At 36.4% G+C, this 72,089-nt stretch overlaps 1 protein-coding gene and 1 pseudogene across 2 annotated transcripts; one reads left to right on the top strand and one right to left on the bottom strand.

Annotated features, from left to right (window-relative positions):
* The first annotated feature begins 14,926 nt into the window (after positions 1–14,926).
* On the top strand, positions 14,927–16,308 carry LOC125666474 (uncharacterized; annotated as a pseudogene).
* A 17,962-nt stretch (positions 16,309–34,270) lies between these two features.
* Positions 34,271–68,920, bottom strand: LOC125665606 (calcitonin gene-related peptide type 1 receptor-like). 2 transcript variants are annotated; one of them, XM_048898324.2, is made up of 12 exons: positions 68,750–68,920; positions 66,821–67,613; positions 48,982–49,094; positions 48,554–48,660; positions 45,963–46,128; positions 44,973–45,123; positions 44,631–44,697; positions 43,370–43,436; positions 41,327–41,409; positions 37,678–37,804; positions 37,485–37,526; positions 34,271–36,694 (listed from the first exon to the last, which is right to left on the bottom strand). In XM_048898324.2, the coding sequence occupies exons 2-12, from the start codon at positions 67,269–67,271 to the stop codon at positions 36,476–36,478; spliced, it is 1,593 nt and encodes a 530-aa protein (XP_048754281.2). In that variant the 5' UTR covers positions 67,272–67,613; positions 68,750–68,920; the 3' UTR covers positions 34,271–36,475. The 2 variants fall into 2 exon arrangements, with proteins under 2 accessions (XP_048754281.2, XP_048754280.2); XM_048898323.2 differs by lacking the exon at positions 68,750–68,920 and adding an exon at positions 67,960–68,123.
* Positions 68,921–72,089: the final 3,169 nt, after the last annotated feature.

The raw sequence follows: 72,089 nt of genomic DNA, 5'->3' as shown, positions 1-72,089 counted from the left end.
AGTACCTGGAGGAAACTCACGTGTACGAGCGGGAAGGCAATATACCCGATATATGTCAAAAGGAGATGCTCGTGATTAGACTGTGTCTCACCTTTGACCTTTGAGACACATATATAATCAGGTATTTCAATACGGCACAAATATATATATATATATATATATATATATATATATATATATATATATATATATATCGTTGTGGCGGAGTGGACCTACGCACTAGTTTTGACAATCTTGCTAGGCGGTGGGTGTCGTACGTCGCTGGTTCGACCCCGGGCTGGGGCGAAAATTTTCAGTACCTAGTTGTGATTATTTAGTGCTTCATATATATATATATATATTATTTTTCAACATTCTGTAAATCGTTCATGGTACATCTTCATAATATACATGTAATATAGAATTACAGAAGTGTACAGAAGAAGAACCCTGTATCTTGATCGAGTAAACGAAGTTATCCGTAGTCAGAATCAGTGTGCCACGAACGGTCTAACAATCGGTATGAAACACGTCAGACAGCATTTGACCTAATGATAGGTTGTATTGGCAAACTAGATCGTTATAACGACCATAGAATTTGCAAAATGCTGACTTTAAACGAGATTGTTGAAACCCCTGCACCATCATCTTGTTTGTCAGTAGCTTGCCTCGATTTAAAAATTGACCATACGCAGAACAAGCTCGTGCGTATCGAATCAGTTGAGAGATATAAACTCCATATGCAGGTGACAATGGAATATTGCTACATAACTATGGGAAATCATTTATAAGATAAAATAAGTTTATTTCAATTTTGGGCCCAGAGGGCATGGCAGCAAGACAGCTTATAAAGAAGAAGGACATTTCCAAAAAGTTTACAACATTAACTACAGACTACATGAACTGCAAACTACATGTGGATACAGCATGTGGGAGAGAGAGAGAGAGAGAGAGAGAGAGAGAGAGAGAGAGAGAGAGAGAGTTTAATATATTTGAAAAGCACAAACTCTGACATTCTGCATGGACTATTCAATATTATATCACCATGAATGAATCATTGATTTCGTTTTCTCTTACTTCAGATGACGGACATTTACGAATATATAATGGCAGTCTCGACCTCATTAGTGTATGCAACATGGGTTTTTCATCCATTAGTGTATGCTTGGGGTTTTACTCATTAGTGTATGCATGGGTTTTTAATTCATTAATGTATGCATGGGTTTTCCTCATTAGTGTATGCATAGCTTTTCATTCATTAATGTATGCACGGGGTTTTCATTCATTAATGTATGCATGGGGTTTTCATTCATTAATGTATGCATGGGGGTTTCATTCATTAGTGTATGCATGGATTTTCCCTCGTTAGTGTTTGCTTGGGTTCTACGACTAGATTATCGGGTAAGGCCTCACACATTCACGAACACATTGAGTAGATTATGAAATTCATCACAATCTTATTTCCGGTGTTGTAGAGTAGCCTTTTCCCCTAGCCATCTCCCCCTCCCCCTGCAAAAATAGTAGTCCCCCCTGAAAAATGGCGATATGGTAGATGTTCCCCCAAGGAAATGAGGCTATATAGTAGGATTTTCCCCCTTTTATAGCCAGATGACCCCCCCCCCCCCAGGAAAACCAACTTTATAGCACATGTAGATTTCCCCCCTCTTTTCATTCCGGTTACATTTACGGTAGACCATTCCCATACATATCCTTTCCATTCTGAAATTAATCCTCTTCTGGCTATTCATTTCTTTTATATCCTAAATGGAGAGTTAATCTCCGAATTTCCTTGATTGGGATTTTTGGAAATATTTCTTATTCAACAAACATTTTATTCAGTCGAATGTTATGTAAAACAATCATATATTTAGAATGTAAAATCAGAATATTTCGTGCTTGTAAAACAGCACCTATTTAGGCAACTCTGGATTTGTTAGTTAAACAGATAAGTATTTATCGTACGAGGAATCAAAATTATCTCTTTCCATTTGATTAGTACGAAACTTTTTATACAGATTAGTGGAGTAAAACTGAAATTCTGCAACTCTGTTGATTGTCTACCCCTGATTCCAAGTTACCGCTACTAGGGAATCAACTCAACCTCGACATGATTTTTAACATCTCATTAGGAGAAAATGGGATTTTGCAATTAAAGAGGTTTTTGGGAGGAAACTCCCTCCCCAACCGTTCTCGGGTCATTGATGGATTAATAGATGTGAACATGTTATCGATATAATCGTAACTATTCCAGAACTCAAGACCATAGACTGGGAATAGACTTACGTCAAAATTTTGATCACTTATATATTAAGATTTATCTACCACAAATGTTTAAAAAAAAGTGCAGGGGTTTAAGATATTCAAATGCAAACATATACTGAAAATTGTATTTGTTTATGAAAATCATTTCAAAAGTTAGTTGAATATAAAATTAAGTCTATTCTCAGTTTATGGTATTGAGGCCAGGCCGTGCAACTCCCAGCTGTACTGTCAGTACTTTGATTTGTACATATTCGTCTACAAAATTTCTCGAAAGATGAATTTATTTTGAATCTGACAGATGGACAACGTCATCATACTTTAATACCACACGGAGAATATTCTGTAAAAGTTTTGATTTTTAACATTCACTCCTAAAACTTTTTAGCTGAGCTGAAAGCTCAAGTGAGCTTTTCTGATCACCTATTGTCCGTCCTCTGTCCGTCTGTAACCTTTCCACATTTTCGACTTCTTCTCTAGAACCATTGGGCCAATTTCAACCAAACTTGGCACAAAGCAACCTTGGGTAAAGGGAATTCAAGTTTGTTCAAATGATTTAATTTACTGGTTTGCCCAATGTAAAAGTTTTTGCAAGTCGGGCAAATGGCACAGTAAATTAAATTTTCCGATTTGCAGTTCATTGAGAAATCGGCGCGGTTTTCATTCCCGATTTAAGATGGATTTTGTTTCCCTCCTTGATAAAGGTACAGGTCCCCCATCTAGGATCGCCGCATTTCTGAACAGATGTAATATCCTCCCGGGTTGTAAAACGGGCTTTGGTTAACAATTTTTTTTTTTGATCGGAGATCCTGTCAGCGGCTGTTGATAATATCTACGGGGAAAGGCTACTATATAGCCATTTTTCCGAGGGGAAAATCTACTATGGGGGAAAGGCTACTATACAACACTGGTACACAATTTCTCTGGGTAGATGATGTCATCCATTTGTTTTTAAGGGTAATTTTGTATAACCGATTCTTAACTTACAAAATTTTTAGATTTTTTCCCCCGCTTAAAATAAGTATATCATTCTAAAGACCGTGAGTGTTTTAAATTTTCTTCAATTCATACATCTAATAAATCATTGATTGATTTGAATTTAAATGAAAAGGCTACGAATTTATTCACAAGCTATGCACAATGATGGAAGTTTTTTCCGTCTTTTTTTCGTGATGTACTCCCATCCAACGAAAAAGTAATAAAATTAATTCCTTAACAAATAAACATATGTAAGAAAATCTGCATCAAGTCATCCAAGCTGCTTTTAACTACAACAAGGTCAAACCATCCCACGTGATAAAGCTATTATATTTATTAATAACCTGTGAATATCCTGACCATGCTTGTAAAATGCGCATTTCTCGACTTAAGCTCTGAATGCAGTCAATTAAGTAATCGTTCAAACCTATTAATGTATAGTGTAATTACATTTATAGTCTAATTACGAACAACAAAGGGTCGGTCTTACCGGAGCATGCCTTCCACGTTTCCACGTTATATTGACCAAATACATGATATTAATGATTCCAGTAATCTGGCTCGCCATTGGTGTTCCAACGTTCAACGACTTTTAACGGGTCTTTCTCCGCGATCTCTAATCACATCAAACTCGAAAATAAGAATATAATCGTAATTATAAAGATCAATATGATGAAAAAAAGTGACGTTCGTTTGTCTTTGAGACTATCAGTTTCAAAAAGCTTTGAATATTTCATGCCTAGTGTTGGCGATCGCTCGCTGTATATTCAGAGCGTTTGCGTACATTTGTCGAGAAATGCAATGAAGATATTGTATTAGAGTGGATGAATGTCCAAGGAGGATTGCAATAAATGATCACGTTCGTCATAAACGCTGGGAAATGTCTGATATGTATCTGAAGGATCAATACAATTACTACTGTGAATAGGCTATTTCTAAGAAAATATCACTAAACAGTTCGAGTATTATGGGTATTACGAGGTAGACTGTTTGCTTCATGCGACGAACTTCACAACTTATAGATATATACTAGATAAATGATATTACACACAGGAAGGACTTTTTAAATGCGTGTTTGAATCGTTGTGCGCATGAATTGAATGTACGATATTTTTAGTGAAAATGAATTTAAGAATTTAATTTTCGAAAATAATTGTGTGCATCAGTTTTGCTTTATCTATTGACATCATATACTAGTATATAGAGAATAAAACTTGGTTATTAGGAAGTCACTAGGAGCTCCAAATTTAATGTACCTTAAGAAACATGAATACTTCTCCGTATTGAAAATTGGATAATTATTTTTACGAATGCAATTGTAATCTGTCATGCCGACGAATAGTTGACCAAAGACAAAATGAACGGTTGTACATAATTTCAAAATTTGAAACTCGGTATTGCGAATGTGTAAATGTTTATAATGTTTTTTGTCCAGTGTGACAATTTAAGGTCAAAGTTATGAATACATGTTTCTTCTCGTCAAACGCAATACTCGAAAACATAATGCACTATATGAATGACAAACAGAAAAACAGCTATATTGTAAACAATGGTCTGATTTCTTGGAGATTGTCAGGTAGTGTTCAACTTAATTTCAGTAAGATGTTTTAAAAAGTTATCAGGCACAAACTTTCCAGAACAGTCTCAGACTATTCGATATCTGACATATTGGACAGTTTTCAACTTATTACTTACTTTCAAGATCTGTCAGTGTCAAATTCTTTATCTTCACCAAAGGGCCGCCCCATTTAGTTGCCTCTTACGACAAGCAAGGGGTACTACTTTAACATGAAATATACTGGAATACAAGATTGAACTTAAAGCAGTGGTGGATTTAAGGGGGGCGCAGCCGGCCCGACCCCTAAAATTTTCAAATTTAAGGTAAATCCTGGTATCTTGCTTTAAAAAAAATGTACTAAACGATAAAAGAAGAAATAAATTCTTCCACTCCCGGAGAAATAAATGACACAATCTTTTGATATCTTGAATTGTTTTATTAAGAGAACTTAATTGTTTTTTAAAACCCCTTAAAATTTGCGTCATTTTATTAATTTCACCTCAAGGCGGCCCCCAAGACTCCCTGTCTCATAAAGTGCCCCCACACCCGTAACCGAGATTCCTGGATCCTGTAAAGAATGTTGCTTAATAGGTTGAAGGCATATATTAGTAAATTTGAGTCTAAGGAACTGGCGGTATGATTCGGAATGAATATCATCCATAACCCGCGGTGGTTCAAAGAGCCTATGATGGGCATTATCAATAATTATAAAATTTAGTCTCTATTCTGGTGTTGAAAAATTCAAATATGGACTTGCTTGGCTTCTTTAAATAATATATTCAAAATTGTCAATGGAAAAAAGTTAATTTTGTGTGAATATGATGTGGACCTAATTGTTTGTTGATGTAAGATATTAGTGAATCAAGTGTGACATCTTTTATATGAACGATCTTCCTGACTGCTTTTACGTCTCGTTTAAAGTCAGCATTTTACAAATTTTATAGTCGTTATAACGATTTAGTTTGCCAATACAACATACCATTGGGTCAAATGCTGTCTAACATGTTTCATGCCGATTGTTAGGTCGTTCTTGGCACACTGATTTTGGCTACGGATTACTCTGTTTACTTGATTAAGATATAGGGCTCACGGCGGGTGTGACCGGTCGACAGTGGATGCTTACTCTTCCTAGGCACCTGATTCCAACACTGGTATATCCAGGGGTCCGTGTTTGCCCAACTCTCTATTTTGTATTGCTTATAGGAGTTAGAAGATTAATCACTGTTCGTTATCTTCGCCTTTCATTCACATTATTTCCTAGTGGACCGGTCAGATTTTGTACATTGTATGTGCTGTCTTTGCTCACACATGGGAATGCAGTACCCAGAGTCTTGAGCCAGTGATCGTCTCGTTGTCTACGAAAAGGGGTACTTACAATTGGGTTGTTAGTGAAAGGTGATGGAAATAACGAACAGTAATCAATCTCATGACTCCTATAAATGTGAAGATAACGAACAGTGATCAATCTCATAACTCCTATAAAGGTGAAGATAACGAACAGTGATCAATCTCATAACTCCTATAAATGTGAAGATAACGAACAGTGATCAATCTCATAACTCCTATAAAGGTGAAGATAACGAACAGTGATCTATCTCATAACTCCTATAAAGGTGAAGATAACGAACAGTGATCAATCTCATAACTTTTATAAAGGTGAAGATAACAAACCGTAATCAATCTCATAACTCCTATAAGCAATACCACAACCGCCGTGAGTCCTATATATGGTATGATATGATGGTAATTTGTTTTCTAGAATTCTAATCTGCATGGGCAAGATGGAACGATCTGGAAACGGCCTGGGCAATTGAATTACATGTATTGAGACATGTTGAGAAGTTGTCTATTGACGATATTCTTTTACTTAGTGACCCTTTAATTTTCCACGACATAAAACAGTTCACAAAGGTTACACTCAATTGCATGGACAATGTTTGAGGATTTACAGGTAAAATTCTCGAAAGTTTTGGTACACAATGATAAACAATACATTATTCATCACTTCGTTATTATTCAGTCATGAAATAGATAAAACAACTCGTACTTCATTCGCATTTAGATTTACAATAATTATTTATGGTACGCATTTTACCCCCATCTCTCTTACATCGAGTTTGTATTTCTGCTGGTGGACAGTCTGTCCCCGAGGATACTTGTCGCTCGATATATTTTCCTTCATGAATATACACAATAACGAAACAATACTGGCTGACACGTCGCCCAGTATAAAAAAAGTGTCACTCTGTAGAGTCTATAAGAGACAGAGGCTCCTACAGATCGGTTGGTGTCCCTCGGATTTTCCTTCGAGATATCAAAGATTTGTCGTATGTACAATCGTCAAATTGTCAGCTTTGGTACAGAAACCAAAATTCTTATACCCAAATTAGAGACTGCTATGTTCCTTTAAGAGATATATTTGATAATTCCTTTTCAGACCACATGTGTTCAACCTCAAAATGTTCTGCAAAAAATTGCAAAACTTGTGATATACTGATCACTAAAAATTAATTTAGTAGTAATCTAACTGGACGTAGTTTCTGTACCAAAAACGTTTGATAATCTGACTTGTAAATATTCTAACGTTGTCTACGCCATTGAGTGTAACCTGTGTGGCTTAATTTATGTGGGAGAAACCAAGGGTTCACTTAATAAAAGAATATCGGCGCACAGATTTCAAATTAATAATGGTGGTATTCGTACAAAACTTTACTCTATTCCATTGAGGGTTTTACACACGTTATTTGAAGAAGCTATGGCTAGTCTATATTTGGATTTTTCAACACCTGAATATAGACTGAACTCTATGATTATGGATGTTGCCTACCACAGGCTCTATAAAACAGCACGGACCATGGATGATATTCCTTCCAAATCATGCCGCCAGTTCCTTAAGCTCAAATTTACAAACAAAGGAATAGATGCCGTCAACATAAGCACCATTCTTCGTCATAAAAGGGTTCAGTCGTGTATTCCAACTTATTTCAAGTTCAAGTCTACACCCAGTATTTCCTACGGCTATACTTCTACTATTGCATCCAAACTTTTTAATTATAAACAAACTTTGCAGTGCTTAGATATAGACCATCTTATACGTAATCCACCAACATGTTCTTCATCTTCTTTCAACTATAGTCCAGCTGGACATGTCATTACTGGTGATGTTGATATAGCTGAAAATGAGGATCTCAAATAACTTATTCTTAAAGGTCCTAAATACAGAGAACCTCGGTCTTTTAATTGGCGACAGAACTTCATCTCTATTATGAGTTCTGTCGAAGATTATGCCAGACGATGCCAGACGATGGGCTAAATATGAAAAAGAAGAACTTGATACATTGTCCGAATGGGTTAAAAGCATAAGAAGGATATTAAAATCCCGCATTAGACACATGAAAACAAAAGTACGTACCATCTATCCTTCTGTGTTTAGTAAACCAGAAGTGATAAAAGAATTAGATAGGTTACATGAGGAATATGTTTTGGTTACAGCTGACAAAGCTAGTTACAACATTGTCTTTGTTTGTAAGGCTCATTATTACAACTGTATTTTAAACGAACTTGGCATTAATTCCACTTTTGGTAATCATACTTATACTCCAACTGCCCTTTCAAAAGTTGAAATTCTTCAAAACCATGCTTCAGTTTTAGACACATTTAATATTCCAGTCAATGGGTCGAATGAATATGAGTTACCGTACCTATACTGGATTCCTAAACTACATAAAAACCCTTACAAACAAAGATATATTGCTGGATCCAGTAAGTGCTCTACCAAGCCCCTATCTTTGCTCCTCACGAAAATGTTAACAGCTGTGAAGGAGAAACTTCAAACTTACTGTGCGACTACATATACCAGAAGTGGTGTTAATCAAATGTGGATTCTAAACAATTCTAAAGAACTTTTAGTAAACTTGAAATCACAGAATTTTTCCCAAATCAATAGCATTAAAACCTATGACTTTTCAACACTATACACGACCATTCCTCACGATGAAATAAAGACTAGACTTTTTGACATCATAGACAGTTGCTTCTTCAACAAAAACGGAAATATTCATATCTAATGATCAGTCATTCAAAAACTTACTTTGTTAAACACCACTCTGATTCCACGCACAAGTACTCTGAAGTTGAAATAAAAAATATGCTAGAGTTCCTCATTGACAGTATCTTCGTGATCTTTGGTGATCAGGTCTTCCAACAGTCTATTGAAATTCCCATGGGCACGAATTGTGCTCCTTTGTTAGCTGACCTGTTTTTATATTCATATGAAGCAGAATTTATTCAAAAACTTCTACGTGAGAAGAAAAAATCTCTCGCTGTGACCTTCAATTCGACTTTTAGATATATCGATGACGTTTTGTCTATTAACAATGATAGCTTTCATTCATATGTCGATTTGATATATCCCTGTGAGCTCGAAATAAAGGACACCACAGAGTCGTCCACTTGTGCTTCATACTTACTTAGATATCTTATTGAAAGTAGACATTAACGGCAAACTGACAACTCAACTGTATGACAAACGGGATGATTTCAACTTCTCCATCGTCAACTTCCCATATTTGTGTAGCAATATTCCATTATCACCTGCTTATGGTGTTTATATATCTCAAATGATTCGATATGCAAGGGCTTGTTCTGGATATAGTCAGTTTTTAAATCGAGGTAAGCTACTGACAAGTTGACGGTACAGGGATTTCAACAGTCTCGATTGAAGTCAGCATTTCGCAAATTCTATGGTCGTTATAACGATCTAGTTCGTCAATACAACATCGCATTGGGTCAAATGCTGTCTGACGTGTTTCATACCGATTGTTAAGCCGTTCTTGGCACACTGATTTTGACTGCGGATAACTCCGTTTACCTGATCAGGATATAGGGCTCACGACGGGTGTGACCGGTCAACAGGGGATGCTTACTCCTCATAGGCACCTGATCCCACCTCTGGTGTGTCCAGGGGTCCGTGTTTGCCCAACTATCTATTTTGTATTGCCTGTAGGAGTTATGAGATTGATCACTGTTCGTTATCTTCACCTTGCATTATATGCATTGTCAATTTTACTCGATGTCTATTTGTAATTTTAAAATGCGTATATTTCACTTGCATCTTTCTTTTTAATCTTTGATATGTAGAATTTATCACGATATTCCGTCAAAGCTTCTTAACAGATATTAATCTGCCTTTGCAATGTACTTTTTTTGCGTGTTTGGTGTCATTGTCGCCTACACTTGTTAAAATTCATCACGTGTCACTGCATGTTTCCAACAGATTTACAATGATGTACGGAAATGTTTGTTGAAAGAAAAAAATCAAATCAACAGGTATCTACGTTCAAAACTACCATGTCTTATATTTATAATGTTTTAAGTGCAGTTTGGAATTGGATACTGGATAAACACACTGCATATTGAACAATTACCATTGACTGTGAGCGAAAAAATGCTCTTGTATGATGGGTATCATAATGGCCGCCTCCATGGTTGTCACATTGTAATGACATTAGCTGTAGACTGGCGAGTTTAAAGACATATTTTATGACATTTACAAAAAACCTCATTATATTTTATGAGTCATGGCATCTTCAAATATTGTGACACGCACTCACAAACTTCCATCAAAGTTCGACGAATGTCTTACAGGTGACGACATCGATACAGTCGTGAATTCCGACGACAATATTGATGCAAAGATCCATTTGCAATGTGATGGGAAAACTAATAACATTACCTTCAAAATTGAAGTTGAAAATATCGATATTTGGAAACGAGGTATCGTTATGTTCTTTGATGAAACAAGGACCAACTTGTTGAATAACAACCGAGTGGTTAAAGGCAAGTATGATGACAAAAACTGTGTGAAATTTAACTTCTATAATACAAGAAGTGTCAATATACAAGGAGCGACATGCTCAAGTTTCCATGATACTTATTTTTCAAAATTGGATATGTTTATGAAGGAAATGATTAGAAAACGGGCAGAAGCACCGCGCCACGACACGGTCAATTTACGAGACAATTCTAAGACAGCAAGTGACATTGACAGTGAACATGAACTGACCGTCACATTGAACAGTTCAGAATCCGAACTGAAAACGGCATTTGAACCAAGCATCAGTACAGTCATCCCACACTCCAACTCAATTAAAAAACTGAAACGACAAATAACACCTAAAGAAAAAGTTCATCAACATAGTAAAACTATAGAGATGAAATCCCATAACATTTTGTCAGTAATTGATAACACCCTCAAATCATTTGCTGAAAAGCTTTCTCAACTGAACTCCTTCAAAGGGCAAATTTCATAAATACTAGAATTGTCCCAGTCACTTTTACTGGTCCATCTGAACACGCACAAGAAAAAGCTTCATGAACAACTAGACTCTATTGACTCCAAAGTCAAACACTGCAACTCTGCAATTGATTCTTTTCACGTGAAGACCAATGTCCTGGATAATCAACTGAAAGAAAGTATAGGGTCTCAAAAAGGCAAATATGTCACTTGAGACTCTACAGTCCCAGATCACAAATCTGCAGGACCGTATTTAACAGCTTGAGACAACAAAAACGTCTTGGCTTGCCTCTCACCATAACGCAAACCATCTCAGTGAACCGTTTGTTCCCAGGGTAAACACAAGCCCAATACAACCTAAACTACAACAACAACCATTGCATCCTTCCAACTACAGAAAAACTACGGGTTATTCAACTGTTAATCCTTCACTTGGGGATGATGCCATGCCCGGCCCACTAGGTAAAAAATTTGTCGACAACAGACGAGGCCTCGAACAGCACCACAGACTGTAATATCCTCATCCTAAGTGACTCCATACTTAGAAAAATTCAACTCAAGCGATTTACACCAGAAAAGAAAACTGTAATACGTTTCATAGGAGGAGGGGCGAAATTGTGTGCAGATTTCGTCGAGAAAGAGAGTCACAAATTCAACTCCAAATCAGTGTTGATTCACATTGGAACTAGGGATCTCACTAACAACAATGTGAGAAAAGAAGATTTTATGCATCTTCTAGAATTATGCACATCGTTATGGAAACATTCTAAAGTATTTTTACTCCCAATCTTATACAGAAAAGATATGGAAAACCTCATGGTGGATCGTGCGAATGCCGACATTCATGCAGCTAGTTGTCTCTACTTGAATGTCGTAATGGTAGACCCATTTTAACCCACATATGATATGTACCATGACAATGTCCTCTTAAACTTCAAAAAAGGCCTACCAGCCATTTTGAAGCACTTGAAATTTGCTCTCAACATTACAAAGGAGAGGGGGAATAACCAACACGAGTCCACCCAGAATCCAATGAAAACCACCGCAAAGTACAGTAAACCCAATAGACCAATGGGCATCCCTTCACATGGGAATGGCCGCTCATTTCCTAACCAACCGAACATTATGCCACGGTTTTTCCCACCAATGAATCCATGGCATGCACCTTGGTCCATTCCTCAGTTCCATCGTTGATGTGTCGTATGTCCATTTAATGTTTAATTAGTCTTTGAATACTATTCTGTTACAAACCCATAACAAGGTATCATCCTGAGGTAGAAGTGGTGGGTCATTACTGTCAATTTTGTGTTTTAGTAAGCTTTCTACTATGGTGTATTCAGTACATGAATGCTGTAATATCCTTGTGCACCAGTTTTATAGACACACTTGTATTTACAGTTCGTAATGTAGTTAGCATATTTCATTTACTGAAAGTAGTAATTGGTATAACTCATAGACCAAATACTTTTATACTTACTTATGTATTACATAATGTAGCTATGTAACGTGATTGCGCTATGTAGTTATTTGTACAATTCTTAATCTTAGATGACATACATGTTTGTCATTGACGAAAAACTTATCTGCTCAATTGGATGTACCTATGTGTAATCTTAATGTTGTCTTACATTAATTGTTATTTTACTTAGATAAGGTACAAACTTGTGTAGTTCAACTTAGATTTTTTTATATTCATGTATATACTATAATTTCAAAATGTGTATTCCAGTATCCTCTATCATTTCATGATGAAAAAATATTCCAAGCATGTTACATGTAGTAACTCAAATTTGTTTTTACAGTTGGGTATGTGGAACATAGGGAGCCTTTCTAATGAAAAAATTCAAGACCCTCTATTCCAAGAGCAGTTGTCACAATTTCACATAGCTAGCCTAGTAGAAACCCGGACAGGTGAGACAAATCAAGGCAATGCATTTCCTAATCACTGTTTAGTCCATTCAAGTTCTAGGAAAAAACATAAAAAGGCAAGACGATATTCTGGTGGAATACATATTTATGCCAAAACAGCAATTATCAATGGTATTATACAAATAAACAATAGTCATCCAGATATTTTATGGATCAAACTTGATCAAAGTTTCTTTAGATTACAAAGGGATATTTACCTTGCAGTGGTTTATATATCTCCTGAATATTCCAATGGTAATGTGAATGACATTGAACAAATGTATTCAGTTTTACTAAGTGACATCGTGAAACATAGTAGAAACGGTGACATAATAGTCCAAGGTGACTTCAATGCTTATACCAATACCCATCCAGATTTTGTTGTTTGATTCTGAATGTACAAGTTCAGATGATGTTCTTTATCAATCCGATAAAATAATGTCAAGAAATAATCTTGACCACAAGCACGTTAACAATAGTGGCAAAAATCTCTCGAACCTTTGTAAAGAATCGGGTTTACGAATCTTGAATGGCAGAATAACTGATGATCTAACTGGCCAACCAACATGTATAACATATAATGGCTGTAGTCTTGTTGATTATTGTCTTGTATTAAAAGGCATTCTAAATTCAATTGGTTACTTTGAAGTACTAGATTTTACTTCCCTATCAAATCAGTGTCCAATTATTTGTGCAATATTTGACAATTTTTATTCAGAACCCAGCTCCAAGAAAACAAATAATTTAAAACCAGTACCCGGAAAGTGAAATAATGATACAATAAAATCTTACACTAAGAATATCCACAGTAATTTATCCAGAATTAAATTTGCAGAATTCATGAATGATTAATTTTATGATAGTGACTCAATTTCAAAAGCCTTCAGCTAAATACTAGTTGAATGTGCAAAAATGTCAACTAAATTCATTAAGAGAGGACCAAGGTACAAAACTCTATAAAAAAAAAAAAAAAAAAAAAATAAGAAAACACCATGATTCTCACAATCATGTTCTGATCTTCGAATTACAGTAAATAATTATGAAAAGCTTGTAAACAAGCACCTTTTTAATGGAGAATACAGGAAATTGTTCTATACATACAAAGCAAAGTACAGAAGATTATGCAAATTTGAAGAACAAAATTACAGAAATGCAATTTGCAATGACATTAATAACAATGTTAATAAAAATCCAAAGTTATTCTGGGAATTGTTGAACAAATTAAGATAAAACAAATACTGGGCAAATCTCATCTCATGATGTTCACCCTGAGGAATTTTATCAGTTTTTTGAAAAACTTAATAAAGCAGATAACAATTACAATAATTTTCATAAGAGTATAATAATTAAATTTCATGTATTGAAAGATAAACTGCACCATAATCATTTCCTTGAACCAGACATTACCATCAATGAAATAAAGGCTGCCTTAAAGTTCCTGAAAAATGGGAAGAGTTCTTCCATGGATATGATATCAAATGAAATGTTGAAAAAGTGGAAGGTCAGTAATATTGAAACCTCTGGAAAAACCGTCTAACTTTATACTTAATTCTGGTGTATTCCCAAGAAGCTGGAATGAGAGCTATTTAGTATTGTTGTGCAAATCTGGTAATAGGCTTGATACTAGCAACTACAGAGGTATATCAATTACCTCAAATCTAGGAAAACTTTTCAATGGAATACTCCATACTAGGCTACTTGAATTTGTAAACTCTATGTCACTGATAAGTGAAAATCAAATTGGTTTCAAAGAAAATTGTAGAACATCAGACCACTTGTTCTCTATAAAAACAATAATTGATTATAACAAAAACAAAAAACTATATGCGGCTTTTATTGATCTCAGAAAAGCATTTGATACTGTATGGAGATTAGGTTTATTTTATAAACTTGAATCTAATATCTCCCAAAAATTGTTTAATATTCTATTTTCCACGTATAGTAACACAATGAGTAGAATCAAATTTTCTGATGGTTTAAGTGATGTATTCAATTCTAAATGTGGTGTCAAACAAGGGGATGTCTTAAGCCCCATACTCTTCAGTGTATTTATTGATGGTATTGCCAATGACTTGAAAAATGGAAAATGTGATCCTGTACAAGTAAACAATGTTCATGTAAATTGTCTGTTATATGTTGATGATAGTGTAATCTTTTCTGAAAGCAAAAGTGGTTTACAGAACAGCCTTGATATTCTCATTAACTATTGTTCAAACTGGAAACTGCAAGTCAATGTAGATAAATCTAAAGTTTTGATATTTAACTCAAATGACAAACCTCAAGGGAATGAATTTACTATTAATGGCAATACAATACAGATTGTACCAAAATACTGCTATATAGGTGTTATGATGAAATGTAATGGGAGGTTTAACTTAGCAACAGCTGTGCTTATTGAAAAAGACAGAAAAGCATGTTTTAAAATGAAAAAAATCATTGGTATTGATAACCCATGTAAACTTTTAGAAAAACGTTTTGATGCTATTGTACTTCCAGTTCTTCTTTATTGTAGTGAAATATAGGGAGTGGATCTCTCATCCAAAGATATTTCAAATCTAGAAAAATTTAACTTAAATCTATTAAAAGTATCCTTGGAGTGCACTGTAAAACATCCAATGCTGGTTGTCTAGCAGAACTTGATAGACTACCACTTTGGTCCAAAATTTCATTCTCAAGTATTAAATATTGATTCAGAAATCATCTGATAACGTCTGATTATTTGGCTTTTAAACTTTACCAATCCACAAGTGATTACAACACTTGGACCAGGGTAATATTTTCTATTCTAGATAATCAAGGATTTTCAAACATTACAAAATATAAAGATTCAATTCAACACATTTTACCAAACATAAAACAAAGAATCATTGACCAGTGCACCCAGGAGCAATCATCAACAATCTTTGGTTTTAAAAAAAAAATTGAATTTTATTTAAAAAAAATTATACACAAGAAAAAGAATTCCATATGTTGATTTACTCAGAAAAAGATCTGAGAGATCCTCTCTTAGACTAAGTGCACATAAACTTGCAATAGAAAATGGTAGATATAATTCCACATCAATTAATGAAAGATGTTGTAATGCTTGCAATACTGGTGTGATCTAAGATGAAATTCATTTTCTTTTTCAATGTAAATCTTATTCTAAGCTAAGAAACACTTACCTTAGAAACATTTATAATATAACACAGAAAAATATTACTCTGGACATTCACAATGAAAGATACATGTTACAAATATATTTTAACAGTGATATACATAAAGTCTTATTACTGCGAAATTTATTAGAGACTGTTTTGAATACAGAAGTAAATTACTTTCAACTGCATAAAAATTATGTAAACATTATGTATTGATGTTCAATGGGTCTTTGCCAATTATTGTAATTGTGTTTGTGCCAATAAATATTTGTATTTGTATTTTGTAATAATTTCCTCTGACTTTGAGGAAATTCCTCTCTCATCATACCACATGTCCGGCATAAGAAAGTATTTTCTCTCATATCTACGTATGTAAGATACAGATATTCTATGAAAGAAAGGTATGAAAGATATTTCTATCTTTCATATCACGTGACGTTTATCTTTCATACCCCATGACGTAATTTTCAATACACAACTAGCCTGCAACTTTGCAAAGCTCTTGTACAAAAATGACAGATTGTAATGTCCCTGATAATCTCCAGGTGTACAAAATGTATGTGACCGGACACAAACAGGCATATCCCTTGAACAACTACAGCACACTCAACAACAGTCACAAATTCCTCATATCGAAAATGCTGTCGAGTAGATCTATGTCATCCGGTGTATTATGCCAGAAACCAAGCCACACGGTCTACTAGTTCTAGGCCTATCTCCACATTCACTCTGCCAACGTCTACTGTCCCAATATGTTTCTCAGGTGAAACAAGTGCCTCCAATGTCCATGAGACTCGAGTCCTTTCACGTGTGGAAAACGAAAGTCTATCCATGCCCATATCCACCAACAAAAACCACTTGGAATCTCTCTTCACACACTCGTCATTAAATAACTGCTCATTTAATATCAATATCAATGCTCCTTTAAGAAGAAAGCGTGCAGTTGTGGATTCAGATTCTGATTAGGTCTGTCAAAATGTTTCACGCTGATGGACTGCCGAGTGACGTCACGCATCAACCTCTCATTATTGATTTATTGTGTACTTATTCAAAGAGGAATAACTTTAATACAATTCACTTATACACTCGTCGGCCGATTTTTGTCAGCAACGTAGTTGCCAAAATGAAGGTCGTAGAATTGGATTCTGGTGTAATTTTTAATGTACAGCGAAAAATTAATTAATTGGAAAATTCTCAAAATGGCGTTGCTAGGCACAAGGAAAACGGAAAACTTCTAGATATATGAGAGAAAAATACTCTCTTATGAGTTGTCATGAAATATTAAGGTGATTCCACCCTCGGCAAAGCCTCCGGTTTCACAGATGTTTTGCAACCCTCGGATGGAATCACCTTATATTTCATGGTTACTCATAAGAGAGTCTTATAGTCTCGTACATGTTAATATTTTACAAGAAAGACGATGCAATTGGGGTATTCTGAAATTGATTGATTGTATATTGTTTAACGTCCCTCTCGATATTTTTTTTAACTCATATGGAGACATCACCATTCCCGGTGAAGGGCTGTAAAATTTAGGGCTATGCTCGGCGCTTACGGCCTTTCAGCAGGGTGTTGCTAAACCGCTGAACGGAAAACGGAACGGAACGAAAAGCGGAACGGGGATTTCAGATTTAGAATGATTAATGTAGCTCAGATAACACAAAAATTCGGGGAGGGGGGATGCTTGATTTAAATAAAAATTTTGCGAATTTGTTTACACGCGGTAAAACAATTTATCTTAAAATTTTGCATCATAAATTGATTAAGCGAAGTAAACGTTTGTATAAGAATTTAAAAAGCGTTTTACAAGAATTTTGAAAGTTCAGCATTGACAAATGTGTTAGCGAGCAGGCGACACCTATGGGTAGATAATGGAAAGAACACATGTGGTTTATATATGCCCCCCCCCCCCCGAACGTCATTAACGCACATGTACATGTATTTATACATAATACCGTGTATGTGTGTACCTACAACAGGGAGTGTGGTATGTATAAAACAACAATAATTCATAATCTTATTAAGTGAACAAGTTAAACATCTTGTGTATGATTTAATATTTTGACTTAGTGACCGCAGCACTCCAATCCTCAATAGGGAGGACCTCTGGTAGTTTATTTCTAAACTAAATACTTGTATCTTTTAAACAGTTAAATTAATAATAAGATGACGTTTTAATTCCATTCAAGCATAAATTCTCTGTTAGTCTTTTAGCTATTTCATATATTATGAAATAAATCTGTTAATTCCTCTTACTATGGGTCGTAAAACTTCACCAACGTTAACATTGGTTCTGTTTCAATCTTTCTTTCCCGCTGGATATCTTCGGGTTCAACACTAATCCGCAGGATATCGGTACGAACTTTCACATAGATTCATCCCAAATGAGGCAAACCTTTTAAACACACCGGACTCGTTCGCTTTTAAAGTTGATGTGATACATAAATGTAACTCATATCAGGTGTAGAACAAAATTCAAATTCAATCATTTTAATCTAAAAATATCTACTTCGAATAAAAGCAGAGTACGCGATTTAAAAAGGATATGTTGGGGGGAAATTGTTTTAAAAAATTATTTTATCTTTTACAATGTTGTTTGCAGGGGGAGCTTTTATTCATTGGATATAAAATAGGAGTTAAATTATAATTCAAGTCTTTTTCAGTATGTTTATATTATTTTCTTCTTTATTTGTTTAACAACATACTGTCAGAATCAGGAGGGGGGGTGTCAGAAAATGACAAAGCCGGGGAAAAGGGGAAAGGCAGAAAATGACAAAGCCGGGAAAAACGATGGTACCCATAGGTGCTTGCTTAATATTTTTCATGGTACATGTAAGTTAATGATTTTAAAATACATATGCATTAGTATGGAGTATATGAAACAGTGGATTCTGTGGATTACTTCCCGTTCTCTCTGAAATTTCTGCTTCCCTTGTTCATAATACGTCTTTTGATTTCACAAAATGCTGACCTCATACATATATAACATTATTGCATACAATATTTTCTGTCTTCCGTTCCGTTCCGCGTTTTAGCAACACCCCTTTGAGCAGGGGGGTCTTTATCGTGCCACACCTGCTATGATACGGAACCTCAGTCTTTGCAGTCTCATCCAAAGGACCGCCTCATATAGTCGCCTCTTACAACAAGCAAGGGGTACTGAAGACCTCTTCTGACCCGGATCCCCACGGGATCCCTGAAATTGAAGAATAACATCTTATTTTCCACAAATCTTTCTTTTCTTCAAATATTTGTCTCGCAGAGTTTATAGTTATACGGATATCAATCAATCAAAGTACTAGGCATTCATCAGATTTCAAATCAATTCAACATCATAAAAGCTGCTTCTTCAACAAAATTGAAACTCAGAAATAATCACATTTTGTGATCAATCATCCGAAGTATTACTTTATAGAAACGTCTTTCTATTTCTACGCACAAGTATTCTGAATTTAAGGAAGTCAGCTCCTCAGTCTCTGAGCATAGCTGCGCAGGATGCTATAATTTTGTAGACAATTTATGGTTCAATACTTAGTCTAGTATTTATTCTATTGGTCCAAATGCAGTCAGACCTCGTTATCTCGTACTTGATGGGATCGAGAAAAAAAAACTTCGACATATCCGAGGATTCGAGATATCGAGGGTAAAATACTTTATGAATAAGTGGTTGGGACTTACGAATCACTTCGACATATCCATGGTATTCGAAATATCGGTGTTTCAGATATTGAAGTTCAACTGTACATTTAATATTTACTACTTAAATCTATCTACTTGAAAATGTTTCTGTCGATTCCAATTTTGAAACGGTTTGGAAAGGACTACATTTTGTGGCGATAGGATTCTTCAATTCAAGGTAAAGGTAACGAACAGTGATCAATCTCATAACTCCTTTAAGGAATACAAAATAAAGAACTGAGCAAATACGGATCCCTGGACACATCAGATATGGGATCAGGTGTCTACAAGGAGTAAGCATCCCCTACCAACCGGTCATACACGCTGTGAGCCCTATATCTTGATCAGGTAGATGGAGTAATCCGTTGTCAAAATCAGTGTGTCAAGAACGCCCTAACAATCGGTATGAAACAAGTCAGATAGCATTTGACCCAATGACAGGTATTGGCAAACAAGATCGTTATAACGACCATAGAATTTGCGAAATGCTGACTTTAAACGAGAATGTTGAACCCCTGTAACAGCAACTGGTTTGTCAGAAGCCTTCCTCGAATTAAAAACGGATCATACGCAGAACAAGCTCTTGCTTATCGAAACAGTTGAGATTGATTGCCTAATTGATGTTTTCCGCCACACTCAACACTTTTTCAGTTATTTGGTGGCACCCAATTTTTATTGATGGAAGAGAGAACCCAGATACAATGTACCTGGAAAGAGACCATCGACCTTCCGGAAGTAAACTGGGAAACTTTCTCACTTACCGGCGCGAGCGGGATTCGAACCCGCGCCGACAGAGGTGAGAGGCCGTGTGATTTTGAGCGTGATGCTCTAACCACTCGGCCACGGAGACCCCGAATCAGTTGAAATATATAAACACCATATACAGGTGATAATGGAATACTGCTACAGAAATATAGGAAGTTGACGATGGGGTTGAAGGCCGCAGCAAGAGGTTTAGCTTCTCATTTAGAAGCAGTTCCGATAAAAATGGAAAACAAAACGTATCAATGGGAAATTCCAACAGATTGTTGGAAGATCTCATCACCAAAGTTGTCAATGAGAAACGCCAACGTCTTAAAATAACAAACAGAAACACACCTTTATCAATACTACTCAAATGAGGCAAAACGTATCATCAGTAAATTTCTTTCTGGTCAAACTTGCAGCATATTTTGTCCCTGTTTCTCAAACTTGTAAATAGTGAAAACAATTTTTAAGATTTGGAAAAGTATTAAATTGTATTTTAAGACAAGTATCACCAACAGACGAAAATTTAAATATCTTAGCCACATTATTATATATGGTATATCATCTTTAACCCTTGACATAGATCTTCATAAAAGTGGTTGTCAGGTGAAAATAAGCATGTTGTCGCTGCGGCGCAGGAATCGATGTGATAGCGCATGAAAGGGAAAGTGCTTACTGATTTCACATAAAATATGATAGATATTGATTACATATCAATTTATTGTTGTTGTTTTGTTTTGTTTTTTTCGTATTCTTGAATTGACTCTTATAACTTATCGGCATTTCATTGTAGATTTTCAGCATAAAAAATGACGTCACAATCACATTCGTTTACAAACTGCGCAGGGTTTCCCGAAAGTGACGGAGTTAGGGACTTTATGTATTTTGACATTCACCTTTTAGAATCAATTATTATAGATATGATTTGATTTTCCCTCTTTGTATAGTACGCACTGATTTATAACCTAAATTTTGAAAAATTTTGGGTACGAAACCGACCGATGAAACTCAAAAAGTAGGGAAATGACAGACCTCAAAAAGCATTTACCATTATAACCAAGATAATTTCCTCATCTAACATGTCATTTTTATGTACAACATGATAAGACAGTGTGTCACGTTCCATTTTTGATGACTTTTGAACTTTTATTCAAAGTTCAAATAATAGAATTTTTGGACTAGGCCTTTGATATTTGTTTTGTTGGTATACCATGACAAGACCGAGTGTCGAGTGCCATTTTTCATTACCTTGACCTGATCCCACTTCTGGTACACCCAAGGGCCGTGTTTGCCCAACTCTCTATTTTGTATTGCTAATAGGAGTTATTAGATTGATCACTGTTCGTTATCTTCACATTTTATGTAAAGGTAAAAGAATAGAATTTTGACATTTTTGTTGTCTGGACCATAACTTTTTGTCTTTTGGCTTAGGTTTTTGATATTTAGTATGTCGGCAAGTTTAGTTTACTATATATCATATGTTAACAACACTGTTCCTTGTCTGAAGCTCATATACATATAGGCGAATGTTATGTACCGTAAGTCTTAATTTTCCACTTTAAAGGTGATCCATAAAAATGTTTTTTTTAAACTATGGTAATTGGGATTAGACAACAGTTTTAGTGTGCTAAAACAATTCTTCCTAGGTTTTTTTCTTTCTTTTTTTCTTCCCTGTTTGTCCGTCGGCCTGCATAATGTAGGGGAAACCATATCTGTGTAGTAGTTAGGGCTATACGGAACATGGATATCGGCCTGGGTAGCTCAGTGGTTAGAACACCTGACTAGTAATGCAGGAATCCCGGGTTCGATTCCCGATCCAGTCATAATTTTTCTCCCCTCTTATACTACAGTTGGTGGCGTGACCACTGCAGGTTGTCCTGGCAGGGGAAGGGCGAAAAGAATTTGGGTTGTATCTTCAAGGTTGAAAACAAATTAAAGGTGGGAGGAATGCAGTAGTTAGGATTGTGAATTTCGGTCTGGAGAGTTCAGTGGTTAGAACACCTGACTAGTAATGTAGGGTCTCAAGTTCGATTCCCGGTCCAGCCAAAGATTCTTTCCTCTCCTATTCGTGTATAAGTTGATTTTTTTTTTAAATGTTTAGTTTTGAATCTTTGTGTTGTTATTAACGGAAGTTCCACGTCGCTTTTTGGGCGGCATAGTGTCGATGCTGATGGATTTTTATTACAAATGTCTTTTGCCATGAAAAGGTGTATAAAAAAAAAAAAAAAAAAAATATGGTAATACAATGAGTGTCAGTACTGGCCTGATAAAAGGTTAAGATAACGAACATTGATCAATCTCATAACTCCTATACAGCTGAAGATAACGAACAGTGATCAATCTCATAACTCCTATACAGGTGAAGATAATGAACAGTGATCAATCTCATAACTCCTATAAAGGTGAAGATAACAAACAGTGATCAATCTCATAACTCCTATACAGCTGAAGATAACGAACAGTGATCAATGTCATAACTCCTATACAGGTGAAGATAACGTACAGTGATCAATGTCATGACTCCTATAAAGGTGAAGATAACGAACAGTGATCAATGTCATGACTCCTATAAAGGTGAAGATAACGAACAGTGATCAATGTCATAACTCCTATAAAGGTGAAGATAACGGAAAGTGATCAATATCATAAGTCCTATAAAGGTGAAGATAACGAACAGTGATCAATATCATAAGTCCTATAAAGATGAAGATAATAAACAGTGATCAATCTCATAACTCCTATAAAGGTGAAGATAACGAACAGTGATCAATGTCATAACTCCTATAAAGGTGAAGATAACGGAAAGTGATCAATATCATAAGTCCTATAAAGGTGAAGATAACGAACAGTGATCAATCTCATAACTCCTATAAAGGTGAAGATAACGAACAGTGATCAATCTCATAACTCCTATAAAGGTGAAGATAACGAACAGTGATCAATCTCATAACTCCTATAAAGGTGAAGATAACGAACAGTGATCAATCTCATAACTCCTATAAAGGTGAAGATAACGAACAGTGATCAATCTCATAACTTCTATAAAGGTAAAGATAACGAACAGTGATCAATCACATAACTCCTATACAGCTGAAGATAACGAACAGTGATCAATCCCATAACTCCTATAAAGTGTTATACATGCTATAAAGTATGGGCGACAAAACTTTTGTAGGTGAACAAGGTCACAGGAGTTGTCGCTCTTGCCCATGTATTAAAAGCATTTACATGTATCTAACCGCTTAACCCCTAGGCACCTGATCCCACCTCTGGTATATCCAGGGGTCCGTGCTTGTCATACTCTTAATTTTGTATTTCTTATAGTTTGATCACTGTTCGTTATCTTCACCTTTCATAACATTAGTTGTAGCTACACTTTAAGTTAGAATGAAATAATCGGTGAATCCCCTGAATTCTCTACTCGGGTGCTCTATCAACTGAGACATCCGTCTGGTCTGTCATCCATCCCACTATCTCCCCTGACATATCTTCACACCTTGAAAACCTCAACCCAGAATCTTTCTCCCATGGCAGACATTTGCAAGTGCCAGAAACAGTTCTACGGCACCAAATGTAACAGGAAGTGAGAAATGCAACGAAATAAACCGGGATTCTAGCCAGTTGTTCTACCAACTGAGCAATCTCACCACCGGCGATCGAACCCGCCTACTTTAGTCACCTTTTTGCTATATGATTCAGCACAATTTTAATAACTATAACATACATTAATTCATAAAACAATATCGCATAAAAATATGTTTTAAGTGCAAACGTTTAAAATACTTTTTAAAATAGCATATAACGTTCCTGGCACATTGATTTTGACTACGGATTACTCCGTTTACCTGATCAAGATATAGGGCCCACGGCGGTGTGACTGGTAAACAGGGGACGTTTATTCCTCCTAGGCACTTAATCCCACCTATGGTATGTCCTATGGTTGACAGGGCATGTCTACTACTCCTTGGCACCTGATCCCACTTATATCCAGTGGTCCGTGTTTGCTTAACCCTCTATTTTGTATTCCTTATAAGAGTTATGAGATTGATCACCGTTCGTTATCTTTACCTTTCATGTAAAGTATTTCCTTATCACAGCATGTATATGTGATTAGTGGGTTGGTTGTTTTTGAGATATCACCAGCTGTTGATAAAGTATAGCAAAAGAAATATGCCAAGCGCTCAGGTTGTAGAAGTTCTCTATCGTGCTAACCTCTGCCGCGACACCTGACCTCCTTTTTAAGGTCATATCCGAAAGTTCTGTGATGCCGAGCGTTTGGCGAAGTAGCAATCACTACCTTTTTGACGCGACCATGCTATGGCACGAGGGGGGTCGAACTCATTACCTCCCGGTTACAAAGCGAACGCTCTACCTCTGTTATAATATAATTAGTAAAATACACAGTTTGCAAGCAGGAGTGAGAATTTTTGCAATAGGAAGTAAATCAACACACTGATAAACAATATTTCCGCGTGGGACAAACAGAATAGAGTAGAATTGGTAAGTTTGATCGTAAAACGATTGGCTTTAAAGCAAATTTGCAAATTATACTGGATATTGATTATAAAAACGAATTCATGGTAAATTCACACCACAATAAATCGATACTGTTCAATAAATCAGGTAAACACTTCTCCATTTTCTCTTTGAAGACTCCTATGATCTCCCCAAATCTAATTTCAAGAATAAGATCTTATAATTCTACAAATATCAGCTAAAAGGTTTTCTGATTGGAACCACAAATCTTTAGACATGTGATCATAATCATAGATAAGAAATGTAAAGTGAGGCGGAAGAACGGTGTCAGTCATTATTATAAATCAAGCAATCAATATCATCAAGAGTCAGACTAATGCTATCAGTATAGTCATTAAGATCTGTAATAATATATTATTAACCAAGCAATCAAAATTGTCAAGAGTAAGAGTTAAAAGATCAAAGCAATGTCATTAAGCCCCCTATTCCTTCAGCAATTAATGTCAATCCTGAGGATTTGATTATTTATTGAATAAGTAGTAATATCAATTTGGGGAATGTGATAAAAAGTTCCGAATTAAAACACAATGTTTCAAACACTGTTTATTATAATCCAAACGCTGTATAAATCTCCATATATAGACATAAAATAAAGCTTCTTAATAGTTTTAATATAGAAAATAGTACTGTTCTTGTGAACTAACACATTATCAACTTAGAACGTTGCAAATTCAGAGAAAATCTCTATGACGTTAATTTACAACGATAAAATGACTGAGAGATAAGCATAACCAAATCAAAGAAACGCAATCCTAAGATCTTACCATTTGATAACGTTGTATGTTTATTCACAAAAACAATCCTGTAGAAAGGAACACAATATGGGGGAAAATGATAAAATAAATAAGACAGGTAAAATTCGAATTTAGCTAATATCCAGAAGCCCCTGATTCCATGGTATGGACTAGAGCTTAAAAATTAAAATAAACTGGGTGAACACTTTAAATAAGTGACCATAGGCTCATGAACGGACTAGTGTATCTGAGACAAAACAAAAGCCTGATTTATAATGTCGGTAGACGCTTAAAGACAATAATGGGTTATGGCAACAAATAATCAGACATCTGTGAAATGACCAGAGTCTGTTAACATTGTTTTATTGACATGAATGACCAGAGGTTCTGACATCGTGGTCCTGGACTAGGAAGAAGAGACGTACAATTTGCTCAACAATAAAGATCATTTAAACATAATAACAAATGTAAAAGCACAGTCAAAGTTAATACCATCAGATAATGGAATAAGAGGAAAAACCAAAGGCAACTGCCTTAGGGTCTACAGAAATTGTGAATGATTAAGCACATATAGGTACTAATCAGTTTTATCTAGGAGATTCAGTTGAAGGTTCCATTATATTTGAAGTGTCGGGATTCTGATATAGTTTCTAAATGCAGAGGAATTCCACCTTCCCATCTGTTGGATTTGTATTTTGGAGGCTTCTGTGGATGCGGCTGTAGCGGCTGCTCCAATGCGAAAACTATGCGTATGATATAAGTGCTCGTTAAGTTTACAAGCTGACAGACACAGTCTCAGCTGCGTTGAGAAAAATTCTCTAGACACTGGTGAGCCATCCGTAAAGGAAAAGAGTGGATGGCATGACGATAGATGTTTCCTAGCGTCCAAGTAATTTTGCAAGCCAAATATGGGCATACTAAAGGTTTTAATGGGTTAGGTCGAATTATCAAAGTAGTGATTTACTTGTTTGTTTGTAATGCAGAATTTTCAGTTCTACCAGATTGTCTGAAGAAGATGGGGTAAGGGTGAGATGTTTCACCAACAAATAATGTTGAGTTGACCCTGTTGTTTTTGTTATTTCTCCAACGTGCTAGAATGCGTGGAAGGTTAAAACAGACATAGCGTGGAGCAGGACCCTGGTGAATTCGGTAACAAATGCTAGAGAACTGTGGGTGTGATGGGTAACCAACTGTCCATAGATGATCGTACTATACAAAAAACTTGAAACTGATTCTTGACATTAAATTGTTGAGTAAATATATCCCCCAAGCTGAAGAGTATAGCTGAGGGTAGAGGTGCGAGTTCTTGTGATGGAAGCTGCCAATCCTAGTTGAAAGCACTGACCAATATATAACACTAAGGGGGACAATCCTGTGGGTATAGGTTGGACTTTGGGATTAATATATTTGGCAATAAAAGATCTATATGATGAAAACATCTGTCTGTAGGATGAGATGGAGTCTGCAGACAAGGACTTTGTGATTAGCAAATGTTGGTGCAGTTGGATTCCATTTGAAGGGAAAGTGTTTGGAATCTACACACAAGACAAAGGATCTGCAGCAGTATTATCAAGACCAGGAATGTGTTCTGTGTGGAAATGGATGTTAAATTTCAATTAAGCAACCACGAGTTGTCTCATCTGTTTCATAAGAATTTTATCCCGAAAAGTACGACTGATTATCATATGGACAACTGAAATATTGTCAGAATGGAAGACGACAGATGAATTGGAATGTTAATTAAGACTTACGGTACATAACATTCACCTATATGTATGTGTGGTTCAACCAAGGAACAGTGTTGTGAACATATGATAGTAAATTAAACTTGCCAACATACCAAATGTTGAAAGACAAAAAAGTAATGGCCAGGACAAAAAAGTTATAGTCAGGACAACAATGCCCAAAAATTTTATTATTTGACCTTTGTATAAAAGGTCAAATGTAATCAGAAATGGCACGCGACACACTGTCTTATCATGGTATATCCACATACCAAATATTAAAGGACAATATCAAAGTGCAATAAAGTTATGATACGGACAAACTTTTATGAGAAGTGGAAGACGGAGAAGAATTCAGACTACAACAATATGTCCATGATTTGGGTAGGGGGGGGGGGGGGCATAATAATGCTAATGCACTGATGTTTGATAATAGAATGACGCAAAAACATGACGTCAAACGTAAACATTTCAAGCTGTATTTCATATAACAAACAGGCAAGATTCGACGGATCAAGACGTTAACATTAAGCAAAATGTATTAATTGCATTAGAATGGGAATAAGTCTTTTCATTTATATTCCAAACGAACAGATATTTATATATTATACTAAATTTGTCTTAATCTGCATCAGATAAACACATTTCTCTGTCTTCTTGTCAAATTAAATATTAAGTATTAACATAATTGATACGATACAAGATCGGTTGAATTTCCTCTGATATCTTTAGAATGTTCAAGATCAAGATAGAAGGCTCACGGTTGGTGTGACCGGTCAACAGGGGATGCTTACTCCTCCTAGACACCTGATCCCACCTCTGGCGTGTCCAGGAGTCAGTGGTCAGGTAAATGCGTAGTCAAAATCAGTATGTAAAAAACGGTTTAAAAATTGGTATGAAACACGACAGACATTATTCCTACATCGACGACGTATTATCTATTAACAATAATAATTTTCATCCATATGTCGATTCGATATATCCCTGTGAACTAGAAATAAAAGACACCACAGAGTCGTCCACTTCTGCTTCATACTTGGATATTTATTGAAAGTGGAAATTAACGGCAAAATAACAACTCAACTTTATGAAAAACGGGATGATTTCAGTTTCTCATCGTCAACTTCCCATATTTAAGTAACAATATTCCATTATCACCTGCATATGGTGTTTATATCTCTCAGCTGATTCGATATGCAAGAGCTTGTTTTACAAATGGTCAGTTTTAAGTCGAGGTAGGCTACTGATAAACAAGTTGATGGTGCAGGGGTTCCAACAGTCTTGTTTAAAGTCAGCATTTCGCAAATTCTATGGTCGTTATAACGATCTAATTTGCCAATACAACATATCATTCGGTCAAATGCTCTCTGACGTGTTTCATACCGATTGTTAGGCAGTTCTTGATTTTGACTACGGATAACTCTTGTTTACCTGATTAAAATATGGGGCTCACGGCGGGTGTGACCAGTTGACAGGGGTTGCTGACTCCTCCTAGGCACCTGATCCTACCTCTGGTAAATCAATGGGGTTCGTATTTTCCCAACTCTCTATTTTGAATTGCTTATAGGAGTTATGAGATTGATCACTGTTTGTTATCTATATTTTTTCTTTTATAAAATCAATGTGTAAGGCATAAAGGTAGATCATATTTGTTCTGACAAGTTGTAGAAAAATGTAGTGCATATTGATGCGAAATGCTACAATGAATAATGTTGTCATTTTATTTGTTAAAAGACCATACCAATGCTAATAATTAAGTTCATGATGTACCCATCATTGGCAGAAAAAGTGATCAATATGAATTACGTCATACCGATTTTCAGAAGAGTACGGCTTTTCTTTCCAAGGAAACTTCAAACCGTCGTACTAACAACTAACGATAATTCGCGTATACCGTAGAATTATTTTAATTCGTGGAGGTCAATGTTCGTGGGTAATACCTGTGTCACATTACACTGCGATTAGGTATCCGACTAGGTAGCGGGTTCTGAGCGGCCTGAGAATGCCAAAATCTGAAAAGTGTCCGACCGGGGACCATGCGGTGAGAACACGCCATTCAGGGCCCGTATACCCCACCGGCAGCTTTTAGCGCGGAGTTAAATCCTGGCGATGTCAACCCCATCGTAAGATAACGCTCACGTGCTTCAGCGAGTTGTAGACGTAGGAACGGCAGTCTCAGATGCCTCGGAGGATTGGCCATGTCAATGTTGATGGCAACAGCGTCGATGATGATGTTGGAGATGATGACGATGACGATAGGTATATATACACCAGTTTGCAATTGCCTTAATTGCACTTAACACGCATGAAAAGGCAAAGGTCACCGAACGATACCCGGATGTTCTCAGAACGGACATCGTCCGGGCTTCATCCGATACCCCTCAGGTGTCCGAGCGGTGACCGCACGGGGGTACCTAGTCCGTACGATGTCCGTATGGGTACCGGACGTACCCCTCCCGGTTACCTACCGATAACCTTACGGATATCGGGCGGCCACCAACACCATCATTCCATACGTTCCCCGCCCGGTAAACACACGGCTGCCTTCCTTGTCCCGCCCGAGGTGCGGGCGGTATATGAGGAGAGCTAATCACCCGGCAGACTTGGAAATGTGTCCCTACGGTGTTAGATCTTGACAGGTCCCCCACCGATACCTATACCTTGCCCGGTACCCGCTAGTAATGTGACACAGGCATAAGCAAAATTTTGGGATACGATGTCACTAGGAGAGATAACTCTACTTGGTTAAAATATATGTCTGAGGACACGTAACTTCGTGGGTAAGAGTGTCCCACGAAATCCACGAACATCAATTCCCCACGAACAATGATGATTCCACAGTAAAGATGTTGCTTATATGATTTGTGTAAGTATTCAACTAATGCTGATTTTTAAAATAGCATGTATTTCGCGATTTTAATATCAAAACACTGATATGTGAGGTATGTGTTTTCTGTCCCACATTAATTTTCTCGTTTCTAAGACCCATGGATCCAAACATTCTTAAATCCAAGGTGAAATGTGATACAAAATAAAGGGTTGATTGGTTTGCATGTTTACTCCTCCTAGGCACCTAATCCCACCTCCGGTGTGTCCAGGGGTCCGTGTTTGCCCAACTCTCTGTTTTCTGACGTGTTTCATACCGATTGTTAAGCCGTTGTTGGCACACTGATTTTGACTGTGGATAACTCCGTTTACCTGATCAGGATATAGGGCTCACAGCGGGTGTGACCGGTCGGCAGGGGATGATTGCTCCTCCTGGGCGCCTGGTCTCACCTCTGGTGTGTCCAGGGGTCCGTGTCCACCCAACTATCTGTTTTGTATTGCTTATGAGAGTTATGAGATTGATCATGGTTCGTTATTTTCACCTTGTATACATTTGCATGTACATGTATTTGCATCAATTTAAACGTTTATTTTGGTACACTCCCTGCAACAAAACCTGTTGTCAGGACAACCAATCGGTCGACGTTTACCACACGTACACCTAAAATGCATAGTTAATGATAATGTTTTGGAAGAGTGATCCGATTGTAAATACATCTGTATGAAATATATTTTTAAGACTATAAAGATATCGGGGCCTGTTAAAAGTTTGAAGAAATATTTGCATCCGACCTTGTACTGACATCTTAATTTTATGAAATGAATATATAGTAACAACAAATGGATAAAAAGCAATTGATCCAAGACAGGTTTATACATTGAATAGCTTTATACCCTAATGATTCAGACATTTGTGAATGAAGATCCACTAGAAGAAAGTCAACTTTAATGCTTGATCACTTAGACATGTTGTACACCGAGGTGACAAAGAACCAAGGAACTGTCACATCAAGTGTGTGGTATTTGCGATTGTGACAGGGAAGCTTACTCCTCCTAGGCATCAAATCCCACCTCTGGTTTGTCCAGGGAACCGTGTTTGTCCAACTATCTCTTTTATATAAGAATTCACACGACACTATCATTATCTGCTATCCCAGAAACTGATGTGTGAAGCAGTTGGGTTATTTTATTTATCATGTTGTTAATGTAAATCTTGTCTGTAATCAGTATTTCATATATAATTATAGATATGTGCAGTGCAGAAGTGTGAACTCTGTTAGTATTACCGGTAGTACTTCTAAATGATTGTTATTTATTTTCATTGTTATAATTAATTGCCTGTTAACATGTACATGCCCCCCGAGGGCCCTTGATTGGTGAATAACTATATTATTATTATAGGAGTTATGAGATTGATCACTGTCCGTTATCTTCATCTTTCATTATATAGCTAATTCATAGTTTATTATAAAATCTGCGTAAAATCTATGTTAGCGTTCAATATTCTGAGAATTTATTGAACGCTAACTTTGTATTGCGTAAATTAATTCTCTCACCAGAGGGCGCGTTACGAAAGCTTCACGTACACCTCTGTCAACACTTGGAATCACGTGACAATATAATCACATTACATAAACAATCATTCTTGTTTTCCTTTCCCTTTAAAAGTTCTGGCAACGGGTGATACATCAGGCTCTTTGCATAGCCCACTGGCACTTTAATAAGTACATATTTACCATTTAGCTGTTTGTCTCTTATTTTACAAGTTTTATCGTATCTTTACAGCCTTTCTTACTTTTGATTCCATGTTTACATCTAAATATCCACCACGTGGATGTCATACATTCATACGCATATTATGAAGTAGTTCCAAATTTAGGATAAAAAAAAAAAACCCGGCGATTTTAAACAATTTACAGTAAGCATGAATTTAAATTGCACCAACACATTTCATATTATGACTAACTATTTAGTCCAAAACATAAATGTAGGAGATAAGAAACTTTTACAAGATTTCTGTAAAAAGCCGTTGACAGAGGTGTAGTGCGAAGGAGCGCACGGAACTCTGGGTAGAGAATGTGCGTAAATTGTGTGCGCCCGAAACATTCCGAGTATGCGTGTTCAATATTGACCTTACCGTACCGACGTAATTGAACTTAGTGGCGGATTTAAAAGGGGGCGCGCAGCCCCCCCCCCCCCCTAAAATTTTCAAATTTCAGGTAAATCGCGGTATCTTGTTTCGGAAAATGTACTAAACGAAAAAAGAAACAATTTCTTCCACTCCCGGAGAAATAAATGACAAAATCTTTTGATATCTTAAATTACTTTATTGAGAGAACTTAATTTTTTCCAAAAACACCTTAAAATTTGGGTCATTTTATTAATTTCACCTTATTAAAATGATAGAAAATAGTACAAACGACTAAATAGGAGAAAAATTTCAAGCCCCATAAAATCTGTAAAATCCACGAGCTTCCGGGGCTTTGCCCCCTTGACCCACTGCCTCATAAAGTGGCGCACCCCGTAACCGCAATTCCTGGATCCGCCCTTGGAACGCATGCTGATATTGCACATTTTAACCTTAGATGACAATATTGATGAATTCTCGTCTATTTTTGAGTATTTTGAGTGAAAAGGGATATAATTTAACAACTAAATACTTTAGCTATATAATAAAAGGGTTATTGAACTAATATTGGTGAATATTGGCACTCGCAAGCTCGTGCATTTTTACAGTCAACTCGTGCAAATATTCACCAATATAAGTTCAATAACCTTATAATATTCATAATAATACTGCACACTCGTATAAGACAATTATTTAAAAAAAACACACGATATATCCCCTTCCTCTCTGCGACTGACATATATGCTCATTATTGAAAAAAGTTGATTTATCATCAAATTGTCATTTGTTTTAAAAGAATGTCTTTTAATATCTATCTTTTTTTGGATAATCACTCTTATTTGATTTATGTATATGGACGTTAGATTCTTTGTATGCCCTCTGGGCCCATAATTGGAAATAAATTACTTACTGATGATCTTGGGATGGTAGTTTGTACAAGCTTATTATCGTCTCCACTCGTAGTTCCCTTGGCCCCATGATCGCTACATGGGGCCAAGGGATCGCTACATCAATTCAATTTTCTCTCTCACAAGTCGGTGATATTAAATGATTTTCGTCCGCCGACGTATATGGTATTATTCTTAGTGTGACGTCACATTGTCGAAGCATTGTATGTCTGATAAACTCTCGCATACGTACGGCTATTTCCGTAAAATACGAAGTTTTAAAGTACGATGAAGTTATTAGACTTATTTAACAAAAGTGTCATGAACTATCAAAAGTGTGTAATGAGTGCCAGGACCCACTCTTTACATCGTCTCACATGATGTGTGTTAATTTCTTTTTTCTTTAAAAATTGAATTGCAGGGGGTCGATGAGGAAAATCGAGTGACAATGTGCTTTAGATAACTAATATTTAAGGTCATTACAAACACCAACTTGAGCATATAAACGTATTACATGCACAATCTTCAGAAATTGTTTGCGTATCTAATGTGGCCGAGAGGTTAGACGCTCGCCCCGCATGCGGTAGGCTGGGGTTCGAATCCCGGCTGCGACACACCCAAGTCGTTAAAACGGGTAGTGATAGTTCCATCGCCAAACGCTCCGTTTCAAGTGTGAATGTCACGGGTCCTCGGAGATGACCTTATAAACGAATGTCCCGTGTCACAGTAGGTGTGGCACGCTAAAGAACCCTCACAATGGCCGTAAGCGCCGAACATAGGCCTAAATTTGAAGCCCTTCACCGGTCTTGGTGACGTCTTCATATGAGTGAAAAATTCTCGAGCGAGATGTTAAGCAACATACAATCAATCAATCAACTAACGTAAATACTAAATACAAACGATACATAATGATTTTATATTAACATACAACATTCTTACAAAACAACATACGTCGACGTCCAGTATGTCATTAGATCCAGAACTAGAAACAATTCACAAAATATATAGTCTACAAAACACTTCTGAAGACTGTAAACCAATTTTGTTCGCGTGCGAGAAATTTTTATGAGGTTTACGAGAACATCGGCGCGAATATTTAGCGACGTGAATCAATCCTTTAAATGTATCTTGTATTTGTTTAAGATTGTCTCAGTCGTGAAAATTAGTGACCGCGAACCAGTTTGTCACTTATAAATCGCAAAATAAATTCCCGAGTAAAAATTGGTTTGCAGAACTTCTGAGATGTGAACAGACTTAATGAAGAACTTCTGAGATGTGAACAGACTTAATTAATGAAGAACTTCTGAGATGTGAACAGACTTAATTAATGAAGAACTGATTTCCTTACAAACATATCGCACATGCAGTTGCGAAGAACATTTATCTAAAAAAAAAATGTTTTATCTGCAATATAATCAGAATCAGCCATGTTATCCTGCTCCTCTACACAATTTGTATACTAGTATTGCAGGGCAGTGCAAGTCTAATTTTAGTTAAATTGGTTCCGTCAGATTTGGAATAAAATTTTGATAACAAATAAAAAATTTTTACATTCTATGATAATTTCTGTGTGAGTTGATCCAAACATTACATATAATAATGATGTTACGTGTACATGTACAGGGGTTTCCACATTCTCGTTTAAAGTCAGCATCTCACATATTAGATGGTTGTTATAACAATTCCAATTGCTGTCTGACATGTTTCATACCGATTGTTAAGCCGTTGTTTACATACCAATTTCGACTACAGACTACTCCGCTTACCTGATCAAGGCATTGGGCTCACAGCGGGTGTGAGCGGTCCACAGGGAGTGTCTACTCCTCCTAATCCCATTTCTGATGTGCCCAGGGGTTCGTTTTAATTTTGATTTTAATTATGCTCCCCTAAAAATTTCGGGGGAGCAAATAGTCTCCGTCATGTCTGTCCGTCTGTCCAAGCTTATATCTCCTAAATCTTTCATCAGAAATTGATATAATTGATCACAAATATTCCTTGAGACAAGGACTATTGAACCAATGCCTCTTAAGGTCATTTTGGAAAGGTCAAGGTAATCCACAACGTATAAAATTCCTTATTTTAAGGTGTTTTTTTTAAATATATAAAAGTTCCCATCTCCTAAATCTTTCATAAGAAATTGATCAGAAATATTCACTGAGACAGGGTTTTTTTGGACAAAGGTCATTTCAGAAAGGTCAAGGTCACTAAGAACAGATACCTTACATATGAAAAAATATTAATTTTAACAGTTATTGCTCTTTTGGACCAACCTCTCTCAAGGTCAATTTGAAAAGGTCAAGGTCACTAAGGACATATACCCTATATAAAGAAAACGTGCTTTATTAAGTTTTTGAACAGGTATTCATTGTATATCACACTAATAAGGTCACTCAAGGTCACTTTGTAAAGGTCAATGTCACTCAACGTACCTTATATATGAAAAAAACAACTTCATTTCAACAATTTCGCAATATTTATTGATCATTGCGCCAGTCATTCGTCGTATGAAAAAAATTCATTGGTTAGCTGCATTTCGGGAAGCATCCATCAGTTTTACTGATATTCTTGTTTTGTATTCTTTGTAGGAATTATGAGATTGATTACTACTGGTCGTTATCTTCATTTTTTTCCCATATGATTGTAGAATAAATCATAAAAATCCACTTCAATATAACATTCTGGGATTAATATAAATTCCCCAACGAATAGACTTGGAAAATAATTTGAGATCAATTCAAATTGTCCAGGAAAAACCATGATTTCCCGATGAATAAATTCTTCTGTTGTAGTATCCCTTCTGGGTTGCGTTCAAGGTGTAGCGGCTAGCCAAGGGGTAGGTATGGTGGGTGATCTGTGTCGTTTTACAATATGTTGTCTTTTCGTTATTTTGAGGCGAAAAGTAGCTACTATTATCATTTTGTGGTCTTTTCGTTATTTCGGGACGAAGAGTCCCTAAATATCATTTTGTTGTCTTTTCGCCATGAAATAAAAATGGGACGATAAAGTGTAAAATAGCAGAACTCAGCCACCATACCTACATGTAGCCCCTAGGCTAGCCGCTACGATCTTGACGCACCCCTGATGACCACATTCACTAGTCACGTGTCTCCCGATGTGAGTGCCTGTTCTTCGGCATTGTGGCGGATAATGGAGATGTCTGCAGATTTAATGTCACTGTGTACACTGGGGGTGCTACTCATTGGATGCACAGCCTGTGTCAGGTGCGTGCTAGAAGACGTGCTGAATTTACGTCCCCTGAAACGCACGGAAAACTCCGGACATTTCCGGTGGACAGCTAATCTTACGTTTTTATGCACCTAAGAATAGAAATGAAACAAACAATGCTAAACTTCAATACTTCGAATACAATTAAACTGGAGAAAATGATTCAATTAACATAACACGAAGGCATTTACATGTACTTAGATTTTCGTATGGATTTCAAAAAGCCTGTTAAAAAAACGGACATCATTAGAATATAATCAACTTTTTAGTTTGAAAATCGTTCTCACTTTAATGCAGAACTATCAGGTCAAAATTAGTAACACTGGGTCATGGCGAATGCCTATCAAATCTTTGGGTTGTTGATGAATACCTATTTATAAAATTCAACAGTAGGGACGATTTCATTTCTGACATAGATATCGGAAAATTCTAGATGGGAATAAAATATAGAAAATGCACTACAATAGTTTACAGCATAAACTCATCGATTTGATGTTGCTCTGAATGGGTTTGGATGGAAAGGGGAAAAGCACAACCCACATCTCATCGTTCTGTTGGTCTATAATAAGCCATTTGCCACTATTCTAAATGTGTTTTGCTGTGGGGATCCGAGTTAGAATAGGTTCTCAGCACCCCTTGCTTGTTGTAAGAGGCGACTAAATGGGGCAGTCATTCGGATGAGACCGCAAAAACCAAGGTCCTGTGTCACAGCAGATTGGGAAATCCCTCCCTGCTCAAAAACCGAATGCGCCGAACATAGGCCTAAAGTTTGCAGCCCTTCATCGGCAATGGTGGCGTCTCCATGTCAGTGGAAAACAATTCTCGGGCGGGACGTTAAACAATATACAATCAATCAAAATTAGATAAAAGTTGTTTACCAACCTGTTTGCTGCACACTATCCACAGAATGCATACAAAGACACCCTAAAAGAAGCGATTGTTGAAAATAGATTTCAGAGTTTGGTTATTGCATGACAATAGAATTATACTGAATTTAAAACATAGTACAAGCATTTGTACCGTGTCTTGAAAAAGGAAATACAAAGAATGGTGTTCAACAAGGTTGTAAAAATACCTGTAAGCCCTCTACTATTCTGTTGACAATCATTGACCAATCGATATCCGTGACATATGATATCCATCCGAAGATAAAATTGATCCCAAACAACGGAATTAGGAATATAAGCGAGCGGAGAGGCTTCCTGAGAGAGAGAAAACAGAACGTCTGTAATTTACGACACAGAAGTTTTACCAAATCATTATACACGCAACAATACATTTTCTCACTCTAGTCAAGATGTAAAAATCTTCACTAGCAAAAAAGTGTTTGATTGGTAAATTGGACCAAGTAAAATCAAAAGCAGATAATGGAAGCCAATTATATGGGAAAGACAGCAAAGAAAACACAAGGCTCGTGGCCCACAATGCTCAACCGAATCACTCCTTCACTTCATCATCATCATCATCAGATTTTTAAAAGAGTTTTCCAACCATTCCCATGAAAAATATCCCCATATTTCGACTCCCATCCTAGCACCACTGGATCGTTACTGAACCGAATTTGAATCACCATAACATAATGATGCATCAATAACAATAATACTATTAACATGACCTTAATATCGTGTTCTGGAGAAGGAGAACACTTTAGGAATATGTTTGTCGATACTCACGTACTATGAAAGATTTAACCCCGAGTCTACATGTAGCCCCGCTACACAGACACAGGGTCTATAATTTGAAGGGGGAAAAGCGAAAACAAGAGTCCACACAATTTGGTAATGTTTGCAGTTTGATATGTGTGGTTCTGGTACTCTTGAATGTAAAGTTTTACCAACTTAAACTCTCATGTAAAACTAATTAATTTGAAAATTTAATTTGAACAAAAGAAGGATCATCTTTACTGACCCAGTGGTTCTTGAGAAGATTTTTTTAAATGATCCCATCTCCCCCCCCCCTCCCCTTTCATGATTATCTCCCTTCCAAATTGGCTACAGTCCTGCATTTGAACAACCTGAATTCTTGATACCCCTATTTCTTGTTATATATGAATGATATAATGTTTTATAAATGTGCAAATCTTGTGTACATAATAGATTTTTGTTTTTAAAGAAAAAAAATAAAGATGTCTCTGTTTTATCTTGTCGTCTTTTTTATAGGCATTACACTTTTGTAACATGACCAATACTTTTATGAAATAAATCCGGAAGAGAAAAAAAGAGCGTACGGTAAAATTGTCGATTTTTTAACCCCTCCCCCAGCGTGCTTTTTGCACACTTTGGAAAATGGTTGACAATTATGGTTGACCCCTTACCCAAGAATAATTTGTAACAGGCTTGGTTGGCATTGGAGAAGAAGATTGAATTGTGAAAAGCATACACCGCTAACGACAGCGACAGACAACGGACTTTTGATCAGAAAATCTTACTTAGGCCTTTGCGTCTGGCAAACTAAAACAGCTATAGTGTATGTACATAATTATTTTCACATGAGTGAAAATACCATTCAGTCTAAACATAACGTCAATTTTGTTGTCACTATTGATCGGTTGATTGGGCATGTGTCGAATTTAGATTGTTCATTATGCCCAGTGTTGTCATTGTTCATTAAACCGGTCATCTGTGGGTGCACGAAACAACTACAAAGGTTGAAAAATTCATGAAGTACATGTAGCTCTACCTTAAGTCATATAATGACGTCATTAGTTCACATTGATATTATGTTCCACAGCACATTTCATGTTTAACGCTTTAAAAAAGCTTTGAACCATGGACGTTGCATGCTTTCTAAGCTTTGAAACAAGAGGCCCATGGGCCACATCGCTCGTCTGAGTTATCTCGGACAATATTTAAAGATTTTCCATATATACATGTATACCCCCCCCCCCGCGCTTTCATGTAAATGTAAACTTTTCTGACCCAGTGACTCTTGAGAAGAAAATATGTAAAGATTTCCCTATATATTTGTATTTAAAATTTTTATCTTCTATTGTGGCCCCACCATACCCCATTGGACACGTGATGTTAATCTGGACTGTGTCAGGAAGCTTTTATGTAAATGTAAACTTCTCTGGCCCAATGGTTCTTTGCGGAAGAAGATTTTTAAAGATTTTCCCTATACATTTGTATGTAAAACTTTGATCCCCCATTGTGGCCCCATCCTACCCCCGGGACCATGATTTTAACAAACCTGAATCTGCACTATGTCAGGAAGCTTTCATGTAAATTTGTACTTTCCTGGCCCATTGGTTCTTGAGAAGAATATTTTTTAAAGATTTTACCTAGTGTATATTCGCATGTAAAATTTTGATCCCCTATTGTGACCTTATAATAAACTTAAATCTGCACTATATCAGGAAGCTTTCATATAAATTTCAGCTCCTCTTGCCAAATGGGTCTTGAGAAGATTTTTGAATGACTCCCACCTTATTTTTGCATTTTGTGGTTCTCTCCCCTTTGAAGGGGACATGGCCCTTCATTTGCATAATCTTGAAAGCCCTTCACCCAAGGATGCTTTTTGCCAAGTTTGGTTGAAACTGGCCAAGTGGTTTTGGAGAAGAAGTCAAAAATGTAAAAAGTTTACAGACGGACGGACAGCAGGCGATCAGAAAAGCTCACTTGAGCTTTCTAATCAAGTGAGCTAAAAATAAATAGAACTATTATTCTTGTAAGATATACAAACGTTGAAATTTTATAAAAGATAAAAACAACGTATTTATGTCTGAAAAACGTTCAGCTATACTGTGAACCACTATCCGAATCTTTTAGGTACGTTGTTACCAAGCTGTGAAATTTTTGGGTACCGTGTTACGAAACTGAAACTCCACCGGAATCGTTTAGGTACCGTGTTACTAAACTGTGAAAAATTAGTTGAATATTTTTAGCTACAGCGTTACCAAGTTTCGAATCTATTCTTGAATCTTTTATAGATGGTGTTACCAAGGTGTGAAACCCTATATCTGAATCCTTTTGGTACAGCTGTGCTGAGCTGTGAATATTTTGCGTCACTCGATAATTTCAATTTAAATATTTTAACAGTGCAAATTTCTGTTGCTCTCTTTACCCACAGCTTTCTTGCTTTTTTTTCTTCTGTTCTCATGGCTGCGTGTATGTGTGGTGTTTGTTTTGTTTTTCTTCTCATATTGCGCATGTTGTCGTCTGCTTTATGTCGTCTGCTTTTCCGTATGTATTTTTCCTGTGTTTTTATTGACGCTCTGCATGCAATTTATTAACATTTACTTATTAGGCAAATATTACAAGCCCTTACATCCCGACGTCATGTTATTGTTATTTAGATGCCTATCCTAGTAGAAATCACACTTGCGTTATAATTAGTAGTTAACTCGAGTTATGTCTGATAATAATTTGTCATTATTATTACTCAGAAATGCATGGCTTATACACGTGCATGTGTATATTAACTACCTTCAAGTCAATTTTTGAAACGTCATAGGTTAATACACATTATGTGATATTAAATAATGTGCAATCATGTATAAAAACAATTCCCTATGTACATACAAAAGCAGCGGACACTGCATGTATTATTTCGATTTAGTTTATACATGTAATTTATGTATAAGTGAAACTTGACCCAGAAGAGAAACGGTCATTACTTGAAATGCTTCCATTTGTCACGTGATGAAAATGAGTGACTCTTCCAGGTACAATGTGCGAACTGTAGCAGCACCTGGCCAGCTGTCTCAAAAACATAAATTGACTTACGGTACGAGTGTTGTTCGTGAGCGTGTGTTCTTCTCCTTCATTGCTATCGATGACACTATTACTATTAGGAAAATGGCATTACACTAAAAAGAAAACATAAAAATTCTATTAAAGCTGTGAAACGAGTTCTTCATGGATAACACTGCACATACTATGTTTAAGTATGTTTAGAAGTACGCCCAGGCAGCTAAGAGATTTGCATTTCTTCATCATATGCTTTTCAATTTTGAAACTTCGAATCAGTAATTGGTAACTTTGCATGTAAACACCCCATGGCAGTGTTTCACAGACTACATGAACTGAATTAAGACTTGGCGTAAGTCGGTTTTTTTTTCCTGACTAACTTACATCCAGTTCTTTTATTTATCAGGCATGTCAGAAGCATTAATTTATAATTACACCAAGCAGTGCATCGCGTCCAATTGCACTGAAGTATAAATACGCTTAATAAATACTTGTGAATACAAGTACTCGTACAATATTTGCAATACATTTTTGATTGGATATCTCGAGAATTTTTTACTCATATGGACACGTCACTATTGCCAGTGAAGGGCTGCAAAATTTAGGTCTGTGCTCGGCGCTTACTGCCTTTGAACAGGGAGGGATCTTTGTCGTGCCACACCTGCTGTGACACAGGACCTCGGATTTTGTGGTCTCATCCGAAGGACTGCCCCCATTTAGTCGCCTCTTACGACAAGCAAGGAGTACTGTGAGGACCTAATCTAGCCCGGGTCCCCACGGGATTGCAATACATGTAATACCTATCATTACTTAAATATGTGTAATTGTTTGCTTATTTGTATATATTTACAATTTTGATTCGGTATTTGATGTCTGTACAAAATTGTATTGATGGACATTTCTCCAGGAATACGTTGTAGTAGTGAACAATGCGAGCATAGATACGGGATAAATATGGCACGTCTATTTCAACGCCTGGGAATTCTGACAGAAATGAAAGTAGAATGTAAATATAAGAGATAAAACTTTTATGAGCGCTTCATACAAAGTATGCCGGTGTGAAGTGTTGTAGTTTACATCCTGGAGTATTTACAAAAAATGGACTTTATTTTCTTGAAATTGTTTGAGATATCATTGAGGTAAAAGTTGTATTATCAACACAAGTGAAAAAATCCATAGTGTACTTTTGTGCATTCTTACTGTAATGTATATATATTTAATGTTATATTTACTAAAAATAACAAATTGATCAAACTTAAATGTAAATGGGATTCAAGTTTAAAGAATCAAAAGAAATTTTGAATAAAATCACAATTTTCCTCTTCATTTAGTCCGTTTAGTAAATGAGTTCCTTGAGCAGACGACTTTTTCAAGGTCAAAGTTCATTTCATAGACGCCTATCTACAGACGGAAGCCGCTCACATCCTGAAGGAAGTCAAATGAATCAAGACCAGTCTATAAAAAGACCCCAGAAATAAAGATGAAATTGTTGTCGAAACTTCCAATATGCGAGTTTTGACAAATAGCCTTGTTTGTGTGTGTGAGGAACAAGGTTTATTATCACAGATAGGGAATATAAACCGATGTTTCGTCTCGTGACCTTTCTATAAATTGTTTTCCTCCAACGAGTATATGCACGAACCAAAAATCGATGTTTGTGTGTCACATTGTCATTGAACTTTGAAATTGATAAAGATTTTTTTGATCTAAAAGAAACATCAGGGTTCCAATATACAAATATATAATATGATATTGTGAACATACTCATACTGAAACAGTGGTCACTTAGAAAAATTCTTAATAACGTAACTTTAACACAATATAGCCTCTTTCAAAACAAAAGTACAATACATGTACATATGTATTCCATATTTAGCGATGGCAAGTGCATTAACATACGAAATTGCAACAATGAGCAATATATACACGTGATGTATGACACCCCCACGTATGGGCAACTGGGCCTCAATTCCAGGGCGTGAGATTCGGGAGGACAATCTGCGTGACTTTATCTCCCCACTGACAATCTTTCTCGTGTCTGAAAACATTTATTCCGTCTGAAAGAATGGTTGTACTCACCAAAACTGTGAGGTAATTAGGTGCCACCACTATCCACTCAATCTCCGGAAATGTATAGACCCAGCATCTAGGTAAAAGACGAAGTTAGCATGGTAAGAAATCCTAACCTTTACGTGTGTAATATTATCTGCTTCTTAACTACAAAGAGAGTGCTTTCCCTCAGTTTAGTACCAAGTGTGTCTTTAGAAAATCATGGATACAATACCATGAAGGCTCGTGCCTAGAAAAATATTTTCTACCTGTCTATTTCTGTTGAGGTCAATAAGAGGATATATATAACTGAAAATAGCATATTGGCCTTCATTCTCTGTCAACATGCCGCTTTTCGTAGCTTTATGAATGTTACCAATCCATGCATTAAAAAAATACTACTTTGGGAAATAATGCATGCACATTTAACACACTTAACTTTACTTCTAAATTAAAGGAAAAATTCTATTGTTAGTAAATTTCTGTATGATGCAAAAATGCCATATTTACAATAATCAAATTTACAAATGCAACTTGTCCTTAGGTGAAATGGTGTCTGACGTGTTTTATTCATATTGTCAAGCCGTTCTTTAACAATGGATTACTCCGTTTACCTGATAAAGATACAGGGCTAACTGCGGGAGAGACCAATCAACAAAGGATGCTTACTCCTCCTATGCACCTCATTCCATTTCTGATGTGTCCGGTAGAGGTGGGGGTGGGGGTGGGGGGGGGGGGGTCGTGTTTGCCCTGCTCTCGGTTTTGTATTCTTTATGGGATTTTCGAGATTGGTCACTATTCGTTATCTTCACTTATTATACTATGTATTCTATCTTAAGTAACATGTTGAATAAATTGTGCAATGTCTATTTCTATTCATCATACAAGCTAGCAACAACGAATCAGAAAGTGACATGTTATTCTGACATAAACGTTCTCTGCACATTCATTTGACAATTAAGATAAACTAGCATGATTTGGAAATACTACAGTGGCGGGTCCAGAGGGGGAGGGGGGGGGGGGTCGGATACCCCCTTTCGTAAGAAAAGTTTGCAAAAAAGGGTAAAAATAACGCATTTTGCACTTTTAAGGGTGAACTCCCCTTTGAAAATCAAAATTAATGGTAGAACCCCCCAACCCCCTTCGTCGGAAAACTTTGCTAAAAAGAGGTAAAATTAACACCTTTTTAAAACCAAAATTAATGGAAGACCCCTCCCCCCTTTCAAATATTCCTGGATCCGCCCCTGTACCACATGCATATGCTGGTATGAGGAGACATGCCTTTACTTACTTATAATCGTATCGACCAATTGTTGACCTCAAGGTTGCATACAGGGCGACAGTGATAAGAGGAACACCTTTGAAATCAAAATACACAATGCATCAGCATCACATTCTATAATATAGGTGATGTCAGTCATCTTTAAAATGTTGACTATAGCAATAAAATTACTTATACTACACATGGAAATATTTTTCAAAACTGTAAACAAAATTATAGTTCGACAGTATCGTTGGAAATTTGTCGATTCTCTTAAAATAAAATAGATATTTTTTATACATGATATAATTATCAAATTTTGTACTTTATCAAAACCTGCATGTAATGCTTTGTATATACGTGTAAACCTACCCCATCCTATGAAGTAGAGCCAAACCATGGATATATTTTTCTGGAAGCTCTTTATCAATGGTATAAAGACGTTGATGCCTTCAACGAGCATCCAAAAATAAGTGGTGGATCTAAAATATTTTTGTAGGGTGTACAACAGCTTGCAGGGCGGCTGTAAAAGAATTTTGTTAACAATAAAGATGTAGGCATTGATGTTCCACCCAATATAAAACAAAAAATCACAGTGAACATATTGATAATTGTAGTAATTAAATTTTAATGGACTTTTTAAAATCTCAGTTAACTACTAATATATAACCTGTTGGATAATTAATGGACACGTGGGGGTCTGGATTACGACGCTTCGCGCTAATGCACTTCATGGCGGACGCTGTCGTGAAACCTCGCAGTTCATACTCTCGGGTATTTTCAAAAATAAACTTCATTTCTTTAAAATTAAACATTCAATTTCATTCTGTTCCAATTCCACAAACATAATCTGGGAGATACCGTGTTATACCAAATGTGTACTAAGATTTCTTACTGTGTTTATTTAATTGGACTTTTTCCTTTTTCTACCATATATATTTGTTTCATACTCAGCTCCGTTATTATTTAAGATTTTATGAAATTGCATCGAGATTACTTTGAGGTACTTTCGTCCTAAGTTAAAATGTATCATGGAAATACCTCCTCCGGTGATATCTTATCAATTTGAATTTGATGTGATTTGCTCTTTCAAAATATCGTGGGTTTTTTTTTTTTTTTTTTTTTTTTGTTGTTGTTTGTTTTTTGTTTTGTTTTTGGCTTGGCTTTTTGTTTTATTTTTTGTTGGGGGGGGGGTGTTTGTTTGTTTGTTTTTTGTTTTTTTCTTCTTTTTGGTTTTTGGTGTGGGGTTTTTTTTTTTGGGGGGGGGGGGTATTTTTGGTTTTTGGGTTTTTTCATCTCGGCGCGCACACACTGCCAATTGGTTTAAACAGATCTGCGTTTGAATTAGTGCTATTTTCTTACCGAGTTGATTTCTATGACACTGGCTTCTTTGTGGAGTTTCGTGATATGTTCTCTCACAATCACCTCATCCCAAATCAAGGTCAAAATGCTGACAACAGTGAGAGACAACAGAAAATGTTGGTGTATCCGAAATATCCTCCGGATTTCCTCTGCATTCTTTGGAGACCTGAAAATTACAAATTTACCGGCATACAATGTACATGGTTGATTTTTACCTTAGTTTTTATTTTCTTTTTTACACTGAGCACGGGGTGGGGGAGGGGGCTGCCCCAACTCCACTTTTAACTTTTAATTTCTTTGTTGGAGCATTTTCACATTTGCCTCCTCCATTACAAGTTGTAATGGGCAGTCCGAATTGAAGCAGAATTTCGATATAATATTGACTTTGGGTTTGATCAGGGCAAATACGACGGTCATGTGACCTCCTCGGCCATTCAGATTCTGTTTCACTAATGATTCTTTATATGAGGTATAACAATGTTTTTATCACATTGTCTGTTTGCCTACCCTTAACATTGTCCTTGCTCATAATTTTTAACTACATGTACATGTATATCAGATAGAAAGGCCATATTTAGTGAACCCGAAAGATTAAAGTCAATTCTATTGTATGTTATAAAAGGCCATGGTCATATGTCAAGGTTATTGGTGAAAGCATAGCAGCATTTACTGATAACTCCACTACTTTATTTTCACGTCTTATTGAATATCAAATTTATGTGAAATTAAACTACATGTAAGTTCAAAATATTTTCAAAATCCTTTTATAAAACCATGCTGAATTCATATGTTAATATCTTCTTTATGCACTGCTAATTGTTCAAAGCAAACCCAGGGCCGTAAATTACATGGAGGCGGAGGAGGCAGCTGCCTCCTCCAACTTTTGAGCCAAAAAAAAAATTTTAATTTAAAGTTCATTAGAATTTATGTTGTTTCCAATAACTAAGAACATGATACCTCCCTTAAAAAGCATTCCAAATCTTTCTTTTAGAATGAGTTAGTCAAGTAACATCTTAGAAGGCCCTAGAATCAAGGATTTTGCACGAAACGTGTTCAGTGTGCACAAAATGTGCTCAGCGTCTGGGGGCGCCCAGGCCCCCGCCTAATTTCCTGCCTCCTCCAAATTGAAGGTTAATTTACGGCCCTGAAAACAGAGAGAACATGGGGAAAATAATATAAATGATATGTGTTCTTTGTGCAAATATACTTGCACAAAAATATGAAAATCACAGACAATAAGTATTTCTATTAATGGAGGGGGGGGGGGGGGGTCAAGGTCCGGAACAAACCACCTAGATCATTTTATCACTTTTGATTTAAACGAGTAGTCTTCCTGTTTGAACAACGATTACTCACAAAAGTACAATGTATTCAAATGTTAAAATTCCAAAAAATACTATTAGATAAGTTTTTTTTTCTCAAAAAGACTATGTATAGGTGCTTACAGGGGCTGCTTACTCCTCCTAGGCACCTGCTATATCCAGGGGTCCGTACGTGTTTGCCCAATTATCCAATTTGTATTTCTTATAGGAGTTATAAGATTGATCACTTTTCGTTATCTTCACCTTTCATAGAGCAATTTCATGCGCTAACACATTTTTGAATGACAAAATTGCATCACTATCTCTGAGTCGGCACTGTTCTATTGAATGCTGCACGTAGTAAGTCTATTTATTTCAAGATTAACAGGAGTTACATCATATTGAAACGTGATACATGCACCTCTAAGAAATTTGACAGGATCTGCTTTATCATGTCAAGACTTTCTGCAGTTATAGCATTATTCCGTCGTAAATTGCATCACGTGATTGTTGACGGAATTAAAGTTTATCTGCCTTCGGTAGTAGTGAAATTGTTCAGTGCATACCAGTTGATTGAGCTATCAAAGCATTCTCGTTTTGGACGATCGTAAAAATGCAATTCACTTCACTTTTGCCAAACTGGAAAAAACGTGCGTACCATTTCATATGCTCTCGTGTGCTGCAGCGATTTGTACTACTTCAAGGTCCCGGGTCTCATTCCTCATACAGATGAATGCTGTATTTTGTGACTGGTATGAATTATACTAGTGATCTGTTACAGATGTGACTGGTATGAATTATACTAGTGCTCTGATACAGATGAATGCTGTATTTTGTGACTGGTATGAATTATACTAGTGATCTGATACAGATGAATGCTGTATTTTGTGACTGGTATGAATTATACCAGTGATCTGTTACAGATGAATGCTGTATTTTGTGACCGGTATGAATTATACCAGTGATCTGTTACAGATGAATGCTGTATTTTGTGACTGGTATGAATTATACTAGTGATCTGATACAGATGTGATTGGTATGAATTATACTAGTGATCTGATACAGATGTGACTGGTATGAATTATACTAGTGATCTGATACAGATGTGACTAGTATGAATTATACTAGTGATCTGATACAGATGTGACTGGTATGAATTATACTAGTGCTCTGATACAGATGAATGCTGTATTTTGTGACTGGTATGAATTATACTAGTGATCTGTTACAGATGAATGCTGTATTTTGTGACTGGTATGAATTATACTAGTCACCGCTGAGTTGTCTTACCTGAATATAGTGATGACAGCTAGGGATGGAATCAGAAAGGCCAGACTGATCACATTTGTTACTAGGGTAACCAATCTTTGAATCGCCATTGTCTCGGTGCCAACAATCTGTAGAAGTGCAAAAAAACACTATATTGATTGATTGATTGATTGTTTGTTTGTCTTGTTCATTGTATGATTGATTGATTGTTTCGTTCATTATTTTATTGATTGATTTTTTGTTTCATTGATCGTTTGATTGATGGATTGTTTGTTTGATCGATTGATTGTTTGTTTGATTTATTGATTGTTTCGTTGTTAGGTCAATTGTTTCTTTCATTGTTTGATTGTGTGTTTGTTTGTTTCATTTGTTGATTGATAAATTGTTTGATCGATTGATTGTTTGATCGATCGATTGTTTGATTGATCGTGACAGGAGATATCCCTCACCCTCTTTGTCTTTTGTTTACAGACATTATATGTGTGGATCACTCCGTCTATTAACAGACCGTCTTCCGGTTTCTCCCATTTACCACTGGACAAGCACTTTTTCGATGCTATGACTGAAAAAAATAACCAACTACATGACACAAAGAAACTTAATAATTAGACAACTAGAGGAGAGAATAAGGGGACATCAACAGTTTATCAACATAACATGTTAGTAAAACCATTAAAAATTGCGCCAAAGTGATGAAACAAAATTGATAGTGGGAGACTTTAGACATACATGCACGTGTTCGATTTGTCTATGATTGGATATCGCAGCTTTCCATATTATTCTTCTGCACCTTGGAAATGAAAGCCTTGAGAAGACCGTTTTCAATTTTTGTTTCTTCTTCAGATACACTCGGGGACATGTTTCTATTACAATAAGAAAACCTTGTTTCAATCAATTGTCGCCCGGAGAAATTGAAATGTCAACTGTCTGTTAGGAATATGCTGGAAGATATCTTGAAAATTTTGTCACTAAAACACAAATGATATACAAACTTTGATAAGAAAAAAACTTCAAGTTCAAGTTCAACTTTCTTTATTCACTCAAACCAACAATACGTGGTACACGAGGTCTCAAGTACATGTGGTACATTCCAATGGGAAAAGAGATACAGGGAAGAGAGACATAAACATAATCATGTTCACATCAGGAGAGAGAAAAAAAGGAAGCGAGAAAAACAAATATTGTAGATTTATTTATATGTATGAGTTATGGAGGACAGACTAAACCGTATATTTTTGTTATAAACAAACATAGGTTTCTCAATTTTTTAACACTTATAGTTGACATTATTTCAGAAAATTTAACCACATTTGGATTTGTACAATACCTTGAGTGTAAAAATTGTTTTCTTATGGCACACACTGATTTGCAAAGGTCTATGTCAGGTAAGAAAGTACAAGGGTGGTTTACACAGGTCAGTGAGCACGTACTTCTTTGCGTTTTGATTTCTAATATTCATACGTTACGTTTTTCAGCAATAGTAATAAATATGGTATTGATTTATACACAATACATTTTGTTTTCCATTGAACATATCCATATTTACTTTTCCCCTCCGTGGCCGAGTGGTTAGAGCATTGCGCTCAAAATCGCACGGCCTCTCACCTCTGTCGGCGCGGATTCCAATCCCGCTCGCGCCGGTAAGTGAGAAAGTTTCCCAGTTTACTTTCGGAAGGTCGGTGGTCTCTTCCCAGGTACATTGTATCGGGATTCTCTCTTCCACCAATAAAAACGGGGCGCCACCAGATAACTGTAAAATTGTTGAGTGTGGCAGAAAACATCAATCAATCAATCACACAACATGAGTATATGCCTGAATACCGATACTTCTATTTCAAATACATGATCATGATTTCCAGAGGGCTAATTCAAAGCACAATAAAAAAGATATTTATGTTTATTTCGAAAGTGCAAGTATCTGTCTGTGTATCAAGAATATATATGTATATTTAGTACATCTTTGTAAAACATAATAATTTACAATGAACAACATATTCTAATTTCTTAACACTTTTTCAAAATGAAATTTACGTAGATTTTATATAATTATGTTCTAGATATCGTTAGGCCTAATATTCAAACATTTCGACAGAATTCAAAGGGCATGGACACAATTCAAACTGAAAATTTTCAAATTTTATTTTTCCATTTTAAAAGTTTACAATGTTGAATTAAGGTATTTCTAATGGTCAGCAAAAATCTGAATGTCAGTTGTCGCGTTTGAAGATTCAATTCCATTCTTTTATTCCTTTGAGCCAACTGGCTCATCAGAGTAATAATTGAACACAGTGATAACTGAAGGTAATTCAGAGAGAAAGAGAGTGAATGTACAAAGTAAACAGGTAAATAATTAAACATTAATGTGACATTTCCTTAATAGTATAGCAGCACTTAATTTTTTCCCCCAATTTCAACAAATCGCTGACATTACTAGTAGTTAATAATTGAATCAATTTAAAAACATTTGGTCTAGAATAATACTACTTTTTTCAATTTTTTTTTTCAAAAAAAAAAAGTTCGAGTATACATTGGTGCACCTTTTATGAACACTTATATTTGTTCCCGAGAACATTATTCCGCAAGAGAATAAAATATATCTGCATAGTCCCGTGGGGATCCGGATTATAAAAAGTCATCAGAACCCCCTTGCTTGTCGTAAGAAGCGACAAAGGGGCGGTCCTTCGGATGAAACCGCAAAAACCGAGGTCCCGTGTCACAGCAGGTGTAGCACGATAAAGATCCCTCCCTGCTCAAAAGCCGTAAGTGTCGAGCATAGGGCTAAATTTTGCAGCCCTTTACCGGCAATGGTGACGTCTCCATATATGAGTGAAAGATTCTCAAGAGGGACATTAAACAATATTCAATCAATTAATCATACCTGTATTCTTTAGTACTTGATTTACATAAGAAATGTCAGTTGAGATTTTGATAGAGTGCTTGTTAACTTGTTATCAAGAACCACTGTGTTTCAATCGAATCTTTTAAAAAGATCAAACCCTACTCCTTTGCAGCAATTTTCTCTACATCAAAAATTAATGCAATATTTCCCGTAATCATAGTATAACGATATACACAATTCGTAAATTAGATGCTGGTGTATATATATAGCTCGAGTGATTGTAGCATTTTTCCATTACAGCAGAGTTTGACATTCTATTTTCTCAGCCATTAAATATACGGCTTCCAATAAGTGATTTAACGACATTCTAGAAAGACAAGAAATGATTTAGTGATATAGATAATTAACAGCATTGTCTTAATTGTTTGCCCATGTACCCCAATGCCGCTTTGGGCAGTTCCCTAGAAATGCAATTAGTCTCCAGGCCTTTTTTCTAAAGAAATATTGATGAATCAATGAGGAAAGATTGATTGATTTTATATTGTTTAAAGTCCCCCTCGATATTTTTTCACTCATATGGAGACGTCACTATTGCATGCCGGTGAAGGGCTGCAAAATTTAGGCCTATGTTCGGCGATTACGGCCTCTGATCAGGGAGGGATCTTCATCGTGTCACACCTGCTGTGACACAGGGTTTCGGTACCCCTTGCTTGTCGTAAGAGGCAACTAAATGGGGCGGTCCTTTGGATAAGATCGCAAAAACCGAGGCCCCGTGTCACAACAGGTGTGGCACGATAAAGTTCACTCCCTGCTCAAAGGCCGTAAGCATCGAGGATTTCCGCTAAAGAGGTATAGCGCATTTGCTGACGATACGGCCGACTCAGAAATCTAAATGGAAAGCATCGGTTTCCAATAATAGACTGGCGTGTTATATTTAAATATAAGGCCAACGTTTTTGATGTTTTGTTAACCAAGATAAATAACTGCCGCAGTTTAGCATTACTGACATTTATATGAGTCGTTCTTTACTTAATAAACCATTTCCCTATTTGGAATGATGAACAGTACAATATTTTCATAGACCTGTGCATTCATATTACACAACAACCCTTTTACATATGGCATTACTTAACTCACTGTTATGACATGACTGCAGCGCCTTTAATAGATGTCATCAGTTCATTTGCCTTTGGTTGATAATTCGAGTGTTTATCTTTGCCTAAATATCATATGACAGTTGCTACATGAGTTTTTGTTTTGTTTTTTTGTTTTGTTTTTTGTTTTGATAAGTCAAACTGTATAACAGTTCTTTTCCCCCCTTGACTTATTTTTACTTATTACATGCTGTGCATTTGTGTCCTTTTTCTTGTAGTATTTGTTTAGCTTTTCGTCAGCCACATTACGGTTTGAAATTCCTGTGCACACAGGAACATGTTAGTGTAAACAAACGGAACTACAATGATCTCGGAATAAATTCCCTTTCCTTAAGTCGTAACTTGCAAATTTAGAAGTTATGATGAAAATGACTAATATTTGTTATAATATATGTATCACATATACCCCCCCCCCTCTTAAAAAAACGACCCCAAAAAATGAAAAGCAAAGAAAAATATTGGACTTGAACTCGGGGAATGTATGGTTTAAATGTAAGATTACTGAGCACCTAAACCACTAGGCCACCCAGGTTTGTAAGTTTAAAGGTTTAACTTTTGACAGGCTACTAAATCTCAAGGTAAATTTTGAGAACAGTTTTTTCATATTTTATCCATTTTCAACAAGAGGACCACCTTAAACCAAATTTCCTCAAACGGACTTATATTCAGTCATAAGCAGGTAAAACAACTTCAGTGTTTTATTTCTGGTTTAAGGTGGCCTTTTGCAACAGTTTGCAATTTTTTATGCCCATTACGTTACATCTACTATATACTCTATATAATCACGGTGATGTTTATGCTTGTCAAATAAATATACTATCAACATATCGATATCTTTATTAAGTAATTTGGGTAAACACAAGTATAAACTGACATTGTATAGCAGAATATTTGTAAAAAATGATATTCAAGAAAAAGGTATTTATGTAGGCGAAATTGCATACCAAGTGCGCTATACCTCTTTTGCAGCCCTTCACCGGTAATGGTGACGTCTCCATATGAGTGAAAAATTCTCAAGAGGGACGTTAAACAATATACAATTAACCAACACATCACAGGAAATCCACGAGTAGGGAAGTCACATCCCGTGCAAGATGAAAGACGCAGACGTCTTCCAAGCTTAAGGAGGACAAGGAAATGTCACAGGCAATGGTTTACACCGAAAACGTACACCTTCATCTTGCCTATAGCAGAATTATCTATTTCCAAGTGCAGATCTAGAGCATTTCTTAACCTGTGCATGCGCAACGGTTGTAGAAAAAGTAACAGGGGTACTCTTACTAGCACAACACCTTGCTGGGTTCGACGATAAAGGGCCATTGACACCCACTGTCGTTTCTTTTCTGTGTTATTGAACCCCTATGACCTTAGTTGATGTCGGGCATCTCATTAAAACCCAAATCCAAAGTCGCTCCGATTCCCTATGTAACAGTGAAGTTAAAGCTCCGGCATACAGCAGCCTCACATTGCTGAGTTACGCCCCCAACCCTTGGTCTTGAAAATCTTAAGGCTAAATCCAGGAACCTTTAATGACAGGTGTTTAAATTTACAGAACATCTGCTCTAACTATTTCCCAGACTCATCCTTGTACTAGGGTCCTCTAAGGGTTCACTGGTATCAGGGTCCTCTAAGGGTTTACTGGTAACAGGGTCCTCTAACAGTCCACTGGTATCAGGGCCCACTAAGGGTTCAGTGGTATCAGGGTCCTCTAAGGGTTCACTGGTAACATGGTCCTCTAAGGGTTCACTGGTAACAGGGTCCTCTAACGGTCCACTGGTATCAGGGCCCACTAAGGGTTCAGTGGTATCAGGGCCCACTAAGGGTTCACTGGTATTAGGGTCCTCTAAGGGTTCACTGGTAACAGGGTCCTCTAACGGTCCACTGGTATCAGGGCCCACTAAGGATTCAGTGGTATCAGGGTCCTCTAAGGATTCACTGGCATCAGGTTCCTCTAAAAGTTCACTGGTATCAGGGTCCTCTAAGGGTTCACTGGTATTAGCGTCCTCTAAAAGTTCACTGGTATCAGGGCCCTCTAAAGGTTCACCGGTATCAGGGTCCTCAAATGGTTCACTGGTATCAGATCCCTCTAAGAGTTCACTGGTGTCAGGGTCCTCTAAGGGTTAACTGGTATCATATCCCTCTTTTGGTTCACTGGTATCAGATCCCTCTAAGGGTTCACTGGTATCAGGGCCCTCTAAGGTTTCACGGAGCTCTTGACCAGACCTGAGTTTGAATCCTACATGTGTATATGTATGTTCCCTGTTGAGATAAATGAGGTACTGTCTACTGTGAAACATGATTTTGGTACAAAAAATTATTTAGATATCTAATTAATAATATGATGGCATTTGATTCGTGTAAAACATTCCAACAAACTTAAGTTTCAAAAACTGACGCAAAGGCGTATTTAAACAAGACACGAGCCCTGTTTACGTTTACATGTCACGTGACTCGACTTTCAGTTGACGGCTTTGGTGAAAGAAAGCTTCTGTTCTTTCTTATATGTGTTTGCTTCATAAATTGATTTATTATTAACGTATATCGATATGGTGTATGCTTTTGACATACTGTTTAGAAATCTTGGTGTTCTCATATCCGCACGTGACGGTGGTTTCCTGGCTATGACAAGCGTATTTGGGAACCGGATGTTATGTAAATACAAAGTATATCCTATGTAGAAATATCTTTAATCCACTTTTTGAAAAAGCGCTTTATCTTTATAACAAAACACTGTCAATTTCTATCGATCAAAAGTCGCGTACCCTGCCCCTTTAAACTAACCATTTCGGTCAAGTCCAAGTCTCCCTCCTGTGGTCCCGTATACCATTATGCTCACCAAGTAACCTCACATGACGTCACCCCCGGAATACCCCTACCATCCGGCGATCCTGGGTACCCTTCAAGCTTCCCTGCCCCAATACCATACCCCACGGAATGCCCCGTCACCTAAGCATGTGGAGCCACCTTACCCCACGGGATGCCCCGTCACCTAACTATGTGGGACCACCTTACCCCACGGGATGTCCGGTCACCTAACCATGTGGGACCACCTTACCCCAAGGGATGCCTGGTCACCTAACAATCTGGGACCACCTTACCCCACGGGATGCCCGGTCACCTAACAATGTGGGACCACCTTACCCCACGGGATGCCCGGTCACCTAACAATGTGGGACCACCTTACCCCACGGGATGCCCCGTCACCTAACCATGTGGGACTACCTTACCCCATGGGATGCCCGGTCACCTAACAATGTGGGACCACCTTACCCCACGGGATGCCCCGTCACCTAACCATGTGGGACTACCTTACCCCATGGGATGCCCCGTTACCTAACCGTGTGGGACTACCTTGACCACAACACCGCACCATTGAAATCTACCAAGCCACAAACAAGAATCAACAAGGCAATATAATATCAATATTCTAAATATATATTCAATCAACTCAGATGATCAAATTAACCTCAATTAATTCCTACCTTATGCAAACAATAATATGACCAACCCCCGTGAGCTGCCTTGCGCGGGTTCCTCCGCTTCTTACCATGGAGGAAACTGTGCGCAACAAAAAGCAAGTGTGCTCGGCTTATAGATTTTATTTAATTGTTTGTAAATCTGAGCTGTACTTTTTATCATTATCAAAGTACATGTATAGTATATTATTCAGTGTGCTTGTATATCTTATTACGAGTACTTTTAACAGGAATGCCCATTCCCCTGTTATGAATGTTCGAGCATAAGTCAGCAGCTCTGCTGAAATCAAAATAAAATGAGAAACCGGTAGAGTGTTTTATGTTTAAGTGCATTCATCTATTTCTGTGAATCAACGACATTGTAAAATGATCACTTTATTCCCTCATTGATAAGTATAGTACAAAAACTATGGTGCAGTTTCATAAGATACATTATTGCGCATGAGATTTCATTTGTGGGCAATCTTCAGAAATTATTTCACTTTTTGCCTAAATTTTATGACCATATAAAGTCTATAAAATTCAGAGAATAAAATTGATTAAAACTAGTCTATAACATTATATTTTGATTACGAGTGAAGCTTATACATATCTGGCTCAAGGAAAATATACTGCAATATTACCATTGATTTTTTTTTAATTCATACAAAGTATAGATATTTCGTTACGGTTCCTGGAATACTGAAGGGACTACTTTTCCAGTGTTTGTGTTTAATATCCCAACTGGGCTGGAAAAAGGAGAACCCTCTTATCCAAATCAGCGCATCTTGATCAATTAAATGCATTAAACAGCGACTATGACTTCCTGAGTTTTACACAAACTGACATAATGTTGGCCAATAAATCAATGTCTCGTCTGTAATCGACACATGCAACCGTTGCCTGACCAAACCACGTGATGGCAGCGTGTTATGTTATGGTGTATGTAACAAAAGTATGCTACATTTCTTACTAACAGTTTGAAAACCGGTGCAGGGTGTATTTAGCATACATGAATATCTCCAATCATTTTCAGTACATATGTACAAACAATACCTCATTTGTTCTCTCTCTCTCTCTCTCTCTCTCTCTCTCTCTCTCTCTCTCTCTCTCCCCGCAGACCAAACCTACTGAGGACGTCCTCACAATGTGTAAAAGAGAATACACACATATACATGTATTATTCTAAAGGCAAAAATGTACTATGTTAGGTTTAGCTATAGGGATATCTATAAAAGTTTATCTAATACTCTCTTTCAAATTATGAAAAAAGGGTTTTTGAGAGAGACTATTAGTAAGGGCATGTCCTCACACCACTTGTCCTCACTAAGCTAATATTTTGTACCTACATCTTTCGCATGCTGTAGGTCATATTTATAAGGACGTAATTGTGAGGACATTTCTTTGTCCTCGTAGTGCAATTCTGTCCTCACAACTTCTGTCCATTGGTTGAAATTTGTCCTCACTTTACACGTTTTACTCCCCCCCCTCTCTCTCTCTCTCGCTCTCTCTAAAATATATTTGTATGTTATATCTTTTTAGTTATTGAAATACAGTGCATGTCTTGAAGAAATTAGCCGTAGATTTAAAAATTCCGTGTTCATTTTTTTTCTAAATATTTTAATTGATTAAAAAATTAGAATGTCTACCTAAGTCTTCTTGGCATGTTTTATTAGTTTTTGACATCATGCATCAAATCGCAAAGAATTTTGAACTCTAGCAAAGTCTTATCTTATTTGCAAACAAAACACCTATTTTATTCATTATTAAAAAAGCATTAAAAATTCATGTAAAATAATTGAGAGCTTGTTTCGCTTTATTATATTCTCTACAAGATATTTAAGGAACAATTAAAGTCATACGTGGTAAGAACATTTGTATATTTATTTCTAAAATCCAGAAGTTGGTCTGCTGTCCTCCCTAACATGTATATTTCTCAAATTCCCAAATTTCTATGTATGAATTATGCTAATGAACATATATGTGCATGTATTATTTATATACGTGCGTCCTTAGCAATATTGTTTATATAATCATAAAAATTATATTGGTGTACCTCATGTACCATTGCATGAATGGTTTGAGTGAAGAAAGGAACTTAATAGACGCTGCACCGGGATAGAGGGGAAATTCTTTGGATGAGATCTGTACTACTAATTTCGGGGAATGTTGTGTTCACTTCTGTAAGTCTATGTTGATGATGCGTATAATTGGGATGGATCAACGATAGCATCATACATGTACTGACTTTATTTTAAACTCGGAAAAAGGAGTTTCAAAATACAATGTACGGCGATCTACATGAATAAATATCGGAAACAATGTGCTCTGTTCAGTTAAGTCTATTTCTGACACAAATTATTTTATAGGTGTGGATTTTGATAAGCGTCTTTTCCTTGAAAAAAAAAAACCCTCTTGTTTCATGTCAATCAAGATCATTTCATGTGCATTTCAGAAGATTGAATGACATTCAATCATTGTACGTCATCCGCCCGCACATTTAGCCGAACAGACCAATAATCAAATACTGCTCACATTGCTTTGGTCCGATTCGAAACTTTCAGGTAACCGGAGAGACCATTTGTATATCGTTGAAAGATCCACAGTGGTTGCTTTTTGTCACTGAAAGATCACTGAGATTATGCACTTATTTGTCAGCGCTCAACCACTCCCTTGCTCCCCCGTGTAAATAGAATTTGAGCACTGTTTTGTTGCTTTCTAGTCGGATACACACTAAATATAGACTTTCTCCAAGTGTTCAAAGAATTTTAATTGTTCATTTTTTTCCACCCCCTCTCGCGTAGGTTTAGAAGAATTTACCAGACATACATGTACATGTAAAAAGTAAAATTAATTTTGGTCGGCGGTATTGAATACTAAATGCAAATTTATTTTGGTCGGCCATATTGAATACTAAATACAAATTTATTTTGGTCGGCCATATTGAATATCAAATACAAATTTATTTTATTTGGCCATATTGAATATCAAATACAAATTTATTTAAGTCGGCCATATTAAATACCAAATACAAATTGATATTGAAACGATGATGGCGCGTGGTGTTTGACTTCCTAGTGAAATAAATAACGCACTTTATTATATACTTTCAATTTCATCTCTTCTTTTTTCTTTAAAACTTTTCAGGCATATATCACACGATACATGCCCGGAAACATTCCGGCCCGCAAACATTACGTCACAATTTAATTTCTACGCCGTTAATTTTGAAATTTTTCGTGTTTTTCATCTTTTACTCAGTTAAACTGATAAAGTTATCGTTAAAAATAAAATTATTGTTAGTTTCTAAATGAAATTGAAAGTATATAATAAAAAGGTTATATACTTTGTATGGGAAATATGACGACCTCGTTTTTTGTCGCGGACGGACCTCGCAAGCTCGGTCCGTTTACGCGCCAAAAAACTCGCTCGTCATATTTTCCCATACAAAGTCTATAACCTATAAATATTGTGTGTAGAGTGCAAAGTGTATTTCATTGTAGGGTAAAACGGCGCGTTCATTGCTCACTCTCGATATCAAACAAGACATTAGACATGTAGATTACACTTCCGTATCATAAGTAAGTCGTAATAGTGAAACTATTTTGAATAAATTCTGACTAATCGAAAAGGAAATCCTAATCAATATATATCCACAGATTGATGTTTTTCCTGTAAATCTAACCAATGGCGTACGGGCAAATTGACTCGTGGAGGATTGTACATAAACGTTCAACGTGAGCGAAAGCATGTTTAAATCACTGGTTCATTAAATATTATAATAAATGCCCTTTATATGAATAAATAGATATATTTACTACATGTTTATGCTGCAGATTGGTATTTTTACATGATTTTTACAGCAAACAAGAAAAACTACATGTCAGATGTTAGTTTCATTTCTAGGATTTAAATAAGAAAAACTTTAAGCAAAGTACTTAAGAAAACCAGCATTGATGTTTTAACAGGATACGCAATTTCCGAGCTGTCCAATAGTTGTTTCCCTTTGTTTAGCTTTCCCGCAGGACGAGACGTACGACGCACGCAGCGGATAAAAATGCCCATCGCTGTGTTCATATATTGCCTAAAGGATGATTACTAGCTATCATGCAACCATTCGAACTGCAGAGAAACACAAATTTAGTAAATTTATGAGTATCTGATAAAAAAAAAAGTTGCTAATCAAACAAAAATAAAGATATCTCCCGTGTCGATGAGGGGAGTTGGGTTGCATGTATACGTTTAATCTCGTGGCCTAATTAAAACAATTCTTGATATGGTCAGTTTTGTGTATAGTAACGGCTGATATAAACAAAAGCTACACTTTCGTAAGTCATATAATTTCATTGTTATCTACATTAACCAGTCTCTAACACATTGTATATCTTGTACCCACTCAAGCGTGTAATATAATACTGAACGTACCTCCATCACAGAAGAGCTGATACCTCGGAAACTGCGTATTAGGTCACAGCAGTGTAATAACATGATAGTTGCGAGACGGTCATAATCAATTACCTAAGTTTTGATGTTTTTACGATCTTCTCCATGCGGTATTTAAAGCTGGCATTAATTCTAAAATATAGTAGAAATCTCGATGTCCGTCATATTTCTCTGCCTGCCTCCACCTTTATTGACAATGAATTTTTCAATCGTTGGGAGTTGGATGAGGTGGTTAGAGTCCTCTACTATGAGTGCCTCATAAAAAGTTCTACTCAATCTTCACTTCTTAATTAGACTAGTTGTGGTCTTTCACTATTATATCAAAACTTTAAAAGCTGAAATTCTTCTCATTCACTAAGTACTCCTGTTAAAAAGGGGGGACCCACTATCTCTTTTATTTGCATTACAAAATAACAAATAATGGTCATTGTAAAGAAAGTTGGAGGGGGGGGGGTTAGAAAAATATGGCGGACATCGAGAATTCTACTATATTTAAGAATTTTGGTTTCTGTAACATGTCATAATGATTACGTTCAGGTTTGACTGTAATTTATTCAGGATTATTTCATTTCGTTGATCTGGCTCAATGGATATATACTAAAAGTAGACAAACGGCTGTGTGTCGCAATTTCAAATTGATGTATTTCATATGATATTAGTATTCATAAATAAGTAAAATTCGTGTTGAAGCTTTTGATTTGATACAATGTCAAAATATTGCATAAATGGATCGATTTACACAAGCCTAGGGTATAAGGATTTTATCTATCGGTTAGTAGTCTCATTATCTGCATGGTCACGGATCCTGGAAAGCATTACATAATCTAAATTCCGAGTTCCTTTACTGATTTAGATATTAATAAAAACAAAGCAGCATAGTTCTGAGGTTTTCTTTAATAAGTCTGGTGAAATTAAAGAAAACAAACCTATACTTGCATTTAATCTAGATCTACTTCAAAATGTCGTTTCTGAATTGAACGAAAGCGTGTTTCTAAGTTTTTTGGGACGAATCTTGCGGACAAAATAACCAATAGGGAATACATAAATTCGAGATCCTTTGCGACAACTCTAAAAACCTCACAAGTAGTATCAATATCTGTATGGTCATGAAGCCTGTAAAGCATTATATTATTGTTAATAAAAACAAAGCTTCATAGTTCTGGGGGTTTGCTAATGAGTCTGGTAAAATCAAAGGAAAGAACACCGCACTTGCATTTATTCTAGATGTACTTCAAAATGAATTTTATTCTGCTCTGAACGAAAGCATGTCTCTAATTTTCGGGGACAAATGTTGCGGACAAAATTACAAATAGGCACAGGGGCTAAGTCCGTTTTGGGCCCGAACTCTGTGATACCATATCTATATTTATGGCATCACAGAGTTCGGGCCCAAAACGGGCTTAGCTCCTGTGCAAATAGGGAATACATATATTCGAGCTACTTTTTAACAACTAAAAAAAACTCTAATTTGGGACTTAACGAAATGAAATGGACTTTTGTTTCAACGCGGTATTGAACCTGTGAAATGTTATATCAGACACGTATACAGAGGTTTGAGGGTGGGCAGGTGGCCTGTTCTATCCTTCACTACTTGCAAAATTCAATTGATTGGCTGCACCCCACCCCCACCCCATGTCAAAGTAGTAGTGAAAGGTGGTTGATGTTTGAAGTGCTAAATTGAAGGATACGTGTATTGAACTAATCTCCTACGATTTAGGATTTTGATGGTTGGGCAGTTGTCCCTCAAATCCATTGCGTTTTGGCTTTTTAAGAATTGTAAGGCAATTGTACAGTGAACTTCCCCTACTTAAAAACAAAACAATGTTACATGTCTTTCAATATCAGGAATAAATTGTTATGAATGGATTTTTCTGCAATTTCATAGACTTTCAGTGATTTACAATTAAATATTTTAGGTCCAAACTCAAACTAATATTTTGATTTCTAATGATAAATTCAAATATGAGCACCGATGCAACCCCTGTAAGTTTCAACTATATAACCAATCTAAACTTTTAAAATAGTTTACTTTTATGAATGTCTGTAAGCTTACATTTATATCAGTGATCAATTTTCTTTTCTTCTGTGAAATGACATTGTACTCTCTCTCTCTCTCTCTCTCTCTCTCTCTCTCTCTCTCTCTCTCTCTCTCGTTCAGTCAATGAATATGTACATGCAAAGTGACCGTAAATAATTATGTGATTCCCAGTGACAACAGGTGCACTATATTTTCGTTTGTGTATTCCCTTTTATTTGTTTAATGTAATCAACTCTCTATTTTGGATTGCACGTGTAATACCCATATTTTCACCCAGATGTATATTTCCGACCAATATTGTACACTGTATGTAATCATTTATCAATTTTGAATTGTGCACGCAATACATGTATTGTAATATCCAAACAGATTTTCAGTGAATATGTACGTGCATGATCAGATTCCTGATAAACTGCAAACCCCTGACCTGTCAAGCAATCAATACAGGAAAAATATTCCATTCTGATGTCTCCCTTAATTCAATATACTCTGGTTGGCATGAATGAAATGTGTCACAGTCTGTAGGATGGTAGGACAACGTGTTATAAAATTCTGTCGAGATACAAAGGGAGATTGTTATTTTTGTTTTGTGGATTTATCAGAATAAAGAGAATCTAACAATTTTGTAAGCGCAAATCTTCGGTCCCGGGTTAATAGATAACCACTTTTGATGCGTTTCTAGGCGAGTATGCCATGAACATTGCATATGCTTGATTGATTGTTTGCTTGATTTCCGTCTCGTCGAGAATTTTTCACTCAAATTGCGACGTCACCAGCTGTAAGCATGGTAAGTGAAGTAGCACAAATTTAGACCTATGCTTAGCGCTCAGGGCCGTAGCAGTGAGGGTTCTTTAGCGTGACAACGCCTGCCGTGACACGGGAACCTTCGTTTTTAAGGTCATATCCAAATGACCCGCGATTATCACTTCTAAATGCCTATGTTCACATCTTACATGTAGGTTTCACGCAGTTATGGCACGAGCGGGGCTCGAACTCACGACCCCCGGTTACGAAGCGAACGCTCTACCACTGACCTACCGCGACCGGTCGTCAAAACATCCGTATTTGCAAAAATTGAATGTGAATAATTAATTTATTCTTTGAATGATTTTTCACATTACATTTACAAAATAATAAATATATAGTACTGAGGAATTGTTACATTTACAATGCACCGAAAAACAGAATACGAGTTATTTTGACAACACTTAAAGTTGTACGGTCCGAATTACAACATTTTTTTTCCATCTCGTAAAAACGACATCAAATCATCGTACGTATGTAGTTAAGAGGCTGTATGAAATGTCATACAGTATTTCTCCTGTTTTAGCCAAAATTATTTGATTTTAAATCGGTGTTCACAAATAACCGCGTCACTCTGCCATTTCAAATGACAGTCACGTGACCAGTTCAAACTTTCGGATCATCGGTGGTCTTATCTGTGTGAAGCTGTGTATTTTGTTACAACAGTACCGTGCCATAAGTTTAATAGAAATAAAAGTATCAAATACCTCATAGTAATTCGTTGTTTTACGCTCTTTCGGCCTTAAAATTAGACAGTTGCGTCCGAGTTAATACATCATGTTGGGATTCCTCTGACGCGCGTGGGGCTATTTATAAACGTCTAACACTGTATAATTTATGCGTTATCCGGAACACCTCGGGCCTTTCACCGAAAACACCGTGTTTTGGATGAAAGACCCAAGGTTTTCCGGATGATTTATATATGTATCACACTTTATTATATACTTTCAATTTCATCTCTTCTTTTTTCTTTAAAAGTTTGCGGGCATATATTACACGATATATGCCCGGAAACATTCCGGCCCGCAAACATTACGTCACAATCAAATTTCTACGCCGTTAATTTTCAAATTTTTCGTGTTTTTCATCTTTTACTCAGTTAAACCGATAAAGTTATTGTTAAAAATAAAATTATTGTTAGTTTCTAAATAAAATTGAAAGTATATAATAAAAAGGTTATAGACTTTGTATGGGAAATATGACGACCTCGTTTTTTGTCGCGAACGGACCTCGCAAGCTCAGTCCGTCTACGCTCCAAAAAACTCGGTCGTCATATTTTCCCATACAAAGTCTATAACCTATAAGTATTTACTTTCTAAATAATATTCTCACTGTTTTCTTTTACATGCAGATGTTTTCAAGCATGTAATTAAGGGAAAGTTAATAACTTTATAAACTAATTAATCTGCTGTAAAGTAATTATGTACAAAAATAATACATGAACATTGGGTCATACAGCTTTAAATAGATGTACATGTATACCACACATAATGTATTCAAAATTACATTATTCATATGTACTTGTAATCATTACTATGTATATCAGTCGTATGTACACTATCCACATTCCGGTGGGGGGTTAGAATAGGTCCTCAGTACCCCTGGCTTGTCATAAGAGGCGACTAAACGAGACGATCCTTCGGATAAGACCATTAGAATCGAAGCCCCGTGTCACAGCAGGTGTGGTACGAAAAAGATCGCTCTCTGCTGAAAGGCCGTAAGCACCGAGCATAGGCCTCAGTTTTGCAGCCCTTCATAGGAGATGGTGACATCTCCATATGAGTGAAAGATTCTCTAGTGAGACGTTAAACAATACACAAACATCCATTACTATGTTAGTTTGTTTGACTCCCGTCAACATATTTCACTCGCATCGAGACGTCACCGTTTGTAGGTGAAGTAACACAAATTTAGACCCAAGCTTAACGCTCAGGGCCATAGCAGTGGCTAGGTACTTTAACGTACGTACCAACGCCTGGCGCGGCACGGGACCTCCGTTTTAAGGTCATATTCGAAAGACCCGTGATTCTCACTTCTAAATGTCAAGCGTTTGGCGAAGGAGCAATCACTACCTATGTTAGCTGCAGAAGTGTAGATCTCTGTAAAAATATTGTGACGGAACAGAGAGCTACAGATCCACCCCTTATAAAAACCTTCCATTTTCGGCGCACCATAGCTCTCTGTTCCGTCCCAATATTTTTTCAGAGAGCTACAGTTCTTCAGCTTTACCATTGTTTGCTACCTTTCCGTTACGAAGCGAACGCTCTACCACTGAGCTACCGTGGTCCGTTCTTACTGCGATATGTTTCATCGATATGTACACTCTATTGTTACTATGTGTAGTATGCTTAATATGTACACTACAATCACTACTATATGTAACATTGATATGTACAGTGTGTTACTATGTGTAGTGTGCTTAAAATGTACACTATGATTGGGTGTCTACGAATATGATGCTTTTATCGAGGACGCGCAATTTTCATTGAGTGATTGATGCAAGCAGCACAAGTTGTCTAACTCGGGTACCTCTCTCGTTGTCTAACTCGGGTACCTCTCTCTTTGTCTAACTCGGGTACCTCTCTCTTTGCTCGTAACATTCCAGTTGTGAAGTTGGTTGTGTTTTTGAATAAGAAATGTTTTGCCATTAGCGTTAAATATATAATTTAAAATCCCACCCAGAGCCCCACTTCCCACATTATTATTGTGGATCAGGTACTGTTGGCTTGGTCTTTTATTTCTTTCAGGGGAATTCCTGTCTACAGTAAACTTTCTTCCATTCCTGGCACGGCTGTCACGTCAACTTATTGGCGAACTGAGCGGCATACATGAATTTAACTCTAATTTGTCTATTTTGGACCACTGCACCACCCAGGGTCACAGTTGAAGATCATGTAAATATTGTGACACTTGATTTATTTCCCCTTAACCTCTGCATCTCTCAGGGTCATGGACATTTAAGACTATTTTTACATTGAACCTTCTATTCTTTGATCATGACCTCCCAGGGTCAAGGCCACATAAAGTTGTGATTTTGCATTGAAATATTGTAAATTGTTGATTGTGTTGCTGTGGGCCTATCAGTTGTTTTGGAGAGCCAAATTGGTTTGTATTATCAACCGTGCCCATAAACGCCAAATAAATGTAACTTATAATTTGTTTGTTTTTTATTGCGCTGGTACGAGATGACCATTACTAATTTACTATATATAGCACTGATCTCCTTCCATCGTAAGTATCTGTTGCATTTCAAAGAAATACTAATCATCAGTACATGTACTTTGTGGAGGAAAAACAATGAAAGATTTTCCAATGCGTACATATTTACAGTAGTTCAATTATCTTTCATGAGGAGGAAAAACTATCTAAGAATATAAAAACCTATCAAATGAGGAGGGTGAAAAACTAACTAAGAATATAAAATCCTATCAAATGCTGTTTTGTTAGATTGCTTTATTTCCCATTTGAAATTTTTTAAAAACTCATTACGAAACGTCCCTATCAAACACTATGTCATTACAATTTTATAAAACGTATTTGAGGTCGAAAACTTACCCGGTCCTTCCAGTGGGATGTAAAATGATGGACATTTCACAGCCACGTCCGTTCCGTTCGGGGTAGAGTCCAAACACGACACCCCATCCCATGTTGCTTCGCAATAATATTCCGGAGCCGATCTATGTGAGGCGACGTGTCTCTGGCAGCAATCTTTGGCTGCCCGTGAGCAAGAAATCCAACGCATACAATCTGGTTTGGTCAAACCAGAACAAGCTATTTCGATATTTGTTGCATTGTCTACATCAGGCACGAAAGAATACCCCGTTGGAAAATCATCATTTTCGGTTGTTGCCACGAAGCTGTAAGGCCTGTTTCTAAACTCTTCATTCCAATAAATGTTCGAGTCATTGCTGAACAGGGGCTTTAGGAATCGGTAGCAAAATAGTGTAGTGGCAACATTGTACATCGCGGTAAAGTTCAGGCATAACGACGTTGACAGTGTTAACATAATTGAGTTGACGGAAACTAAAAATTTCAGGCAATAGTTCAAGAGATCACGGTTCTGACTACTAACGTGTCATGGTCATTGGAACTGTTGAGAATTGAGCACGAATCAGAGTATACACCATCATCTGTCAAACAACTGTTACAAACTACACATATTTTCTTCTATCGGAAGTATTTATCCACACAACTTATTCATCTTGTGTCACGAAGCGTTTTTCCACTTAACGTACAATGAAACAGGAAGAAGGGGTTAGAGGTTTAGCAATTTCTTATGTCATGGCGACGAATCAGAGTCGAAATCATTGATCCACGAAGTGCATGAAAACCTGATCGCACAAACCATCTGGAGAAAAAAAAAAGCATCGAATATCAGAGGACTTTAAATTACTGGGCTCCTAAACAACAATGAAAGCATCATTTTGACTCCCACACTAGTTGGCCCAGTTAGTGTAGATCCTCTGCATTATATAATCGGACGTTAGGATTTTTTCACCATATTTCGTTTTATTACATTAATTTGTGCTCCATAACTTCAGGGACTGTGAAATAGAACATTTATCGTGGTGTGTGTTATGATCTACGCGGGAGACAATATTTCCGTAAACAATCGGAAACTAACAGGGTGCATGTGTGGTGACAGACAACGTTGTTGACATTCTCGTATTTCGTTTATTTATTTATTTACTTACATTAAAGGCTCTGTGAATATCACATTTTTTATCCAATATCGTAATCATATCATCGTGAAGGAGAAAATTAGATACATGTATTGCATGGTCACTTCATGTGTATTCACAAACTTCACAATGTGTGTACTTCAAGACACACATCCCCCTCAAAATACATCCAGGTTTAAATAACGATATTCGTATTCAGTTACCGGTTATATAAATTGTGTAATGTTTTCTACTTAGCGAAATTGTATCAAACTTACTGCATCTGTCTATTTAAGTGGGGTGTTTTTCTTTTCCGATTTTTCGACAGAACGATAAACGACCTCTCTCGCTCAATCTGGGTCAGATGAGTGAAATTAAGCTGCCAGAAAATATCTTTAAAAAACTTGTTTACAATATTTTCAATGTCAAAACTTAAAAATATCAGCTATTTTCGTTTTCCTTGTTTTCTTCGTGAGTTCTTAATAATCAATCATTAACTATAATAATAATTAATGATATCATCATTTCCTGTAAATTAAATTGCATCATTTGTCGACATGAAAGTTTTTAAAAACAATTAATCCTCTTCGCTATAAGAAACTGTTGTATGATTAACAGTAGCTTATAGCCTCTGTAACGCAGAAATACATTTACCAAATCCATAATTCATTTGTCTAATTCATAGAATATTAAGTCCATCGCCATGAATCATAACGGTAAACCGATCTCATCAGTTACAACATTGTCAATTAATCTATACATTATGAATGAGGGGGGGGGGTAGGGGGGAGGGGGAGCAGTGGATACAATATAATTCACGTACCTCCATTGATCCACTGTTGATCCTTATACATCAGTTTCACTTAACGATGCTAAGAGACATTTCAAAATCCAGGAGCCATTTACAAAACGTCTTTGCACGCTTTAATCCACGCTTGACTGTTGTTCTGTTGAGAGATGTTATCATTATTTTGTCTTGTTATGTAGAGGAGAAAGAAAATGAAAGCAGAGGAGCTCTAACACGCTAGGTCCCTCTGCATTATCTACAGAGCTTCATTTGACATGATGAAAATCCATGTGCATTTTACACTCTGCTGTAAATTAAGAAAATATTAGAACAACTATAAATACAAATGTATCTAGGGGTATGAAGAATAAACATAATGATACATGTATTGTCTTCAGATATTCAATGTATAACGACCATATTTCATATCTAATAAATGGATGTTGGGATTTTTATAACTATGGTATCATTCAAATAAAAATAATCCACCATAGGCATTTTCAAAATTTTGTTTACTGTTAGAATTTATCAAGTCTATATGGTAAGAGCATGTTTTATTAAAATATTTTTTCCAAAAAAAAAAAATACATTTTTTCATACATATCTCTTGGTAGTTACATACACTTTTTCTTTATGAAAATATGAAATAAAATTAATCATTTACCACACACATTTTCAGAAAATGAGGTCAGTATTTGTTATTTTTACAAAGGACAGATAACTCTTTTTAAAAAGTCAGAAGTGCAAAAAGGTCGGTTTTTAATCATTTATCAGACATCTGAATTTTATTTTCTTCACTTTCATCTTTATTTAACAATAAACATTCATGTTTATTTAGATCCTTCGAAATTTCTTTATGCATTGAATACCTTTTTTTGTGGGTGGCAAAGATGGAGACCAGTTAGGATTTTTTTTTTTTAAAAAGTCTCAAGTAACAGTACCACACTTAGGTTAATTATTTCGTGTAGCTGAAATCGTTTTAAGCCTTCAAATCATTGGAATTTTTTTTTATTATTATTATGAACGTTTCCACAAAAATGTCACAGCATTACAAATCTATCATTTCTGAAACTGAAAAAAGGATAATGTTAACCAGATTACCGGTATGCTAGATGTCTTGATTGCTTGAAATATTGAATTCATTTTTTTTTTATTCAAAACCCCCAAATATTAAAGTGCTGATTCTTCGAAATAATTCACATTCAGTTGGGAAAATGTTACTTTTTATTAATCGTCTGTGGATTGATTTTTTTTTTTTTTTTTTTTTTTTTTTTTTTTTACCAATTCCTGAAGGACACTTTTCGTCAATTTCATTATACATTTTACCGTGCGTCACCAAGTCTTTCCAAACAACTAAATATTTGATTGCAGTAGATTTTCCTGTGCCAAAATTTTGAAACATACATTTACTGTTAATCAACTTCCAAGTTTATTTTTGCGTAAATACGCGAGGTTGCATGGAAGAGAAAATGACTCTTGACTATTTTTCAAAATATTGCTCGTGATAAACACATTGAGCGTTCGTGGGAAGCTCTAACTAACCCAACAAATTACAGTTTCTGTTGTGGTATTTGGTAACTAAATTGCACGTCACTATTGTTAAAGAATTTTAAGGGCCTATTCAATGATTCGGAGAGGTTCATGAGCCCCGGTAGATCTGTGTCACTGCTCTCTCATTAAGGACAACAACACGTTTTATATGTGTACAATGGTTGCCCTTTATACGAGACATAATGATGATAAAAAGAAATTCAGTTATATAGTTTATGAATATTTGAGAATGAAATAACTTCAACAAAAAACGAAATTCGGTATCTTCTTTGTTAAGAATATCGAATGTGTCGAAGAGGAAATGCATTTCATATTCATTTCAACAGCCTAATTCTTCTTAATACGATCAGTTTAATGTACACTGTTGGCCAAGTGATGAACGAAATACATGGATACGCTTTCATAACTTATATTGGCACGCAAAAGATCGTTTCCCTGATTTTCGAAAAATAGTAGGCTCACTAGGGGCCGTCAGGGAAACTCAAACACTCACAACCAAACATATTTCAATTAGTTAACTGCCGTAAAATGGCTGAAATATTGCCAAAACGGCGTAAAACCATAATAAATCAAGCAATATTCATTATGTTCCCACCCAAGCGTTTAATAGAATGCTGAATGTACCTACATCACGAAAGAGCTGATATCTCGGAAGTGACGTTTTGGATTGATTGATTGTATGTTGTTTAACATCTCGCTTGAGAATTTTTCACTCATGGAGATGCCACCATTACCGGTGAAGGGCTGCAAAATTTAGGCGTATGATCGGCGCTTACGGCCTTAAAGCAACGAAGGATCTTCATCGTGCGACACTTGCTGTTTCACGGGACCTCGGTTTTCGCGGTCTCACCCGAAGGACCACCCCATCTAGTCGCCTTTTACGACAAGCAAGAGGTACTGAGGACCTATTCTAACCCGGATCCCCATGACATATTGGATATGAGGTGTGATTGATGGATGATTAGTGGATAGCATATAGTTATGGTCGTTATAACGATCTAGTTCGTGAATACAACCTATCATTGGGTCAAATGCTGTCTGACGTGTTTCATACCGATTGTTAAGCCGTTCTTGGCACACTGATTTTGACTGCGGATAACTCCGTTTACCTGATCAGGATATGGGGCTCGCGGCGGGTGTGACCGGTCAACAGGGGATGCTTACTCCTCCTAGGCACCTGATCCCACCTCTGGTGTGTCCAGGGGTCCGTGTTTGCCCAACTATCTATTTTGTATTGCTTGTGGGGGTTGTGAGATTGATCACTGTTCGTTATCTTCACCTTGCATATTAGATATGAGACGTGATTTGTGGATAATTAGTGGATAGCATATTGGATATGAGAAGTGATTTGTGAATAATTAGTGGATAACATATTGGATATGAGAAGTGATTTGTGAATAATTAGTGGACAACATATTGGATATGAGACGTGATTTGTGAATAATTAGTGGATAACATATTGGATATGAGACGTGATTTGTGGATAATTAGTGGATAACATATTGGATATGAGAAGTGAATTGTGAATAATTAGTGGATAACATATTAGATAAGAGAGGTGATTTGTGAATAATTAGTGGATAACATATTGGATATGAGAAGTGATTTGTGAATAATTAGTGGATAACATATTGGATATGAGAAATTAGTGGATAACATATTGGATATGAGAAGTGATTGATGGATAGTTAGTGGATAGAATGATGGATATGAGAAGTGGTTGATGGTTAATTACTGGATAGCATGGTATCGATGGTACCTATGACTGTCGTTTATTACTTACGCAAGCATAATGCTATGTTGATTCTTCAACGGACAAATGAAC

Source organism: Ostrea edulis, chromosome 10 (assembly GCF_947568905.1).
Source record: "Ostrea edulis chromosome 10, xbOstEdul1.1, whole genome shotgun sequence".
Taxonomy (NCBI): Eukaryota; Metazoa; Mollusca; class Bivalvia; order Ostreida; family Ostreidae; genus Ostrea; species Ostrea edulis.
The sequence above is the reverse complement of the archived record's forward strand: the minus strand, read 5'-3'. Positions and strand labels throughout refer to the sequence as shown.

Coding starts and splice junctions, on each gene's coding strand:
- LOC125665606 (XM_048898324.2), bottom strand. CDS start 67,271: ATGTTAACACTGTCAACGTCGTTATGCCTGAACTTTACCGCGATGTAC. Junction 49,095..66,820: donor CATCCCACTGGAAGGACCGG/GTAAGTTTTCGA, acceptor TATTTTTTTCAG/TCATAGCATCGAAAAAGTGC. Junction 45,124..45,962: donor GTGTCATAGAAATCAACTCG/GTAAGAAAATAG, acceptor ATTCTTTTACAG/CCGCCCTGCAAGCTGTTGTA.